General features: G+C 45.7%; 1 protein-coding gene across 1 annotated transcript; it reads right to left on the bottom strand.

Moving 5' to 3' along the window:
- Window positions 1-15633: 15633 nt before the first annotated feature.
- On the bottom strand, window positions 15634-37768 carry LOC138371823 (uncharacterized). Its single transcript, XM_069336848.1, has 4 exons — window positions 37529-37768; window positions 19334-19857; window positions 17339-17429; window positions 15634-16311 (listed from the first exon to the last, which is right to left on the bottom strand). The coding sequence occupies exons 1-4, from the start codon at window positions 37766-37768 to the stop codon at window positions 15634-15636; spliced, it is 1533 nt and encodes a 510-aa protein (XP_069192949.1).
- Between the last annotated feature and the right edge of the window lie 34321 nt (window positions 37769-72089).

Here is a 72089-nt window from a genome sequence, read left to right as displayed (position 1 = left end):
GAGACCCCGCCATCTGAGGACTCTTAGGGGAGACCCCGCCATCTAAGGACTCTTAGTGGAGACCCCGCCATCTGAGGACTCTTAGTGGAGCCCGCACCATCTGAGGACTCTTAGGGGAGACCCCGCCATCTGAGGACTCTTAGTGGAGACCCCGCCATCTGAGGACTCTTAGGGGAGACCCCGCCATCTAAGGACTCTTAGGGGAGACCCCGCCATCTAAGGACTCTTAGGGGAGACCCCGCCATCTGAGGACTCTTAAGGGAGACCCCGCCATCTAAGGACTCTTAGTGGAGACCCCGCCATCTGAGGACTCTTAGTGGAGACCCCGCCATCTGAGGACTCTTAGGGGAGACCCCGCCATCTGAGGACTCTTAGTGGAGACCCCGCCATCTGAGGACTCTTAGTGGAGACCCCGCCATCTGAGAACTGAGGCCCTGGCCGTTATCGATGCCACTATAGCGAGGTTGATAACACTCCATCACCCTCACACTTCCCCCGACCTGAGCCCATCAGATAACAGTGACGCCATCAGACTTCTCCGTCCTACAAGACCATCAATCAGGGACGAGTTTGCTGTAACAATATATCGAAGAATTTGTATTCCACTCAAGACTTCATCAGGGGAGCAACGAAGCCAACTCTGCTACTGGGGGTGTTCCGTATGTCTAAGAGTCGCAGGGAACTGCTCCGTGGTGTGTGTGTAGGCTGAGGTGTTATCTTGAGGTTATCTTGAGATGATTTCGGGGCTTTTTAGTGTCCCCGCGGCCCGGTCCTCGACCAGGCCTCCACCCCCAGGAAGCAGCCTGTGACAGCTGACTAACACCCAGGTACCTATTTTACTGCTAGGTAACAGGGGCATAGGGTGAAAGAAACTCTGCCCATTGTTTCTCGCCGGTGCCTGGGATCGAACCCAGGACCACAGGATCACAAGTCCAGCGTGCTGTCCGCTCGGCCGACCGGCTCCTGTTCCTGGAGATGGATAAACTGTTGTTGTTGTTGTTGTTGTTGTTAAAGATTTAGCTACTCAGGACGAAATGTCCATGTAGCACGGGCTATGGTGATCCCGTAAATGGGATGGATAAACTGTTTACTTTTTGTAGTAACCATTGGGAGCCGGTCGACTGAGCGGACAGCATGCTGGGCTCGTGATCCTGTGTTCCCGGGTTCGATCCCAGGTGCCGGAGAAAAACAATGGGCAGAGTTTCTTTCACCCTATGCCCCTGTTACCTAGCAGTAAAATAGGTACCTGGGGTGTTAGTCAGCTGTCACGGGCTGCTTCCTGGGGGTGGAGGCCTGGTCGAGGACCGGGCCGCGGGGACACTAAAGTCCCGAAATCATCTCAAGATAACCTCAAGATAACTCTCGTTTCAGCTGACCAGAGGTAGTTTGTTGGGTTCACATCTTATCTTCCAGTCAGCTGATACAAGGTGATGAATAAAGTTCGGACTAATGATACAATAATTTGTAACAGTCGCAGGAGGACAATGATACAGCGGAGAACACGTGTTTGACCCAGAGGTAACATCACTATAGTATAGTATAGTGTATAGTAACATCAGTATACTATACTAACATCACTCTTAGTGGCTCAGTGGTAAGACACTCGCTCGGCGTTTCGCCATCGATTTGGCCAGGGAGGATTGACTGGGCGCCAATCCTTAACTGTACGCCTCTGTTCACCTAGCAGTGAATGGGTATACCTGGTTGTTAAACGATTTGGCGGGTCGTAATTTGGGGAAAATTAGGAAAAATAAAATAAAATGAAATAGAGTGCCATCGTAATGGTCAATGTCTTCACTCCCAGAGGTGTAAACACTCAAGAAACTTTAACCAACACTATTGACATGTACGGCACTTGGAGGGAGGGAGGGAGGGAGAGAGAGAGTGAGAGAGAGAGAGAGAGAGAGAGAGAGAGAGAGAGAGAGAGAGAGAGAGAGAGAGAGAGAGAGAGAGAGAGAGAGAGAGAGAGAGAGAGAGAGAGAGAGAGACACTCGTCCACTTTCTAATTGTTGAGAAAGGGACATTCTCTACTGCCTCCTCCTCCTCTTCCTGAAAACATTTTTCAGTTTTCCTGCCAGTAAGGTGGTGTTCCAGAGAGAGCGGCGATGGAAGCTTAACATCAACAATAAAATTACTTTACAGGCGATGAGTCACAATAACGTGGCTAAAGTATGTTGACCAGACCACACACTAGAAGGTGAAGGGACGACGACGTTTCGGTCCGTCCTGGACCATTCTCAAGTCGATTGTCTTGAGAATCGACTTGAGAATGGTCCAGGACGGACCGAAACGTCGTCGTCCCTTCACCTTCTAGTGTGTGGTCTGGTCATCAAAAATGACTTTGTAAAAAGAGGAGAAAAATGAAATGTTGAAATCTCTCTCACTTTGCCAAACTGGGGCTGCTTAGAAGTGGTCTAACTGTTGCCTTTTGTCCTTGTCCTGTTGTATGGAGTCCTCGGCCTTCTGTTGCATAGAGTCCTCAGTCTCCTGTTGCATAGAGTCCTCAGCCTCCTGTTTCCTCACCGTTAGATTACTTCAGGCCTGGTTCTGCCCTTTCTTAATAGATGCATCCTTAATATGCATTCTTAATAGATGCATTCTTAATAGATGCTTAATAGATAATAGATGCAGATGCAATTGAGGACTCCGACCTCAAACAATTGCGTTGATGTTGTTAAAGCTTAACAGGGCGATTAGAGAATCTAATTACTCTTAACGGACTTCTCAAGTGCCTGGCACGGCTTGGGGGTGAGTTAAGTAATCTGACTTGAAGTTACTCTTCCCAGTAATCACTCATGATCGTTCGTTCACAGTTTGGACAGTTTGATCGTTAGGCTCGGATTGCTGACGGCGTTTCGGTCTTCCCCCCCTTTGTTTGGCTCGCTCACGTTGGTTGGTAAGGGTAATTTAACGCAGTTCATTGAGAAGACAACGAATTAAATTGAAATTGTATTTTAGCTTCGTAGGGGAATGTTTAGCATTCTCTATATAGGTGTCAGGGACCTTGGTACAAAGGTACCAGCCCTACCTGCTGGCGTCAGGTACCTTGGTAAAACGGTACCAGCCTTACCTGCTGGCGTCAGGTACCTTGGTAGAACGGTACCAGCCTTACCTGCTGGCGTCAGGTACCTTGGTACAACGGTACCAGCCTTACTTGTAGGAGTCAGTGACCTAGGTACAACGGTACCAGCCTTACCTGTAGGAGTCAGTGACCTAGGTACAACGGTACCAGCCCTCCCCTGCAGTCACCAGTAACCTTGGTACAATGGTACCAGGCCTCCCCTGCAGTCACCAGTAACCTTGGTACAATGGTACCAGCCCTCCCCTACAGTCACCAGTAACCTTGATACAACGGTACCAGCCCTACCTGCTGGCGTCAGGGACCTTGGTACAAAGGTACCAGCCCTACCTGCTGGCGTCAGTGACCTTGGTACAACGGTACCAGGCCTCCCCTGCAGTCATCAGTAACCTTGGTACAATGGTACCAGCCCTCCCCTACAGTCACCAGTAACCTTGATACAACGGTACCAGCCCTACCTGCTGGCGTCAGTGACCTTGGTACAGCGGTACCAGCCCTCCCCTGTAGTCACCAGTAACCTTGGTACAGCGGTACCAGCCCTCCCCTACAGTCACCAGTAACCTTGGTACAGCGGTACCAGCCCTCCCCTACAGTCACCAGTAACCTTGGTACAGCGGTACCAGCCCTACCCTGCAGTCACCAGTGACCTTGGTACAGCGGTACCAGCCCTACCCTGCAGGTTGTATTATTCCAGTTGTTGAAACGGTGAGTCACGTGGGCACAGGTGTATATATTGTACAGGGACAAGTTTACATGTAAACTGGTGTACAGATTCTGGCGCATGTGTGGTGTTCCCACAGGTGCTCGGCTCCAATTACAGGTGTATCGGTTGTAGAACAGGTATGTATGCCGGTCCCATATGTTGTAGTTCTCTCTCTCTATTCCTTTCCATCCGTCCCATCTCAGATCCTTATCCTGACCCCCGTTCCAAGTGCTATATTATCGTGATGGCTTAGCGCTTTCCCCCTGACAATTTCCCTCACACTCCCTTCCTCCTGGTGGAAAAAGACAAAATTATACATATACATTTGCTTGTATATCAAGGGTGATATATGTTCCAGAACAAAGGCTGACGTCAAGAACAATCACATATAAAACTGCCCAGATAACTGTACAATCTTTCAGTAACTCTTATAGAAACTTATCACCTGTATAGGATTGACATGTGTTCGCCCTCAGTCAAAACAAGAAAAAAAAACACATGTCAATTCTTTATCGCAGGAAAATCTTACGATATCTCATATATTTTGTCCAGCGAGGTTTCAATTTTTTATTATTATTATTATTATTATTATTATTATTATTTTCTACCACAGACGTGGCCAGACATTTACAATGCTAACCAGCATATATACATTTTCTTCTGTCCTCCATGGACAGGGTTAGAGAAGTGTTAAACATATAGTTCAGAGGTTTATTGAACAATCAACCCACTGAAGGTGATTCGGTGCTTTTAAAATGCTAAGTTAACCTACATACGTAAATACATAGATACACAGATTTACGTATGCCCTACACAAAGTGTTCGATGTGTCTTTTTACATAGTGTCATTAATGTGCATTTACAAAGGTGAAATGTAATTCTGAGTGTTTGCGTTTGAGATGAAGTAGTTTGGCATGATGTAACTGCAGCAGGGAGGGGGGGGATGGGGGGAAAGGGGGGATGGGGCTTGTTCCCCCCCCCCCCTATCTTCAGATATGCTGAACTTGTCATTATGCAAATGTCTAATTGATACTTTGCTGCCAATTAGGTACGAAAGTTACTCTCTGAAATTGCCCTCAACGAGGCTTCTGGTTTTCTTCGCTTGTGTTCCGAGTCCGGAGTGAGTGAGTGAGTGAGTGAGTGAGTGAGTGAGTGAGTGAGTGAGTGAGTGAGTGAGTGAGTGAGTGAGTTAAGGATGTGAGTGAATATGTCCAGAGAATTGAGTTAATAAATGCACTGAGGTGAATGAGATCGAATAAAGTGAGTGAGAACGAAGCGAGTAAGAGAACAAATTTAACCACAACAACCACAACTTTGGTGGTTGTGGTTGCAACCACCAAAGCAACCACAACCACCGCCACACCTGCAACAACCGCAGTAACAACCACAACAGCCTGGAGAGTCATACATAACCTTGCATACGATAATTTAATGCCAGGTATGATAATTATCAGGACGAAAACACTAAGACTCTCGAACACTGGGAAAGGATACGAGGATAAGGACTTGGGATAGCATGAGACGGAGGGAAAGGAATGGTGCCCAACCACTATGGACGGTCGGGGGATCGAACCCCGACCCTGCAGCAAGAACCAAGACCGTCGCTATCTATATACCGATCATTCCAAGTGGATAAGAAGATTGGTCAACAGTCAAGTGTGGCTCAATATTACCCAGTGGGTACACGTCTCTCCGAAGCCCACTCAGTCCTCCCTGACAGGTATGATTGACACCTCATCTGAAGAGGACACTCTTCTCTCTATGATTGGCACCTCATCTGAAGATGACACTCTTCTCTCGTGGAAATTATACCAGAAAATCAGTGAGAGAATTAAAGCAGTGATCACTGACATATCTTATGCTCTCCTGGCAAACACTATAACTCATATTTAGCGATTTGTCAACGTCAAACTCCTCTTGTCATAGGGACCTGTTTAAAACCAATGAGAGGTTATACCTGTCATGTCACTTTATGTAGCGTTCCACGTACCTGATTTACAGAGACCGAGGACCGGGACTCTGTTGTCTGATGGAAGAGAATGGGACAAGCTTGTTCCAGAGACAAGCTTGTTCCGGAGACAAGCTTGTTCCAGAGACAAGCTTGTTCCAGGGACAGGCTTGTTCCAGAGACAAGCTTGTTCCAGAGACAAGCTTGTTCCAGAGACAAGCTTGTTCCAGAGACAAGCTTGTTCCAGAGACAAGCTTGTTCCAGAGACAAGCTTGTTCCAGAGACAAGCTTGTTCCAGAGACAAACTTGTTCCAGAGACAAGCTTGTTCCAGAGACAAGCTTGTTCCAGAGACAAGCTTGTTCCAGGGACAGGCTTGTTTCAGGGACAAGCTTGTTCCGGAGACAGGCTTGTTCCTGAGACTAGCTTGTTCCAGAGAGAAGCTTGTTCCAGAGACGAGCTTGTTCCAGAGACAACCTTGTTCCAGAGACAAGCTTGTTCCAGGGACAGGCTTGTTCCAGAGACAAGCTTGTTCCAGAGACAAGCTTGTTCCAGAGACAAGCTTGTTGCAGAGACAAGCTTGTTCCAGGGACAAGCTTGTTCCAGAGACAAGCTTGTTCCAGAGACAAGCTTGTTCCACGGAGCTGTTTTCAACCCCAAAGTCATCGTCCTAAATGACCTGTACATAGGATCGAACGACTAATTTTTGGCAGCGGCGGCAGTTTCTTGTTCAAGATAACAGTCGTGGACACTTGACTCTCCCAGCGGTAGTTATCAACGACAAGAAAGAGCCGAGATATCTTTAGCTTTAAGAGTGGAAAGAGTCGAAGCTTAACCGACTGGCGGAAGCGTGTGTGCTCTCTACGGTGACGAGAGATACTGCTTTTCTGACAGCAATTGTTCTAAATACTGTCTGCGCCAACCTGTCCTCCTACCAAGAACGGTGAATTTCGCTGGCACGCATTACATACGGCCCAAAATCGTCGTACTAGAAAATGGAAGTGACTCGCGAAAGTGACGTATTGTCTCATTTTATGTTTTGGGTCCTCTGGCAGGTTAGGTTAGGTTAAATTAGGTTAGGTTAGGTTAGGTTAGGTTAGGTTAGATAGGCCAGGGTGGTGTTACAGCAGCCCGTTCTCCTAAGGTTCCCCAACGTCAAGAAACTGTCGTACTAAAGTGCCCCCTCTTATCCTTAACCAACCAGAGGACCCAAAACAGAAAACGGAACAATACGTCAGTTTCGCGAGTCACTTCCATTTTCTAGTACGACGATATTTTGGACTTATAAGATAGAGTATACGTCAAAATGCGACGCTCTGTCAGGAGAACAGGTTGTACAGTGACCTCAAGGTTTCAGACCCCGGGCTAGCATACGAGGTCTGAAACTGTAAGGTCTCAAACTTAGGGCTAGCATACGAGGTCTGAAACTGTAAGGTCTCAAACTTAGGGCTAGCATACGAGGTCTGAAACTATGAGGTCTCAAAACTAGGCCCAAGAAACGGGCTTGAAACTTTGAGGTCTCAAAGCTAAGGCGTTTCCTAGCGTGTCCTTGTTACATGCTGAGGTTACTTCACTGTCAGTGAACGCTGCCTCACACACTAACAGTGAACGCTGCCTCACACACTAACAGTGAACGCTGCCTGACATGGTAACAGTGAACGCTGCCTCACACACTAACAGTGAACGCTGCCTCACACACTAACAGTGAACGCTGCCTGACACAGTAACAGTGAACGCTGCCTGACACAGTAACAGTGAACGCTGCCTGACATGGTAACAGTGAACGCTGCCTCACACACTAACAGTGAACGCTGCCTCACAAACTAACAGTGAACGCTGCCTGACACACTGATAGTGAAGGGTTCCCTGGCAGCTCGCGCCACCATCCCTGTAGCGCACACACACACATGCAAATTTCAGCAGTATAATACTAGTTAGAGTAATTGTTATCTCAAGAGATAGCAATGCCACACTCTAACGGCTAATCAAAATAGCCCCCGTCTTGTTCTGCTTGTTATATCCAGAGGCAACAGACAGCTTAGCGGAGGACTGTTATCTGCATCAGAGAGAGAGAGAGGGAGAGAGAGATCAACACACGAGCCTCTATGTAACAGAGAAGTAGATAGGCCTCTCAGTCGCTCTAAACTTGTGTGCTTGCTGGTAGTTGAGCTTTGGCTCTTTGGTCCCGCCTCTCAACTGTCAATCAACTGGTGTACAGGTTCCTGAGCCTACTGGGCTCTATCATATCTACATTTGAAACTGTGTATGGAATCAGCCTCCACCACATCACTGCCTAATGCATTCCATCTGATAACTACTCTGACACTAAACAAATTATTTCAAATGCCTCTGTGGCTAATTTCAGCCTAACCACTTGGGTTGGACGGTATAGCGACGGTCTAGCTTCATGCAGGTCGGCGTTCAATCCTCGACCGTCCAAGTGGTTGGGCATCATTTCTTTTCCCCCGTCCCATCCCTAATACTTTTCCTGATCCCTTCAAAGTGCTATATAGTAGTAATGGCTTGGCGCTTTCTCCTCATAGTTCCCTTACCTTCTGTGGCTCATTTGTGTACTAAGTTTCAGACACACCTGTGTCCACTCTGTCAAAGTCCCTGAGAATTCTGTAGGTCGTTATCATGTCTCCCCCTTACTCTTCTGTCTTCCAGGGACGTGATGTTTAGCTCCCGTAGCCTTTCCTCGTAGCTCATACCTCTCAGTTCTGGAACTAGTCTGGTGGCATACCTCTGAATCTTCTCTAACTTTGTCTTGTGTGTGTCTGTGTGTGTGTACTCACCTATATGTACTCACCTATATGTGCTTGCAGGATCGAGCATTGACTCTTGGATCCCGCCTTTCTAGCTATCGGTTGTTTACAGCAATGACTCCTGTCCCATTTCCCTATCATACCTAGTTTTAAAAGTATGAATAGTATTTGCTTCCACAACCTGTTCCCCAAGTGCATTCCATTTTTCTACTACTCTCACGCTAAAAGAAAACTTCCTAACATCTCTGTGACTCATCTGAGTTTCCAGTTTCCACCCATGTCCCCTCGTTCTGTTATTATTACGTGTGAACATTTCATCTATTTCCACTTTATCAATTCCCCTGAGTATTTTATATGTCCCTATCATATCTCCTCTCTCCCTTCTTTTCTCTAGTGTCGTTAGGTTCAGTTCCTTCAGCCGCTCTTCATATCCCATCCCTCGTAACTCTGGGACAAGCCTCGTCCCAGGTGTGTGTGTGTGTGTGTGTGTGTGTGTGTGTGTGTGTGTGTGTGTGTGTGTGTGTGTGTGTGTGTGTGTGTGTGTGTGTGTGTGTGGTGTGTGTGTGTGTGTGAGTGCACGCTCGCGTTTGAGTGAGATACGCAGATACACTGAGACATTAGTTCAATTAGCGGGATGACTGCGACTCGCTACGTCTGATAGGGGAATGCCTCACTTGACGAAATAAAGATAATTCGATTCGTGTTGATCCCCCCGAAGAAAACGAAGCATTAACATCGTACATCACTGTTTTATTTCATGGTTGACTTGTACATTTTGCCCATAAAAAACGTACTTTGTGTGAGTATACCTATACACTTTTATGTGTTTTATTTTACATTATTTACTTGTAAATTACTCCATCACATATACAATAAGACGCAATGGTTTTTGCGTCATTTGGTTCCGTCCGTTATCATGAATCAACATAGCAGGTACTTATAGTGGGATTTAATGATATCCGCTCTGATAGTCACCCTTCACGTAACGCTAGATAAACTTGACTGTCAAGCTATCTATTGGGGTTGGCAACTTGTTGCATTTATCATTCGTTTGCGTTTTTTTTTGTGGAGGTGCTAGTGATACGTCCAGATTCAGTCACTTAAGTGGGATACAGTCGCTCGCTCCCGGGTACAGTAGCTTGGTTAAGTTCATTTATTATGCCCCCCAAACCCAGTGGTAGTGTTCACTCTGTACCCATCCTGTGTATGGTAATGGACTTCATACCCATCCTGTGAGTTATATTGGACGTCATACTCATCTTGCGAGGGGTATAGTGGGTCCATATCAATCCTGTGAGTGATGTTGGACCCATCCTGCGAGTATTGAGTATCCTATACTGGATAGTGGACCCCCCCATACCCATCCTGTGAGGGCTAGAGGACCACATACCCATCCTGTGAGGTCTAGTGGACCACATACCCATCCTATGAGGGCTAGTGGACCACACACCCATCCTGTGAGGGCTGGTGGACCACATACCCATCCTGTGAGGGCTAGTGGACCACATACCCATCCTGTGAGGGCTAGTGGACCACATACCCATCCTGTGAGGGCTGGTGGACCACATACCCATCCTGTGAGGGCTAGTGGACCACATACCCATCCTGTGAGGGCTAGTGGACCACATACCCATCCTATGAGGGCTAGTGGACCACACACCCATCCTGTGAGGGCTGGTGGACCACATACCCATCCTGTGAGGTCTAGTGGACCACATACCCATCCTGTGAGGTCTAGTGGACCACATACCCATCCTGTGAGGGCTGGTGGACCACATACCCATCCTGTGAGGGCTGGTGGACCACATACCCATCCTGTGAGGTCTAGTGGACCACATACACATCCTGTGAGGGCTAGTGAACCCCAGCAGCGTTTTCTCTAACTGTCCTGGACACGTAATTAATTCCTGTTATTCCCTCGGCCCATGAAGCTTAATCACTGTAGCCAATTCCAGGCAGCAGCAGCAAGTCGACAGAGAGTTCATGCACGAGTCGTTCGCTGCTCGATTCACTCAACCAGGTCACTGAACAAAGCCTACAGCACAACACGGGAGGTGTGTGTGCGTCTGATCACAGACTCGAGGCTACTCTTTAACTTCCCACCAAGACCTTGTTCCAACTCCCTGGGAGACACTTCCAGTAGGCGAGTGTCCAGAGGGTGATAACCAGTACTTCGGCTCACAAATTTCGACGCCACGACTGGACTTGTGTATCCCGTCAAGGGGGCTCAGCCGCTGGGAGCGTTAGATAAGTATCCCTTCGTGTTTTGTAACCTTTTACTCGTAACTTCAACTTCCAGGAGTTAATACTTTCCTTTATCTATAAAGTCCTGGAGGCGGGTCAGGTGGTGATAGCAAAGTGAAACTGCTATCACCAGATAGCCCGGCCTCTCTCTCACTCAGTCCCGACTTTATTATTCACAGGTATGGCGTGATGTCAGTGATAAGGTCCGATTAGCTCAAGTATCTTTAATTTAGAATGTTTTGCAACTGAATTTTTTTGGGGGGGTCAGAGGATGACTTATCCTTGTGAGGGTAAGTGAGGAGTTGTTCCACTGTGGCGAGGATGTCAATAGTGAGGTTAGACTCCTTGTTAAACAGCTGGTATAATTAGCCTCTTCTTGGGGCTAGATCTGTTCCAGCTGGTAGTCGTCTCAGCCGGCGAAACTACCATTCAATTCCAATCACTTGGACTCTAGGAGACTCGAACCGGTGACCCCCTAAGCGTGTGAAGCCAGAAGCTCTATCAACCGAATCATTCAGTTGTTTGCAACTTGGATCCTGTAAACACCTGACTCTGAAGTTCAATGTTAGGTATAGCGTCGAGACTATGTGTATCGCCAGGCACCTTAATCCATCACTATTTTCTCCTCCCCCCAGTTTACTGTGAGAGAAGTGAGAGAAGCCGTCTCTACTCACTTGGCTCGAAACTGCGTAAACTAGTTTACCAGGAGTGGTCTCAAAGGGGGCATCAGAGTATACCACGTCCTCCTCCTTCTCTTGTGCTATTCGTTCATTATAATTCACAATCTAGGTTATCTTGAGGTTATCTTGAGATGATTTCGGGGCTTTTTAGTGCCCCCGCGGCCCGGTCCTCGATCAGGCCTCCACCCCCAGGAAGCAGCCCGTGACAGCTGACTAACACCCAGGTACCTATTTTACTGCTAGGTAACAGGGGCATAGGGTGAAAGAAACTCTGTCCATTGTTTCTCGCCGGCGCCTGGGATCGAACCCAGGGCCACAGGATCACAAGTCCAGCGTGCTGTCCGCTCGGCCGACCGGCTCCCTCTAAGCTATATATTGCAATAAACTCGTAATATATATCTAGGACTATATGCAAGTCCCATCAAGTGAACTTTACGCTACGTGTTTGGCCAGCGTATATTATATATATATATATATATATATATATATATATATATATATATATATATATATATATATATATATATATATATATATACACTCTACAACACACTCTACTATACACTCTCAACACTCTAATTGTGGCAGCGATAGTTATGCAATTTCTGCTCAACATTCAAGTTTCTTTCGGTTTTTCCACCATTTCACTACAGCCCAATTTTTTTTTCTTACAGTTTGGAATAAATATCCATTGCGAGAAGGTCGTAATTCTGATTAATGGTATCACAAAATATAATGATGCTTAAGTATCAGGGGTATGAAGAACTTTTGACTCGTATGGATTCATCCTTTACTCATCGTATTGATTCATCTTTACTCATCTTTTCCAGCAAACGGAACTAAAATTCGAGGGCGCGGAATGCAAGGCTCCAATCCGTGGCGTGGGTAGGCGTGGCTACTTAGGCCACATGGCGAGGGTGGGCGTGGCTAGTTAGTCCCATGGCGTGGGTGGGCGTGGCTAGTTAGGCGTCATGGCGTGGGTGGGCGTGGCTAGTTAGGCGTCATGGCGTGGGCGGGCGTGGCTAGTTAGGCGCCATGGCGTGGGTGGGCGTGGCTAGTTAGGCGTCATGGCGTGGGCGGGCGTGGCTAGTTAGGCGCCATGGCGTGGGTGGGCGTGGCTAGTTAGGCGTCATGGCGTGGGCGGGCGTGGCTAGTTAGGCGCCATGGCGTGGGTGGGCGTGGCTAGTTAGGCGTCATGGCGTGGGCGGGCGTGGCTAGTTAGGCGCCATGGCGTGGGTGGGCGTGGCTAGTTAGGCGTCATGGCGTGGGCGGGCGTGGCTAGTTAGGCCACATGGCGTGGGTGGGCGTGCTTAGTTAGGCCCCATGGCGTGGGTGGGCGTGGCTAGTTAGGCCCCATGGCGTGGGTGGGCGTGGCTAGCCAACACGCCAAGCCTCCCATGATTGGCGCACATGGTAATTATCTCGCGTTTCTGATAGGATGAAATATTTCGGTAAATGACCCACGCGGGACTACACTGTGTGGTGGGTGAGGATAGCAAGACTACACTGTGTGGTGGGTGAGGATAGCAAGACTACACTGTGTGGTGGGTGAGGATAGCAAGTCTACACTGTGTGGTGGGTGAGGATAGCGGGACTACACTGTGTGGTGGGTGAGGATAACAGGACTACACTCTGTGGCGGGTGAGGATAGCAGGACTACACTGTGTGGTGGGTGAGGATAGCGGGACTACACTGTGTGGTGGGTGAGGATAACAGGACTACACTGTGTGGTGGGTGAGGATAGCAGGACTACACTCTGTGGCGGGTGAGGATAGCAAGTCTACACTGTGTGGTGGGTGAGGATAACAGGACTACACTGTGTGGTGGGTGAGGATAACAGGACTACAGTCTGTGGCGGGTGAGGATAGCAGGACTACACTGTGTGGTGGGTGAGGATAGCAAGTCTACACTGTGTGGTGGGTGAGGATAACAGGACTACACTCTGTGGCGGGTGAGGATAACAGGACTACACTCTGTGGCGGGTGAGGATAACAGGACTACACTCTGTGGTGGGTGAGGATAGCAGAACTACTTGATGGTATATCGCAATTAACCCCTGGATGCAGGAGACTGCTCGTAGGACAACAAGAGACTGCTCGTATATTATATACAAGAGACTGCTCGTAGGACAACAAGAGACTGCTCGTATATTATATACAAGAGACTGCTCGTATATAAAAATATAAAACATAAAAACGTATATAAAACATATAAAAACAAACACCATCAATCTACCTCTCGCTAAGTGGCGAGAGGTAGATTTTTGTTTATGTAAACAAAACAAAAATACGATCGACATTGCTTAAAATTTTTTTGTGCTAACTTCCAACTCAGATTTATCACTTAATTTAATGTTTTCCTCAGTTGGTGTATCTATTACGATAACCGCCGGCTCACTGCTGATTTTAATTCCGATATCCGAGTCCTGTCATGAACAAGTATTGTCTTTCAATATATCCAGGACAGAATGAACAGCAGATTGCACTCTTCAGTGACAAAGAAAATGCCTTCACTCACGGATTCAGAAGCCTACCTCAAACAACAGCTTCTTGAACCGTCCCCAAAATCCAGCAACATGTCCTCAACAACACATCACAAGAAAGACATTCGACTTCCCCAACCATACCTACTCAAAATTCTCCCCAACCATACCTACTCAAACCGCCCCGAACCGCAGCCTTATACCAGTCTTCTAGAGACCTCAAACCACAATGAACCATTTTCACAACTTTCCACACTGCCAGTTGCTCACACTCTGATATTCTCAGCCTCCTCCTCCTCCTCCTTGCTCCGGTTATACGGGATGTCATTAAAAAATATCTTGAGTTCCACAATCACTACATTTTCTCAACTTTTCTGGCCTCATTTCCTTCAGTCAGTCTTATACAGACAGATGAGACCTCTACCCCCTCTATTCTCAACACGTGAGTAACTATCTCTCTTGGCTACTGTCGAGTGATCTACAGTAATCTACCGTTTTTGCATTCTTCATTAGTTTTACATCATCTGTAAACATTCACACGTATGTGTTTGCTCCCTTGGGAAGACCATCAACATAAATTAGGAGCAGTAATATTGTTCCATGGCTGAGCTCTGGGGGATCCCAAAAGTCATAGACCTCCAGCTCAACACCCTCATCTTTGGCTATGGCCCTTTGTTTCCTAACCGTCAGGTACTCCACTTGTCAATACCAGTTTTTGTTTTTTTTCAGTTGTCCCAACTTGTCTCTCAATCTGGGACACCAGCCTCTATTGAGGAACAGTATCAAATGTGCTTTAAAAAAACTTGAAGACGTAGTTCTTTCAAAACGGAGGTACTCAGCTTTCGTTTTGATGACCTTGTCACTGAACACTCCCACGTTTGGTCAGTATTACAACTCCTCTTTCGAAATTGATGTTACAAATGTATCACTGCAGATGCGCCATTATTCTCCTACTGATTACCTATTCCAGCACTTTGCAAGGAGAATATGTATCTAACACTAGTCTAGTACCTCTTGTTCAGTCGTATTTTCCAATAATGGACCTTTGTTTACCTTTTACAGCTTCCGGGAGATCTTCAGTCTCGAGTATTTTATTAAAGGATCTTAGTTAGCGACAAAGTGCCCCTGCAACCTACTTCAGCAGCCACGGTGATGACAAGTCTCGGTCCTACTGCTTCTGCTGCGTTTATAGTTCCTTAAGGTGATGGTTCACCTCGTTTTTAGTAACTTCTGTTTCTTTTAATGCTGCTTCTGATCGACTTTGACCTTCCACTCTTGGTCGTTAAACTGGCCCTGTTTACTAAACTCCTTGAAACCTTTGTTAAGCTTCTCTCACACACACCTCTTTGTCATTTTCTGCGAGAACGACCCCTTGTCTCTCTACGCTTCATGTATGGCCATGCAGAAACTATGATGTTTTTATTCTTACCAATTACAGCTATGTTGGTTATAAATTGCCTCTCAGCTGCCCTCCGAATTTGGCTGTGCTAGTTTCCTGAGTCATCTTAGTTCCTTTCTGTTGTAATCCCGTGCTAAGCTCTCAACATTTTCCATGCTATTAAGGTTGCTTTCTTCTCTTCGCTGCAAGACCTATTGATCCAAGGGTTCACACTCTTTGGTTATCTCCTTCGTTTCCTTCTTGAGAATAATGAGGAGCTCTGTGTCGTATCTGCACATGTTTAACATATGAAAATCCATCGTCTCATTGGTTAGGCTTACCTGTTATAGTTATATTTACTGCGCTTGTGGATATAGGCTCTCTCTCTCCTTCTCAGCTTGTGTCTCGGTCAGAACTTCTCCTACAGCTTGTGTCTTGGTCAGAACTCCTCCTTCAGCTTGTATCTTGGTCAGAACTTCTCCTACAGCTTGTGTCTTGGTCAGAACTCCTCCTTCAGCTTGTGTCTTGGTCAGAACTTCTCCTACAGCTTGTGTCTTGGTCAGAACTCCTCCTTCAGCTTGTGTCTTGGTCAGAACTCCTCCTTCAGCTTGTGTCTTGGTCAGAACTCCTCCTTCAGCTTGTGTCTTGGTCAGAACTCCTTCTTCAGCTTGTGTCTTGGTCAGAACTCCTCCTTCAGCTTGTGTCTTGGTCAGAACTCCTCCTACAGCTTGTGTCTTGGTCAGAACTCCTCCTTCAGCTTGTGTCTTGGTCAGAACTCCTCCTTCAGCTTGTGTCTTGGTCAGAACTCCTCCTTCAGCTTGTGTCTTGGTCAGAACTCCTTCTTCAGCTTGTGTCTTGGTCAGAACTCCTCCTTCAGCTTGTGTCTTGGTCAGAACTCCTTCTTCAGCTTGTGTCTTGGTCAGAACTCCTCCTACAGCTTGTGTCTTGGTCAGAACTCCTCCTACAGCTTGTGTCTCGGTCAGAACTCCTCCTACAGCTTGTGTCTTGGTCAGAACTCCTCCTACAGCTTGTGTCTTGGTCAGAACTCCTCACTCAGCTCCACTATGGACTCGAGCAGTGGTCGCTGGCTCCTAGGGACATCTCATACTCTATCTTCTCAACATTTTTTGGTTTTCGTTTTGATTATACACTAATTGTAGTGTTACTAATAATTGATATTAAAAATTTTTACATTTTCCTTTCCTACTCTTTTGCTGGATTTTGTTCCTTTACACTTTTAAAGTTTAACCTGCGTCGAACTCTACAGATTAGCTAAGATACAAAACAGGTTTGAAACCAGAAGCAGAATCTTCAATTACTTCTTCCAGTAGCTAAGGGAGGAGAAGATTGATCCCAAGGACAGGCGTTCTACGCTACCGTTTCCTAGAGTCGGGTCCTGAACGAGTCTGGTCCCAAGAGCAGCAGCCCGCACCATCCTTCACCTAGCATCCGTTGTTCAGGAAGATAGTGCTTGCAGTATCATCTCCAGACATGAACAGGGACGAACATGGCCCCAAGAACAGAAGCATCACGAGCTATATATGATCCAAGATGAGCATATGGCCCCCAAAGAACAGGAGCATCACCAGCTACATGATCCAAGATGAGCATATGGCCCCCAAAGAACAGGAGCATCACCAACTACATGATCCAAGATGAGCATATGACCCCCAAAGAACAGGAGCATCACCATCTACATGATCCAAGATGAGCATATGACCCCCAAAGAACAGGAGCATCACCAACTACATGATCCAAGATGAGCATATGACCCCAAAGAACAGGAGCATCACCATCTACATGATCCAAGATGAGCATATGACCCCCAAAGAACAGGAGCATCACCAGCTACATGATCCAAGATGAGCATATGACCCCCAAAGAACAGGAGCTCTCACTAGTCATGATCCAGGGCGAGCGTGGCCCCAGGAGCCGAAGCCTCCTGCTGAGAGGAACATCGCACCTGCACTCCTCTTCTTCCAGGACAACCGGGTCTGCCTCGGGAAGAGGGACCAGTTACACTGCTCACGTGTTCCGCATGCGGCACTCAACCATACTGACATCCACCGCAATTTTTGGACAAAATTCCTCTTTTCTCCCTGAAGGGAATTCTTTTTGGGGGGGTGTCGCTAACACATCCGAGAGTGTCCAACTGCTTTGGATAAAAAGGTAGATCTTTACTGAGAAAGTAAATATATCTTTGAGGATGGCAAGCTGCGTTCACTGAAGAGTTGAGGTGATGCAAGAACGTAAGCAAAAGGCGGGGTTTGGGCTAACTGGTCGTTCCTGGCTAAGGTTGTTAACCTCTCTCTCTCTCTCTCGGGACCGCTTATATATATATACCCTTTATTGACTGGTGGGCCCCGTTGGGCTGCGGCCCCACGCCGCAAGCACCCCAACAGGATAATTTGTTTTAACTCATGATTGGTGTTCTTCACACGCTCGAGTGAAGCACTGGAATCCTCCTGGACTCTCGTCTCCCCCAGCGCTCTTGTTGGTGTCCCAGCTGACTGCGCCTCTACTCACCCTACCCCCGTGGCTCTCAACCAACCACAACGGTGAGGTGGGTTTTTACGGTCTCTTTTGCGGATCAGGCGAGACGTGTAGCTTTAAAAGCAAAAATCACCGTAAACCGGACAGACGCCGACTTTACGGTGGCTTCAATTCTCACGTGCCTAGCAAGATAGGAGGAAACTGTTTTCATTTTTTAAAGCCAACTTTTCACTAGATGATACAATGGGTTTATAACGGGAGACGCTTGACCACTACACAGGGCTGTGTACCGGTGGCTGTACCATATGAGCAATGCACCTGCATCTTGTGGGAGAATGTTAACTGAATGCTGACGTTTATTTTTCATAATTATTTGTATTTACAATGTGTAAAGAGACATTTAAGGAGAATATACACCGCCCAATTGGCTTATTACCCTGGCCAGTCCTACAACATTCAATACATAAGGTCCTACATCAACCAATACATTATACTGCTTAGAATCCTACATCAATCAGTACATTATACAGTCCAGAGTCCCACATCAATGAATAAATTACACTGCCCAGTGCCTACATCAATCAATATATTACACTGCTTAGAATCCTACATCAATCAATACATTATACAGTCCAGAGTCCTACATCAATCAATATACAGTCCAGAGTCCTACATCAATCAATATACAGTCCAGAGTCCTACATCAATCAATATACAGTCCAGAGTCCTACATCAATCAATATACAGTCCAGAGTCCTACATCAATCAATATACAGTCCAGAGTCCTACATCAATCTAAACATTACACTGCCCAGTGTCCTACATCAATCAATACATTAATTTGTAAGAAGAATTTATCAGCTGTGCAATAGCCTGCAGCTATCGTTGGTCTCAATAATAATATTCCTTAGCAGGTTTTTTTTGTTCGATGTTAAAGAGCAAAAACATTATCGTCAATCATTTGATAATACATGTAAAGCAATTAGTGTATGTTTATATTAGTATTCTGCATGATAAAAGCATCCTGGTAAGTGCCTTCACATTACAGGTGTGTGTGCCAGTAACAATATATCTATGTTAGTTACTTGTTAGTTACTTGACTCTATGTGTACGGAACGCCTGGTGATGCTACAGAGGTTGGGGGAGTGTGGGGAGATGTGATCTCTCGGAATGCCTCTCCTACCATCTCTGCTACTTCTGCTACCTAATCTACTACTACTAATACTACTATCTCTGTTGCTACTATTGCTGCCATCGTTGCTACCACACCCACCCCACATATCTCCCATTTCTACTACCATCTCTGATACTGCTAGTACCATCTACTATTATGCTTCTACTATTGCTGCTATAGCTACTTGCATCTCATCTACTCCAGTCTATACCAACGGTAAACTGCGGTCCTCTCCACAACTGCTTCCTGATTCAGATCTGAATTTTCGTAGATAGTTTGTGGCGTGTCCAATGCATTGGCAATATTCTTAAGCCCAATTTATAGTTTAATAAAGTTGTCGGGTGGAGATGTTCCGCGGGTCGAGTACTTAGTCATTGTAAATGACAAACCTGTTCTTGGACTTATTTACTAAAGGTTCAAAAGTGAGAATGATTGTTACGGTCGTGTGGAAAAGTCCTGATAAGAAATTCTCTGCGAATTTCTTATGTCCAAGCTGTGATGTTTTAAGTCCAGGCTGTGATGTTTTAAGTCCAGGCTGTGATGTTTTAAGTCCAGGCTGTGATGTTTTAAGTTCAGGCTGTGATGTTTTAAGTCCAGGCTGTGATGTTTTAAGTCCAAGCTGTGATGTTTTTAGTCCAGGCTGTGATGTTTTAAGTCCAAGCTGTGATGTTTTAAGTCCAAGCTGTGATGTTTTAAGTCCAGGCTGTGATGTTTTAAGTCCAGGCTGTGATGTTTTAAGTCCAGGCTGTGATGTTTTAAGTCCAAGCTGTGATGTTTTAAGTCCAAGCTGTGATGTTTTAAGTCCAAGCTGTGATGTTTTAAGTCCAGGCTGTGATGTTTTAAGTCCAGGCTGTGATGTTTTAAGTCCAAGCTGTGATGTTTTAAGTCCAAGCTGTGATGTTTTAAGTCCAGGCTGTGATGTTTTAAGTCCAAGCTGTGATGTTTTAAGTCCAAGCCTCGTCCAGACGGTGTGCGTGTACGGTCCCAGGACGTTGGAACAGGTAAAGCATTTCAGCAGGTGTAAGGTTGAGGGGCTCCCCCTTCACTCGAGGTCACTGGGAACAGTGGTCATGCCAGGAACAGCTTTTTCTTGTTATGTTTTGCCCCGAGGGCTGAGTTTATTGGGCAGCATCACTCATGCTGTGAGTGAACATAGCAGCATGTAACAGCTCTCCCCCACCTTTCAATTGGAAGAAATCCCGCTGGGTTGTTCCTCCTGTCACTTGTACCCAGACGCAGTTAGGACTTGCTTAACTGTCTCAAGGGGACAGTTCATGAAAGGAGATTAACATTTGCAAACCATTACAACTTGTGCGTTATCGTGTGGGTGCAAAGAGGGATTGCGGAATCTTTTTAAGGACAATATTTCGCTAAATCAAGCAATGTGGATTTCATTCTGCATCTCAAATCTCTAATATCTCTCAGGTGGGCACAGTCTCTCAAATAGAGGTGAAGGCGGTGTTTATCTCTCGTCTCTGAGAGGCTGCTGCTCCTCCTACAAGGCTCAGTTGTCGTTTTCTGTCTTGAGTATCTACGAGTAACTGTTTAAGAGACGAATTATTTGTTCTCTCTCTATTACAGCTTCTCTTCCTCGACCACCTTCCTGCTACTTGCCCCGCTCCTGTGCCAGGTAAGTTACGGGCTCACCATAGCCCGTGCTACTTGCCCCGCTCCTGTGCCAGGTAAGTTACGGGCTCACCATAGCCCGTGCTACTTGTCCCGCTCCTGTGCCAGGTAAGTTACGGGCTCACCATAGCCCGTGCTACTTGTCCCGCTCCTGTGCCAGGTAAGTTACGGGCTCACCATAGCCCGTGCTACTTGCCCCGCTCCTGTGCCAGGTAAGTTACGGGCTCACCATAGCCCGTGCTACTTGGAACTTGTTCCGTGTAGCTGAATCTCTAACAACAACAACAACCTTCCTGTCGTCGATACTGATTGGGAGTGTCAGCTGCCAACACATGGTACGAATTGACTGATTTGTTCCTCTATCCTCCTTTCCTCAGTTACCTTATCACGGTGATGTTGCCTGATATAATGCCTCTGACTTGTAGAAAAGGGAGGAAGTACTTAGTATGGTCTCCTTCAGCGCCCCTCAGCAGTCATAACACACCTGGTTGATACCAGGTTGATGGGGTTCTGGGAGTTCTTCTATTCCCCAAGCCCGGCCCGAGGCCAGACTTTACTTGTGAGAGTTTGGTCACACAAGTCAACGAACAACTGTTCGTCCATTACCTCAGATTGCAACGTGGGAGGGAATTCATAGGAACTTGATCACCTTTCCTTGACCGGTTAGTATTTTCACAGGTCTCGTGGTTTCAGAGACTGTACATGGGTTCTCAGCCTGTTTTTATTTTTCCTCAAAAAAGGCTTTGAAGTGCGGCTTTCGGAATCAATACAGATCACAGTTCTTTTTGCGTTTCTTTCTAGGTATCTTAAAATGTCCTAACAATCACAGTTATGCATACTTTGAGAAGCAATAGTTTTTAATTCATTCTTTGTCTTTACTTCCGTTTTAAAAGACATTAAACCTAATTAGAGCGTGATATTAACTCCAATTACAGTGTGCGCTGCTCCAGCCCTGACATTAGTTGGATTAGCAAATGCATCAGTGGAGATTTAGTCCAACTCATTTTCTGCTTCTTTATTGATTTCCTTGAGAGGCTTATGCCTCATTTCTTCTCGCATCATGTTACCTTTTTTTCATTAATCTCGTTTATTTATCATCTTTCTCAGTCCTTCCTCCCAGAGACGTGATGATTGGCACGAGTATATTTAGAGGGTTACACACAGAAATCACAATTGCGTGATGCATCAAATGAACAAATCCACAAGGGCCGTGACGAGGATTCGAACCTGCGTCCGAGAGCATCCCAGACACTGCCTTAGCTCAGTCGATTAAGGCAGCGTCTGGGATGCTCTCGGACGCAGGTTCGAATCCTCGCCACGGCCCTTGTGGATTTGTATATTTAGGGGGTTGCTCAAGCAGGTGGAATACCGATTCACGTCCTTATTGACCAAAGACCATTTGTGCAGAGAACATGTCACACTGTGAAGCATGATACATATGACGATCCTGCCCAAGCCTCGAACAATATATTCAATAATATTAGTGATTATATATTTTTTTTAATTGTGATGATAATGCCGTCTCTCTGTATAGATGGACAGGTGAACTGTGACAGTAACGGTGGACAGTGACCACCGAGAGACAGAGATGGTGGACAGTAACATGATCTAGTGTCACATCAACTTTATGCACAGGTATACGTGCTTTCAAAGAGACACTAAGACATGTTTTCAATAACTTCATTAAAATGAAGAAAAAAATAAGGTAATTAATTTCGACATGCTTAGTTGCCTATACATACTCCCGCGGTCACCACAGGCTAAGCTGGGTCAATAGAAACCTATTATTTATTTCATTGTACTCTCTATATCATTTTATTACTCATTTTTATTTTGAAAAAATCGTCAATTTTTGTTATTAGTTCATCAGTGAGCACCAGGGAAGGAAAGGTTACCTTGCAATGATTTCGGGGCTCAATGTCCCCGCGGCCCGGTCCCCGACCAGACCGCGGGGTTGCTGGACTGGTCAACCAGGCTGTTGGTTGACGGGTGGATGGGTGTACTACCTTTTCAACTCTCACGAACATATTATGACAAGTAAACAAAAAAAATTAAAACATCTTATTGTAATTTCCTTTTCTAATAACTTAAGATGTAAAAGAATATCATTAACATCTTTATTTATAAGTGTATATGCAAATGACGATCACGAAACACTGATCATTTGTATGCGGAAAATCCACAGAGAAATGGAAAAGAGTGATGAACGTTTCGGCCGATCAGGGCCTCAGTCCGGTGTTGACAAAGGCCCTGATCGGCCGAAACGTTCCATTTCTCTGTGAAATTTCCGCATAAATGTATATAAGCCCATAGCGCTAAAGTTCAACTCTAGAACTTGTCAACAGAGCGTCTAGAGTCTCTATGACGTCTCTATGACGCTCTATTGACACAGCCCCACAACCACACCAAACAGAAGACAAAACGAACCTAACAATCAAACTCATCAAGTCTGAGTCTGGGCCTCATTACGATTCAGAGGTCAACGCACAACTCATTAAATCGACTGGCAAATTGAACTATTAAGAAGGACCGAAGCGAGGTCCTTTGAGAACCCCATTTTTTACATTCCTTCCCATTATGAATTTGATCCATTAGCATACATGGGGCCGAGTCATGGATCGTGGCTGTTGCGGGATTTGCATTTAAACAGCGCCTCGGATTTATGCTTGCCCTTAAACGGGACAAAGTATTTAGGTATGTATTCTGCTACAACTGCAATCACTTACAAAAATCCTTATACTTGTTGCATGTTGCAACAAGTAAATGATAGATGGAAATTGCTAGTTTTTTTTGGTATTATAATTAATTTGGGTTTATTATACTACTGATTTGTTTGGTATAAAATCTATATTTATCTCATTCAAACGAATTAAAAAGTATCGGAAAAGTATTCTCGTTATTAAGAAGTTAAGGACAATAAAAATATATAAAAACAGACAAATAAAATATGAACAATATTTATGAGTAAAAGAGAGTTATTATTTCGTGATTGTAAATCACGAATTATCAACTTGATTGGAAGCTTAACAGACAAAAAGAGTGATACCTAATAATATTGCGAACTCTTTATTACTCGCCCTGACACAAACACGAATTTAAAAATAAAGAAAAATAAAATGCAAGAGAAAAATAACTTGTCGTCCTCAGTCGATCAATAAATAACGAAGATATCTCCACAAGGCTCTACAAAAACAAACAAAAAAACAAACAAAAAAGACACACACACATACCCATCGTCTTCAATAAACTTCCCTGATATCCTCAGAGTACTATACCTTAAGACAGGTTAAATCACTTAGCTTCTTCTACTGGTATGTGTGCTATTCCCTCCCATGCAACGCCTCATATATCAATGGCTAAACACGCAGAGAATTCTCCTCCCGCTAATGACTCATTTTTCAAAGACATTGATTCGCGTTGCTTGAGAGTGAAGTTTGTCCATGTTTACATTGACGTAATGGAAGGTTGGCCCCTTGTAAGGGGGGCCAAATCCCCCCCAGGGGGTGAGGGGAGAGGGGGCCAAATCCTAATCCCGAACATGAAGTCATTCCTAGAGGAATAATGATGGGGAGGATTTGTATAATTAAATTATTTTAATGGTTGGCTTTAATGATTAAATTATTTTAATCTGATCAGAACTGTGTTCAAGTCGGATGCCACTACTGAGACTGCCTTGTTTGATGAGCCAAGGTTATGAGCTCATCCTGGGTGAGCCAAGAACAATGGACGTAATGTCTGATCTCATCAACTCTCATGCAAAGATAGACAACAAAAAATCATGAATTTTAGAGCAAGCTTACGGCCCACACAGAAAAAATACAGATCGATATATCTGATTCCTCTGTCTTCATCCTAGCAGTAGATAAGTACCTGAGAGTTAGCTGACTGTTGTGGGATGCATATTGTGGTTTACCTAGTAGTTAGCTACAGGGGGAGGGGGGGGGGGGAAGAAATAGGGACCTTTACAAACTTTCTATTCTCGATAACACCCAAGACAAGGATAACAAAATAGATAGTCGACAAATAAAATTCATATACATGTTGAAAACATACATATAAATGTTGTAAACATGCATGAACATGTGGCAAACATACTTATAAATGTTGTAAACATGCATGAACATGTGGCAAACATACTTATAAATGTTGTAAACATGCATGAACATGTGGCAAACATACTTATAAATGTTGTAAACATGCATGAACATGTGGCAAACATACTTATAAATGTTGTAAACATGCATGAACATGTGGCAAACATACTTATAAATGTTGTAAACATGCATGAACATGTGGCAAACATACTTATAAATGTTGTAAACATGCATGAACATGTGGCAAACATACTTATAAATGTTGTAAACATGCATGAACATGTGGCAAACATACTTATAAATGTTGTAAACATGCATGAACATGTGGCAAACATACTTATAAATGTTGTAAACATGCATGAACATGTGGCAAACATACTTATAAATGTTGTAAACATGCATGAACATGTGGCAAACATACTTATAAATGTTGTAAACATGCATGAACATGTGGCAAACATACTTATAAATGTTGTAAACATGCATACACATGTTGCAAACCTACTTATAAATCTTGTAAACTCGATCACATATTCACCATAATGCAACACTGTTAGATTATTTCCATTGTCTGAGGCAGGAAGGCTTATTGAGAGCCTCTCTAGCCAACAGCTAACTCTTATCCAGAATGCAACCCCCCCCCTCACAACAGGTGTATATTTCACAGGTACCTGTTTATTGCAAGGGTGAACAGAGACGTCAGGTGTAAGAAAACCGGCTCGGGGAGTGGTACTAAAGCCTCACCAGGTGTGAGACAACCACCGTTCACCTATAAATTACCGAAGGTATATAAGAGAGAGAGAGAGAAAGAGAGAGGCAGGAGCTAATATTTCCATATCCTATAGTGAGTGTGTGTACTCCCGAGCCGAGACGTTGCAAGGCGTAGAAAGACGTTGCAAGGCGTAGAAAGACGTTGCAAGGCGTAGAAAGACGTTGCAAGGCGTAGAAAGACGTTGCAAGGCGTAGAAAGACGTTGCAAGGCGTAGAAAGACGTTGAAAGGCTTGCAAGTTCTATTTTCTCTGCGTTCTGCGGTCTGCGGGACTAGTAAAGCTGCTACTAGTGCGAGAGTCTAGCCTTTAGCATAGAGAAAGTGATCCTTATGTGCGAGAAACGCGCAAGGTCCCGCTAGTAGGGATGATTATTCGTGACATTTGCGTACGTTCAAGTGCTATAGTTGATACTGCTAGTGGCCAGGGAGTTGAAGCTATTGCCTTTCAACACGCATATAAGAATTGTGTGCTAGTAGAGACGGTTCCTGAAGTATGTGTCGGGGTTTCTAGCTCTAGAGGGGCAGCAGTTGTTTACCAAACACCCTCGTTAGTGCTAGACAGCATCCTGACTAGGTGCTATTTTACCGTGTTCATAAGAACAAAGGCAACTGCAGAAGGCCTATTGGCCCAAACGAGGCAGCTCCTATTTATAACCACCCAATCCCACTCATATACATGTCCAACCCGCGCTTGAAACAAAATAAAAAAAACGGTTCATCGCTAGCATCCTGGATAGTAGCTAGTATTGAGACGACTGCTCGAGTGCCTGCTGATGCTGGCTAATAGCACTATGGGCGCGAGCTAGTAGAGAGAGAGAGAGAGAGAATTAACAGTGAAGCCCTTAAGGTCATTCAGCCTTCTAGACAGAAGTTAATAGAGGCGTTTAACTAGGTGCATGTTCGATAGACTATCGCACCTTAGGTGTGGTGTTTGTTTAACTAGTGTCTAAGACTCCTGTTAGGTTAGCTAACGTCCTGGGCTGGTGTTAGGCTAACTAACGGTCCGGACAAGAGGTTATATAGTGGTCGAAGAAGCTGTCTGTTGGCTCTTTATCGCAGCCGTCCATCGACGGTCAAAGACGGAGCCCAAGATGTTTTCCCTCCGTCTGATTTCCGCTGTTTTCAGACATGTCGGTGGTTCGTAGAGCTTCGAACCATGGTGCCGAGAGGCGTTGAGATACCGACTACCGAGACGTGCATTTCCGTCGGGCGACGATGCTTCCGTCGGCTGTCGGGAGGAGATATCTAGATTGTGATTTAGACTGGTCTATCGATAGGCTTTGCGCCAAGTATTTTGGCGTTTTCTTCCCTCGAGGAGCTGCGTATTGCTGCGTTATCGTTGCGTTATCGCTGCGTTGTTGATTACCTACTGCCGCTGGTGTTACTGCACCCGACGCTGGTGTTACTGCTCCCGGTGCTGGTGTTACATCTGCTGCTGTTACTGTGTCTCTTGCAGATGACATACAGTAACCATAAAATGATATCAAGTGATCGTTGTGTGAAATGAAGCATCATATCTTACCACAAGATGACCACACGTGAAATGTCTTGAAAATAAGACAAAACTTCATTCACATAAAAAAGTTATTGTCACTATAAAATCAGGCGACTGTTCTTCACTCAGGAAAATGTCCGATGACCTTATATAAGAACGTAAGTATAAGTGAAACTACAAAAGGCCTAATGGCCCATGCAAGCCAGCTCCTATTGGCCCATATGAGGCAGCTGCAATTGGCCCATACGAGGCAACTCCTATTGGCCCATATGAGGCAGCTGCAATTGGCCCATACGAGGCAACTCCTATTGGCCCATATGAGGCAGCTCCTATTGGCCCATACGAGGCAGCTCCTATTGGCCCATACGAGGCAGCTCCTATTGGCCCATACGAGGCAGCTCCTATTGGCCCATACGAAGCAACTGCAATTGGCCCATACGAGACAGCTCCTATTGGCCCATAAGAATCAACTCCTATTGACCCATAAGAAACACCTCCTATTGGCCTATACGAGGCAGCTCCTATTGGCCTATACGAGGCAGCTCCTATTGGCCTATACGAGGCAGCTTCTATTGGCCTATACGAGGCAGTTCCTATTGGCCCATAAGAATCAACTCCTATTGACCATAAGAAACAGCTCCTATTGGCCCATACGAGGCAGCTCCTATTGGCCCATACGAGGCAGCTCCTATTGGCCCATAAGAATCAACTCCTATTGGCCCATACGAGGCAGCTCCTATTGGCCCATACGAGGCAGCTTCCATTTCTATCCACCAAAACTCATTACCTGTTGAATGACAGACAAGTTAATTCAGAGCTGAGGTAACTGCACCTAACCTATAATTACTAAGTCAGACGTTAATTATCAGCTTGACATTAGATGTAGATTCATCCCCACAAAAACATTCTATAAATGTACTAGGAAATATCTTGCCCAGGAAATTAGTTTTGATAAAACAAATATTTAAGCATTCTTTTGAGGACAGAAACATGTTTATTCTCTATACACATTTAATTTTAAGTAAAGTAATTAGTGAATTAATTATCAGCTAATTATGAGCGCGACTGTATACGCTCGCGCGCGCACAACGGTAACAGAGGTTTCTGAAACAGGGAAAAGTCTATTTGAAGAAGAATTCAACTTTTCATAATTCCTGTTGTCGGGAGTGAGGAAGCTTGGAATTAGGCTTATGGAGGTTTAAACATGGACTTAAGCATCGGCCCACATCCTGGCCTTCGCCAGAATGCAACCCACAACAGCTGCATAACTTCCAGGTACACTGCTAAGTGAACAGAGGCATCAGATGGAAAAATAAAACGTGCACATTAGTTTTACTCCTGTGCTATGAATGAGCCTTGAACCCATCCACTAAGAGTCGAAATCATAATATTGATTTACCTCCAAAGTTACATTGATTAATTTGTAAATCTAAGACAGCCGTAAATTACCCCATGGTCACTTAAACCAAGCAATTACTACCAAGTGGTTGGCTGTAGGCTTTTTTTTTTTTTTTTTTTTTATTAACACATTAGGTACATCTGCATTAGTGCAGCTACCCTAGACTATATGAAGTACAGTGTGTCAAAAAGGCTAACTAGGTGATGCTAAAAAATCCCCATCACACAGGATGGTTAGTCATACAGAGGCATGTGATAAGCAGTCTGCACTGGCAGACTCCGGATGCATTTTGAGGATAACAACACAAGATTGAATAAGGTAGCAGTGGTAATACAAGTCCCCATCTCGCAGGATGGTTAGTCATACAGAGCCATGTGTTTAGTAGCCTGCACTGGCAAATTGTGTGGTTGGATTTTTTTTTTTTTTTTTTGGACGAACACTGGTGGAGGAAGTCTTAGGTAGATCAATGCCAAGTTTTAAATAACCTGCCACGAAAGAAATTTAATTTCTTGGCGTACGCATGTTCCTTTCCTGTTGATGTCCGAACAGCTTTGGAGAAGGATGGGGGTGGGAAAGAAGGATGGGGGTGGGGGAAGAAGGATGGGACGGGGTTGGAAGGGGGGAAGGGGATTTTAAAATTCAGGAAAAGGATGTGGATGGGCAACAAGGAGGTTTGAAACTTCGGTGGTCTGTCCACTTTGGGATGGGGTGGGGTCTGGGTGTGTGTATGTGTGTTTGTGTGGTGCTTTGGGTGTCAGGCACGATGTTTGGGGGTGTCAGTTTGGGTGTCAGGCACGATGTTTGGGGGTGTCAGTTTGGGTGTCAGGCTGGCTAGTGTGGGTGCCTTAAATGTTGGCTTGTTCGCCTCGGGCCGGTGGCTGAATGAGGTGGTTCTTGACAACAACTGGATTTCTTCACTGTTTGCTTATGCAAAGAGGAGATTTTTGGTTTGTTGTGGTGTATCTTTATATATTTTTTACCAGGCTATGATCCTGTGGTCCCGGGTTCGATCCCGGGCGCCGGCGAGAAACAATGGGCAGAGTTTCTTTCACCCTATGCCCCTGTTACCTAGCAGTAAATAGGTACCTGGGTGTTAATCAGCTGTCACGGGCTGCTTCCTGGGGGTGGAGGCCTGGTCGAGGACCGGGCCGCGGGGACACTATAGCCCCGAAATCATCTCAAGATACCCCAATCCTACTCAAGATAAGATAGGCTTGTCAGTATTTGTGGTTAAGGGAGCCCCGGACGTGAGTGTACCTGATCACTTTTGGTTCGAGAGTGACAAGTGGGTGTAATGGTGGCTGTAATGGTGTGTAGTGGGTGTGATGGTGACAGTGATGGTGTGTAGTGGGTGTGATGGTGGCAGTGATGGTGTGTAGTGGGTGTGATGGTGGCAGTGATGGGGGTGTAGTGGCTGTGATGGGAGTGTAATGGGTGTGATGGTGGCTGTGATGTCACTACACTCTAATCCCGTCACTGCTACCCCCCATCACTATAACACCATCACTGTCACAGTGTAACAATGCCTGTAATACAATGACTCCTATAGCTATCCCCGACACTGTGACCGCCCCGTCATTAACCCTGGTCACAGTAACCTGAGTCACTGTAACTTGAGTCACTGTAACTTGAGTCACTGTAACCCGAGTCACTGTAACCTCGTCACTGCCAAACAGTTCCTTAGATGTACAAGCTCTCCAGATTCAACACATGAAGTCCACTGGATGAATTGTTTTAGGCCTACCTTTAGATTTTAGGCCTATCTTAATTCTAATCACACAAATATTAAGTTTACTGGCGACAATGACTGCCTGACAACTGGCTTTCTTAGTTGAATTAATTTCTAACAGCAGTTATAGCTTTGTTATAGATGCTTACAGAAAGTCCTCTTTTACTATTTTATTTATTTATAATTATTTACTATAATTTAAGTCTATTTTTACTGGGTTAGGGATTTAACTACCTGTTCTTTGTTCAATCATTGAAGATAATTCTGTTCAAATATTATTTTACAGATAATGTTCTTTTCATTCAATTTGGTTTTTGCTGCAGAAGTTTCTCATTTTTAAGGAGTTTTCTTTCGAAATTTCTATTTCTGCTCCGATTTCTTGAAAAGTTCTTTTGAAAAGCTTAGCTAATTAAAGTATTTATTTTAGCATTTTTTGGTGTGTATAATGACTGTCGAGGGAAGTACTTACAGTAAGGAAGTATAGTGTGTTATTTTGTATAATACTTGACCTTTGACAAGTGATCTTAATGACCTATTAAGATCACCTCGACTACTTACTGACCAACCACCAGCAAGTATACTGAAGTCCCCCCAACATGGATCCGAACACAAATTGACTAGTTTATATACACCATAAAATGACCGGCATCTCTCAAGGTGTATATCTACACTTACGCTTTTTTTTTGACCGTCGACGATGTCCCAAACCTCGAGAGTAAACACCACTTGAGATCAAGGGGTCCTTCACCCTCTTGCCAGACCAAGCTAGAGGCGCCGACTGCACTAAAACTCATTAATAAGTCTCCCTGTGTTCACAACATTTTACTTAAACGCAATTTAAGAGACCATATGCTGTATCTGATATTCAGATTCACCCCCGTGATTAAAAGCCGGATTTTCACACTCCAAATTCTAGCCACGAAGATGGAGCAAAAACTGGTCGAGCATAAGTCACAGAATAACTGAGATTTTAGTCTAAGACTCGCCTTCAGCGACCTCCTCCTCCTCTCTCTCTCTCTCTCTCTCTCTCTCTCTCTCTCTCTCTCTCTCTCTCTCTCTCTCTCTCTCTCTCTCTCTCTCTCATCCAGAATTCGATATGATTCACTTCGTCGGATCTGTCGTTTGATAAATTTATAACATCATCAAGTTAGAAAACACGGAGCTTATCGAGTCATACGTAAGGATGGTAGAGAACATTCTCATATCTGCCGTTGTCTGGTGGTCAGTTACGTCTGTTAAATTAGGCAAAAAGATAAAGGGGAGGACTGCATGTACTCTGGGGTTCAGGATGAGAGGGCAGTGTGTGTTGCCCAGATGAAGAGGAGAACAAGATAGTGTGTACTCGGTATTCAAGAGGAAGATAAGGCACTATGTACTCTGTGTTTCAGATGATTGTGATCCAGAGATCTCCCCTTATACTGGAGACCAGATTATAACCAATATTAATAGCTGCCTGCAGATAAAAAGACAACCATGATTGTGAAAACTACTCAACAACTTACGAAGAAAAAAAACAGGAATGTAATTCTTCCTTAGGGACATTCTTAACCAGAGACTTTACTGACTCTCCAGCGGACTTCATTTAACCTAATGGGATGGGAAAAGGAATATTCAGAATAATGACTTGTGCTTAAGGGAAGTCTTAGAGCAGGTGCAAGAGACTTGAGCAGGTTGTGACAAGTGACAAATGACAAGTGACACAAGTGACACAAGTGACACAAGTGACATAAGTGACACAAGTGACACAAGTGACACAAGTGACACAAGTGACACAGGTGACATAAGTGACATAAGTGACACAAGCAGATGGGCAGGTTGTACAAGCCTTCACACGCGGCTCTCAACACAGTCAGTCACCGTTGTTGTTTGAGATTCACTACTTGGAACACAAAGTACCAAGTAGCACGGGCTATGGTGAGCCCGGAGTTATTCATTCACATTAAAAACGCATTTATTTTGAGGTTCACATTGGCCCACCAATCACCGTCATTAACCTAAACAAAATAAAACAAATATATCGTGTTTGTTTGCTGTCAGTTGCTCGTTGTTTCCATGTAATTGCCTGATACCATTTTTATAACATTTTTCATAAATCGGATTATTATTTTCTTGTTGTAGGGTTTTGGAATTAACTACAAAAGACTAAAGTCTAATGTGAGAACCATTACGTATAACTGACTCAAGTTTCGGTTCATTACGAATATATCTATAGTCTCTCTTATTTTGGTCCACTATCTATATCTACCCTTATTTCTCCAGCTGCGTATATCCGAAGTCCCTATATTATCCCCTCACTTCGGGTAACAGAAGAATCTTTTAATCTCTTTTTATCCTGACAATGAATTGCTGCATATCATAGAAGAATGCACCGGCCGGTCCAGTTTATAATTAAAACTGTGTAGAGTACCTGGAGGTGAGGCGGGTGAGTACCTCTGTAGGAGGTGAGGTGAGGTAGGTGAGTACCTCTGTAGGGGGGGGAGGGGGAGGGGGGAGTGGACTAGCATCTTACTCTGCACTCGACCACCCCCCTCTCTCTCTCTCTCACCCTTCCCCCCTCCCCACTCCACCAGTCCACTCACCACACAAGGACGATAAGGAGATCGGTTATATGCACTGGCAACATGGGCTGCAAGCTGGAGAACCTCAGATTCAGCGAAGGATATGGAGACTAATTAATTCAGCAACATGGTGGTGGTGGTGGCAGACCGGTGCAACTGGGCACCAGCCAACATTATTGGGGGGCAGATGGACTCGGGTAAGAAAAAATGGACTTATTTACAGATATATGGGTGAAGTGAGTTAAGATTTAGATGGGAACTACTGTACCCTCAATGGGCCATATCAGACTATTCAGCACTTCCTTGTAGACAGGTTGGGAGGGTGGAAGGTGGCTTGGGGGGGGGGAGGGGTGTACTGACGACCAAGAGGATAATTAAGTGTGACTGTTCCTCTCTAGGGGTAAGCTCTTTGGAGCCACAGAGCCTATTCCCTTCCGGTTCTTCCTCTTACTCTTAGGGTAGTTTGAGTCTATATTGTAAACATATTCTAATGTCTTCGTCGATAGAGTCATGTATACTCATTATATATCTGTCTTGCTCTGTGTCTGGCATCCTCGAGCTCTATGTCAGGCATCCTCGGGCTCTATGTCAGGCATCCACAGGCTCTATGTCAGGCATCCACAGGCTCTATGTCAGGCATCCTCGAGCTCTATGTCAGGCATCCACAGGCTCTATGTCAGGCATCCTCGAGCTCTATGTCAGGCATCCTCGGGCTCTATGTCAGGCATCCACAGGCTCTATGTCAGGCATCCTCGAGCTCTATGTCAGGCATCCACAGGCTCTATGTCAGGCATCCTCGGGCTCTATGTCAGGCATCCACAGGCTCTATGTCAGGCATCCACAGGCTCTATGTCAGGCATCCACAGGCTCTATGTCAGGCATCCACAGGCTCTATGTCAGGCATCCACAGGCTCTATGTCAGGCATCCACAGGCTCTATGTCAGGCCTCCTCGGGTTCTATGTCAGGAATTCCCGAGCTCTATGACATCATCATCGGGCTCTATGTCAGGCATCCACGGGCTCTTCTCCCAACTATACTTATGTGAGTGTGGATGAGGTGAATGTGGATGAGGTGGGTGTAGGGGTGGCTGAGGAGGATTTGAGCGCGAGGTTGAGTGAGTGGATTTATGGACGAGGTCCCTTCTTCATGCATAACATTTTTGTGTCACTAACCTCGTATTTACAGACCGCTTACCAATTACCTCTGGACCACGTGTAGGTGACGCTAGAGCACATGGGAGTGCATGGGAGCACATGGGAGTGCATGGGAGTGCATGGGAGCACATGGGAGTGCATGGGAGTGCATGGGAGTGTATGGGAGCACATGGGAGTGCATGGGAGTGCATGGTAGCACATGGGAGTGCATGGGAGCACATGGGAGTGCATGGTAGCGCATGGGAGTGCATGGGGGATGGGAGGGGAAGTTGTTATATGTAAAACCAGGAATAACTTCAGCCAGGGGTCCTCCAGACGTCATGTGGATTCATTGGAATTCCAGGTTGTATAGCTTATAGCACGTCGTGGTGCAAGGGATAAGGTACGTGCGCATTTTGGGCGTACACAAGGTCGATCGAGGGAGGGGTTCGAATCCCTGCATTGCTCCCAATTGGATTATCTCATGGATATATCACGTTATTGCCGTTTCCTTGTGAATAATAATATGGACAATATTTATTTCAACAGTTTGAACTGTTGATGACGGTGAACACACCAGTGTGAACACAAGCTACCGTTCACCTGTACTGAACACCATAATAACAGAATGATCTTAAGTAATTCCGGTAAGGTATGATGGCTAGGGGGCGCTTGCCATCAGGCGCCTGTCCGGCTCTCTTTAGGGAGAGCTGTAAGCCTGATTGGAGAGGCACTAGGGCGTCTGTCCGACTCTCTTTAGGGAGAGCTGTAAGCCTGATAGGAGAGGCACTAGGGCGCCTGTCCGACTCTCTTTAGGGAGAGCTGTAAGCCTGATAGGAGAGGCACTAGGGCGTCTGTCCGGCTCACTTTAGAGAGAGCTGTAAGCCTGATAGGAGAGGCACTAGGGCGTCTGTCCGGTTCACTTTAGAGACAGCTGTAAGCCTGATAGAAGAGGCACTAGGGCGTCTGTCCGGCTCACTTTAGAGAGAGCTGTAAGCCTAGTGAAGAGCGGGAAACAGGAGGACATGAAGCAGGGCAGGAGGAGCAAAAGAAGGAACAGGATAAGTATAGGGAAGATGCTGGTGGAAGAGCAGCAGGAATAGGAGGAAGCGGGGGGGGGGGGAAAGGGGAACAATAAAAAGAATGAGACGTTGAGGAAGAAGGACAGGAAGGAGGAGGAGGAGGAGGAGGAGGCATGAGAGAAAGCTGTCTATGTAACTTTTTGCGTGGTAAGTCACCCTCACATATGTCGCTTACCCACCACCCGCAGGCGACACGGAGGGGGGGGGGGGAGGTTGATATTTTATGTAATAATTATTTAAGAGATCACTACATATCACATACCGATTATTTAAGAGATCACTACATAACACATACCGATTATTTAAGAGATCACTACATATCACATACCGATTATTTAAGGGATCACTACATAACACATACCAATTATTTAAGGGATCACTACATAACACATACCGATTATTTAAGGGATCACTACATATCACATACCAATTATTTAAGGGATCACTACATAGCCCATACTGATACTAGGCATCCCCGCGTGCGTTAGGCATTTCATCAACTGCCGTATATTACCTAAATAAATGTAACTTTGTTAATACTAACTTAGTCTAAAAGGCAGCTGGGAGGGCGGGTGACAGAGAACAGGAATGAAACATTAATACCACCATCAGCGAGATCTATATAACAGAATAATTCCACTCTGAAAAATTATAGGAAGGAATGACAATTTCAGATCACAAACTGAGTGAGTTTATTTACCTCCCCAAAAATGTAATTGGGTACATATACTATTAGCCAGAGTTTCTGACTCGAGGCAATTAACAGGTAAGGGATTGTAGCATAGAATTAAGGCACTTACCTAAATGATAGGAATTCAGATCAGTCTCTATAAGTATAATGTACAGCGAATTTCTATATAAAAAACTACATATGTGCTAATTCACACGTCTTTGGCCCAAACGCCACATGCAAGCTGTTTCTTCACTATATAGAACTCCTTTTACAGGAAGAACTCTTAAACCCCCAAAATACTCCACAGAGTCTAGACTAAGAGTCAAAGAGTCTTAAGTCCTGTCTCAAAATAGACACGGTTTAAAGCTAAGTTTATTTTAGAACAAGCCACTTATAAGCTTGCTTGCAGACCACCTTAAGCCAATACATCCTATGACAGCCTATAGGCCGAAGTTAGACTATCAGTACCAGTAAACTGGACTGCAAAAATTGGAGCTTAGTTCAACAGTTCTTGAAACTACGTCAAACTTCCTCTGCCCCCCACTCTCCTTTGTGCTAATATTGATGAACTAAAGCTAACAGCTTTAGTTCATCCACTAAAGTTCATTAACTTTGTTCATTAACATCATTCATTTAGTTCATTAACAGTTCATCCACCAAAGCCTAAGCCAGAGGCTGTAACCTGGTCCTAGCCTCCTGAGACTTAGCACCATTTCACTCTCCCTTCCCGTTCTTCACACGCGAGAACAACAAAGAATTCATCTTAAAATATGTTGAAAAAACGTCCCGATATTCGTCAACTCTTGGACTTAAATTGTTAAAATTGACTTAAATTCGTCAACTCTTGGACTTAAAACCGAACTCTGCCCCCCACACACACTTCATGACGCCAGCGGCGACACCGTTCACACTGAATATTCTATTCCAGATGCATGTAAATAAACCCCCCAAAAATGTGTGTAATCAGAGATAACGTGACTAAAAAAAATATATTAGACCTCCAACCCACGCGTCTGAAAACAGAAGCAGATGACGACGTTTCGGTCTACCCTGGGGCTTGATAATGGTTCAAAACGGACCGAAAATTAGTCACGTCCGGATTTGTTTTTCCAGATGTGTTGGTTGGGTGTCTGGTGTATATTTTATTTCATCAGTGAATACAGAGGACTCGATAATGCGGATCAATCAGCCTGTTGGAATACCGAAAACAAAACTAAATTGCAAAATGGCAAAAGAGCACGTTGTGGCGACGGGAAGGCGCTGAGACAGACGCTGATGGTATGCTCACTAGAGTCAGCATACCATACGAGAGATGAAATAACTCTTGGAGTTATTTCATAACTCCAAAAAAAAAATGACATGGAGAGTTAGGCAGTGGTCTCGTGTGCCACACATAAGCCGGATACCTTCACCTGCGTATACATGATTGATCATGGTAGCCGGATACCTCCACCTGCGTATACATGATTGATCATGGTAGCCGGATACCTCCACCTGCGTATACATGGTTGTACATCATAAGGAATGCTCTCAGAGATCTGAACAAAGAAAGCATTTAAACGTTTTAATCAATTTTGAAATGCTCAGCAAAACACTAATCTTTTAGTGTTTTGCAAAACAAAGTCCTAATCTTCTTAAACATCAAATTAATATGTCAATACTTTAAAGTTATGCCAGCTGCTTCGTCTCGGAGTTCAGGGACTCGAATTACGAGAAAAATACATGAAAGTGAACCCCCCCCATGTCACTGTAGACGATACACAGAGCCATAATCGCAACGTTAAAAATACTCAGAGGAATCGACACAGTAGACAAAAGACGAGCAACGTGACGTGGTGCGCAGACAAGGGAATTAACACCTGTAGACACTAAATAAGCTGTCCAACAGGTCACAAGTATACTATAAACAACCTCATTGCCATAGTGAAGAACTAGAAACATGAACTTGGGAAGCAGGATATGAAAAATGTTTTCGAGAACCCGCATACCAGTTGGTCGAGAACTGAAACTCATCTCCCGAGTACATCAAGGGTGAATAAAGTTGAGTTCACACGCAACAAAGGCTTGCTGAAGCTGGCAGATGCAGCAGCAGACACAGCATCATCCACAGCAGCAGCAGCAGCAGCCACAGCAGTAGCCACAGCAACAGCAGCAGCCACAGCATCATCCACAGCAACAGCAGCAGCCACAGCAACAGCATCATCCACAGCAACAGCAGCAGCCACAGCAGCCACAGCAGCCACACATCGGGGGTACACCCGCATAATTTACTACCATTAAAAGCACACCAAGGCATCCTGGGCGTCACCCATTCTGCTCACGTACACACGTGGTTTCCCCCGCGCGTAACAGGTTCAAGATTCTTAGGGTGCTCTTCCCAGATGGGCGCGAGGGACGGCAGGGTAGTGCCTGTTGACACACACATGGATACGTGGCCAGGGGGTCGTGGCCAGGGGGTCGTGGCCAGGGGGTCGTGGCCAGGGGGTCGTGGCCAGGGGGTCGCGGCCAGGGGGTCGAGGCCTGGGATACCCCTCAACTACCCCTTCACATACACACAAACATACACATACACCAGCCAAACCACTTCCTGTTGTGCTCACATACACGGCCTCGCTGCTAATCCTTGCTGCGACGCGCACTGGCTTTGTCCTGTCAGGAACAAGAACACATGAACACATTGTTGCTGTTCTGATTCAAATGTTTAGCATTTGAACTTCTGTCGGGCGTAGAAGTAGCGAACCTGCAACATATCTTCCAACCTTACTAGTCAGGATACACATATAATCCCTATTACACGAATGGTCATATTCCTTATATTCCATAGTATATTATATTCCACTATTATATACCTCAATATGTTATATTCCCCAATTATACTACATTCCACGATATATTATATTACCCAATTATATTATATATGCCACAGAAGGTTATGCTCCACGACATTCACATAATATTGCTCTCCACACCTGAGCATACATGTTACTTAAGGAGCGACGTACCAAGGCCAAACAGCTTCCGAAGAAGTCCTCTGACGACTGAGCAATGTGACGAATGTCCTCTCAGACACGATGAAATAGCACATAAACCTACATTCATCTCATCCCAGTGATACAGCTTCCCAACCTCCCTCCCATCCCCCCAAACATGCATGTGTAGCTATGTACACGCAGGATACATGTTTGAGGAGCGGGAGATTGTATCACGTACTCACAAGTATCCTCGCACGTAAGAGACGACCCAGAGGTCAAGATCTTACGAGAGCAAGACTATATTGCCTTAAAAAAAAACAAAAAAAACATATGAGACTGCTCTATTCGATCAAGTTTTTCAGCGACTCCGCTTATCTTGGAGAATATCTTCACCGGAAATGCCAAATACGCGGCCACGGGTTTTTAGCGTTACAGATCTGCATGTTGTTAAAGAGTCGAAATGCCATGATGAGCCTCGTTTCCTCTCTTTGATTACAGCTCTATGTGGCCATCACGGGCTTGTAGGTAACCTCTCTTGTTATCATATTCACTCTCACTCACGTAATTTACTCTTGAAATCACTTTCCAACTCACATACTTGTTTTCCCCTTTCTCTGTTAATCATAATGTTTATCTGTTCTTCCATATCTATCCTACCTCCCCCACACACCCTGCCATTCTCACCCTGTCTCACACTTCCCCCTCTCCTCCTCCTCCTCGTCTGCTTCCTCCCTCACTCTGCACCCTCTCACCTTTCTCCCCCTTACCCCAGCACACTTCACCATTACTCTATCACCTTGACATCTCACTCTGCACCCCCTCACCCTTCACACCTCACCTTGCATCCGGCCCTCTCCCTTCTTCCCTGGCTCCCTCACTCTCTACACATCACCCCCTCCCTCACTCTCCTTCCCTTCCTCATTCACCCGGTCTTCCTCATCCTCCTCACCCTACCTCCCTCACCCTCCAAGAAAATCAATTTCTAGACCTTTAGTCTCACTGTCAGCTGCTAAATCCACATTATGTATTATCCAGACCCGCAATGGATATTATTATCCAAGTGAACGTCTCTAGATTCCAGATCTTCCACCTAAGATCTTCCAGATCTTCCACAAGTTACTTCTCCACCAGCGAGGACTTTGGTGTCTCCTCCACCTTAAACCCGTGTTAACCATCACATTAACGACATTATCTTAGGATAACGATTGTCAAGAACAATTGATATTCACATGACCAATTATCGCTAATGATAGATGCGGAGTCCATTTGTAGTGATGTGGTTCATATTCACTGTCACGCGAGACAGTGAGGGTACTGCTCATTTTCACTGCTTCACAGAACAGTGAGAGGGTGCTGCTCGTATTTATCGTCACACTAAACATGGGTTCATACTAAAGGGAAGTGGTCTAGCTTGTATATTTTAACAATACTATGACAGATGAACACACTACACACACACACACACACACACACACACACACATTCAAGATTCTGAAGGGGATTGATAGGGTAGATAAAGACAGTCTATTTAACACAAGGGGAACACGCACAAGGGGACACAGGTGGAAACTGAGTGCCCAAATGAGCCACAGAGATATTAGAAAGAACTTTTTTAGTGTCAGAGTGGTTGACAAATGGAATGCATTAGGAAGTGATGTGGTGGAGGCTGACTCTATACACAGTTTCAAGTGTAGATATGATAGAGCCCGATAGGCTCAGGAATCTGTACACCTGTTGATTGACGGTTGAGAGGCGGGACCAAAGAGCCAGAGCTCAACCCCCGCAAACACAACTAGGTGAGTACAACTAGGTGAGTACACACACACACACACACACACACACACACACACACACACACACACACACACACACACATACACACACACACACACAAACACTCACACACATATATGATAGAGCCCAGTAGGCTAATGAATTTATACACCAGTTGATTGACAGGTGAGAGGCGGGACCAAAGAGCCAGAGCTCAACCCCCGCAAGCACAATTTAGGTGAGTACAACCCCTCCCTACCAACACACTAACCTGGTCTCTTTATTGCCCAATCGCATTTTGACATATACTTACCTAAGGATAAAAACTATAGCACAAGGATAAATATGGGAGCGTCGCGAACTAATGACCCAAGATGGATAAAAAAGGATCTGAAGAACCTTATAGGATAGAGAGCGTGATACAAAAAGATTAAGAATGGGGAAGTCAGTTTAGAACAAGAATTCGTGCAACTGGTTAGAAATGTTAAACAAGGGATAAGGAGGACAAAAAATATGAAGTTTGCATAGCAGGGCAAGCAATGACAAATCCTAAATTTTTTCAGTTATATCGAACAAAGGATAGGGAAAGGATAGGTCTATTAAAAACTGAGACAGATCAGATAACGGATAATGACGAAGAGATGAGTAAATTTTTTAATAAATATTTTATATCTGTATTTACTAAGGAGAAACTTAATTCTATTCCTTCAGCCGAACAAGTCTATGTGGGTGGGGACGAGGACAGGTTGACTAGTCTAACAGTTACCAGGGAAGATGTAATTAAACAAATAGTAAAACTCAAACCAAACCAATCCCCAGGGCCGAATGAAGTGTTTGCCAGGGTGCTTAAAGAATGTAAAGAGGAGCTTTACGAGCCACTGTCTACCATATTTAATAAATCATTAGAGTCAGGCAGAGTGCCAGAGTCGTGGAAGGTTGCTAATGTGGTACCAATTTTTAAGAAAGGAGATAGATCACTTGCGTCAAACTATCGCCCAATTAGTCTAACGTCTATTGTGGGAAAGTTACTTGAATCGATAATTGCAAATACTATTTGTCTTCATATGGAAAAACGTAAATTACTAAATAATACACAACATGATTTCACAAATGTCCGTTCATGTTTAACAAATTTGCTGTCATTTTATTCCAGCATAGTTGAAGCAGTTGATAGTGGCAAGGTTTGTGATGTTGTGTATTTGACTTTAGCAAAGCTTTTGATACAGTGTCACGTGAAAGACTGATTAAAAAGATTGAGACTCATGGTATTGGGAGTGCTATATTAAGCTGGATTTGGGGATGGCTGTGCCAAATGAAACAGAGTTAGTATAAATGGGGTTAAGTCAGACTGGGAAAATGTTATAAGTGGAATATCTGAAGACTCTCTCCTGGGACCTCTGTTATTTATAATTTATATAAATGATTTAGATTTAGGTTTGAGCAGCAATATTTGCAAATTTGCCGATGATACAAAAATCGGGAGGGAAATAAACGCGGAAAAAGACTCACTATTACTTCAAGACGATCTAAATAGGGTTTTGAAATATTCAAAAGATTGGCAGATGCAATTTAATACTGACAAATGTAAGGTTTTGAGGCAAGGTAATGATGATAGAGTTACAAGATACGAGCTAGATGGTGTTGAGATTGCGAAGTCAGACTGTGAAAGGGATCTGGGTGTTATGATTAGTAAGAATTTAAAACCAAAACATCAAAGCATAAATGTTCGTAATAAGGCAAATAGGACACTGGGATTTATTAATCGCAGCGTTAGTAACAAGACACCTGGTGTTGTTCTTCAGCTATATCTTGCTCTGGTTAGGCCCCATTTAGCTTATGCAGTTCAGTTTTGTCGCCGTACTATAGAATGGATATAAATTCACTTGAACGCGTGCAGCATAGGATGACAAAGTTAATCCCACAAATTAGAAACCTGTCATATGAAGAAAGATTAACAAAGCTTAAATTGCATTCACTGGAAAGGCGAAGAGTTAGGGGTGACATGATAGAGGTTTACAAGTGGATGAATGGACATAACAAAGGGGCTATTAATAGGGTATTAAACGTATCAACACAAGACAGAACACGAAACAATGGGTATAAATTGGATAAGTTTAGATTTAGGAAAGACATGGGTAAATACTGGTTCGGTAACAGTATTGTTGATTTGTGGAACCAATTACCGCGTAACGTTGTGGAGGTGGGGTCCCTTGATTGTTTCAAACGTGGGTTGGACATGTATATGGAATGGAGTGGAAATAGACGAAATGTTCACACGGAATATTAACAGAACGAGGGGACATTGGTGGAAGCTGGAAACTCAGATGAGTCACAAAGATGTTAGGAAGTTTTCTTTTAGCGTGAGAGTAGTGGGAAAATGGAATGCACTTAAGGAACAGGTTGTGGAAGCAAATACTATTCATAATTTTAAAACTAGGTATGATAGGGAAATGGGACCAGAGTCATTGCTGTAAACAACCGATGCTCGAAAGGCGGGATCCAAGAGTCAATGCTCGATCCTGCAGACACAAATAGGTGAGTACACCTACGCATACGCACGCACGTCTAAGATAATTGCCAATAATCACGAACGCCATGAAAGGTGTTAAGTCGAAATGAAACTACGCACTTATGCGTACCATGGGTCTTAAGGAGAGTCTTAAGACAGAGTCTTAAAGAGGCTATCATGGGGCCACTCCTGCATATTTATGACACACGCGGGTACCTAATTACACCCCCCCCCCTCCCCTACTTGTGAGCGACTGATTGGGACTCAAGTGAGATGAACTATGACCAGAGACGAGCATTAGAAGCGAGCCAAACAAAAAACCGAGGCCTCTCAAACCCTGTAATTGGGACGTGCTATATAGCTATATATATATATAAAAAATAATACAAAAAAGGCCCCCCCCCCTCCACCAATTCACGTCAAACAGGCATGACATTGACTGATATTGCAGCCCCCCCCCACCACCCACTCTTTTGACTGATCTGGCGGAGAACTCTTCTCCTGCAAGCTTGCATGATTGGAACGGTGGCAAGGGCGAACAAAGAGACGGGAAACGAACAAAGCAGCGACCTCCTCTGTCTGCCACCTCCTCCACCTGTCTCTTACAGCCTCTCTGCATGGGACCATCATCCCCACCCCCCCTCAATCCCACCCCATCTCCCCCTGGGACACAATCCCACAAACGGCACCATCGCTGACGCCACCTGTTGCCACCTGTTGTCAGTCACATGTCCCTCCGGCTCACCAGATCCATAACATCCCGTTTGAAAAACGGGAGATAAAATTATATAGACAAAAATCAGGAGAGAGAGAGGGATGGGGCGCAGGTGATGCTTGGAGGAGGTAGAGAGAGAGAGAGGGGGCGCAGGTGATGCTTGGAGGAGGTAGAGAGAGAGAGAGAGCAACGCCTTGGGGCGCCGAGCACCCGACCCACCCCGCCTCAAGCCAACTGATGACCGGAAGTGGGTTATTATTGCACACTGAGGAGGGGGAGGAGGTGGTGGTGGGGCACCCCACCACACTCTCTGCCCCACCTCCCCTCTGGGACTATACCCTCTGCCCTACACCTGCCTGCCCTCCTACCCCCACCCTTCCTTTACCCACTACATACCCCACCTTCCCTAAGGCAAAACCCACCTCCTAACCCCCTTCCTGCTTCCCCCCCCTCCCTAACCCCCCCCCTCTCCCTTACCCCCCCCCCTACCTAACTTCCTCTGACTCTACTCTCTCACACTTTATTTATGTGTTTTGTTTCACATGTTTTTTTTAATTGACTGATTTTTAATATGCATTAATCTAAGCTGAAAGTGAGTGTGGCGAAAGGCGAGTGTGTGTGTGTGTGTGTGTGTACTCATCTTGTTGTACTCATCTGGCTGTGCCTGCGGGGGTTGAGCTCTGGCTCTTTTGTCCCGCCTCTCAACTGTCAGTCAACAGGTGTGCAGGTTCCTGAGCCTATTGGGCTCTATCATATCTACATTTGAAACTGTGTATGGAGTCAGCCTCCACCACATCACTGCCTTATGCATTCCATCTGTTAACTACTGTATATATGTGTGTGTGTCTGTGTGTGTGTGTGAGTGTGGGTGTGAACATGCATTGATACTTTTGCGTGCAGTGTACTTATAGGGTGCATGCACACTTGTGCGTGCGTGTGTGCACTTGTTCGTGTTAGTGTGCAAGCTTGCTCTTACAACAGCGATTATCTAGAGATATAAATGATTGTATAACGATCCTTTATTGCATTTTAATCTCAGTGCATAATTGATGTTGTTGACAAGGTGTCAATCATTGTATCTTGCCTCCACTACACAAGCCTTGCTACCTGGACACCTGAGGGTAAACCTGGACACCTGAGGGTAAACCTGGACACCTGAGGGTATACCTGGACACCTGAGGGTATACCTGGGACACCTGTCTCAGGAGAGGTAGTGAAGGTACTCTCACTATCGATCGCTCTCTTCTATCACTCATTATTTGACATCATTAATGCTCATTCTCCATTCATGAAATGATTTCAGTCATAGTTCTACTTCATTCATTGTCGCGTACCTGATTGATTAACCGGCTGTGCTCGGGTCTCTCTCCTCATCTTAAACTTACTTCCCCCTCTCCTAATCTTACCCCCCCCCCCTTCTCCCTCATCACTCTTCCCTAATCCCCCCTCTCTCCCAAAATTCCCTTTTCTCCACCTGTCTCCTATGCTCTCTCCCAAGCATCTCCTCTCATACGTGTCCTCCTCTCTCCCTTTCCATCCTCTCTTTACCTTTTCCCCCTCCTCACCTTCCCTCTCTTCAATTTTCCTTTCTTCTCTCTCTCTCTCTCTCTCTCTCTCTCTCTCTCTCTCTCTCTCTCTCTCTCTCTCTCTCTCTCTCTCTCTCTCTCTCTCTCTCTCTCTCTCTGGAAACTGAATATTTCGAAGAACAAAATTCAGCTAACTAACTCCACGTAAAACACATCCCCGATTTCAGATTACATGCCAGTCAAATGGTGTCACTACAGATGCCAATATTTCTAAAAGGATGGCACTGGGGCCTACCTCGACTGGCTTATGATACTCACATACCCAATATGTGTCATCTTGGAAAGCTGGGTAAGGCTAACCCCAAGCGTTTGACCCCCGACTTTGGACAGACATTCTGTTTTATAGATATATAAATTCTTTATGTCTTAAACGACTTCAATCTTCCACTCATCCCTTGGTCAATAACGTAGTCTGTACAGCTGGAGAACTGACCAGTAAAATGCATTTTAAGTCTATGCCAATCACCAATCCAAACAAATCCCGCAGTTCTTGCTTCTCGGTGTATATATTATGTTTAAGAATCAAACAGACTCCCAGTTGGCAGTAATTTGATTGTTTCGCAGGCCTTGTTAGCACTGATGAATGACGGTCGACTTATAATGTATATATGATATCTTTATAATTATATCTTTATAATGATTTTAATAATATATATTATAATACCTTTATATCTTTATCCATCATTATCTTTAACCATCTTTATATCTTTAACCTTTATCTTTAACTTTATCTTTAACTTTATATCTTTATCTTTATATATCTTTATATATCTTTATCGATATCGATAAAGATATATAATATCTTTATATTAAAGATGGTTAAAGATATCTATCGATATCTTTAACCATCATTATTTGTATCCTTATTAAATTAGTAATCCAGGCTTCTTGATAATTATAATTGTTATATTGCTCAATGTAACAATTTTAAAAACATTTTCAATGCTCGAAATGACAAATAACAAATATATCAAATAACAATGTTTGGCACTAATTTTTTGTTCGTTTATTTCCTTACTAGAAAGTGGTAGTACCCGGCGGTGCCCGGGTGGCGAAGGTCACATCTGCATTACACATAACCCTGCCTATGACCTGTCCCCGACCACCACCTTCATCCTGCAAAGTTTGGCGTGGCTAGCTTCTGGCCGTCTAGTGCGATCGGACACACAGATATTATAAACAAATCCACAAGGACCGTGACGAGGGTTCGAACCTACGTCCAAGAGGATCCCAGACGCTGCCTTAATCGACTGGTAAGAAGAATTGCAACCGGGAAATCATCCTGATTTATTTATGTGTTCATTTGATGCATCACGCTATTGTGATTTCTGTGTGTAACACAGATATTATCTGTCATATACATAGATAGTAGATAGAAAGATAGTAGTAGATAGATAGATCCAGCACAGATAACAGGCCTTATGTCTAGGTTATACAGAGCAACGAGTGCTCCTGTGGTCACTCTGAGGGAGGTCATCTTAAGAAGGTCAACGGTCACAAACTTGTTTGTTTTGAATATTGGCTTAGCCACCACGAGCAAGATAATAAGGAAAGGAGACGGCTCAGTAGTTACGTGGCTGCCTAATGATACCGGTCTCCCATCTGTGATTCCTTGAGATTAATGACTGTAAGGTACGAATGTAGGGAGCCGGTCGGTCGAGCGTTTAGCACGCTGGACTTGTGATCCTGTGGTCCTGGGTTCGATCCCAGGCGCCGGCGAGAAACAATGGGCAGAGTTTCTTTCACCCTATGCCCCTGTTACCTAGCAGTAAAATAGGTACCTGGGTGTTAGTCAGCTGTCACGGGCTGCTTCCTGGGGGTGGAGGCCTGGTCGAGGACCGGGCCACGGGGACACTAAAGCCCCGAAATCATCTCAAGATAAGATCATCTCAAGAAGATAACCCCTGTGTACGGGGAAATAATCTTACAGGTTCCAGAAGAAGAACTGGGGGGAGGAAATGTCAGCAGAGTGGAGAAGTGCCCGACAGACCACTGGAAGATCATCACCTAACACAGTGCAGAGTTTAGAAACCGAATAAGAATGATACACAATCGACTTGAGAATGGTCCAGGACGGACCGAAACGTCGTCGTCCCTTCACCTTCTAGTGTGTGGTCTGGTCAACATACTTTAGCCACGTTATTGTGACTCATCACCTGCAAACCGAATAAGATTTCAGGAGAACTCTAACAATGCAGGAGTTGTTAAACACATTGTACATAGTCTTTCACAAACCAACACACAAGTCAGGAAAAGCCATCGACCGCGTAAGCCAGGAATGAGCTGTACTTAGCGGACCAGCCAGAGACTTAGGGGCCCGTCCAAGTATACCCCTGCCAAAGAAAAAATCTGGTATATTGTTTACCCGTAATTACCGTAGTATACCTTTCCAACCATATGACCCCTTAATACCCCGTTGGTTATCATTAATGTCTTCAGACCTCTGATTATTAACCTAATTTCAGACCCAGAGAGTACGCAGCAAGGGTAAGCGGACCACAGCGCTGGAATATACTGGTGGACGGAGCATAACCTATTTGTGTATGGGAAGGTGATTAAGCTCTAGCTCTTGGGTCCAGACTTTCTTACTCATCCGTTGCCATAACTACAGTTGAAGGTGTTATAGTAACCACCATCAGCTCATTACAACTACCCACTACTCGTAAACTGAAGAAATAGTTCCTTATATGTTTCTCTGACTGATCTCTCTCTCTCTCTCTGATCTCACTGATGCTGAATAAACCGTCCTGGCTCACTTTTTATCTAAATCTAATTATCTTTTACGTCGTGATCAGGTCTCCCACTTGTTTTATTTTTTAGCGATGTTAGATCAAGCTCCTACACAGTCAGTCCTCGTAAACCAGTTATTTAATGCCGGCGATGAGTCACAATAACGTGGCTAAAATATGTTAACCAGACCACACACTAGAAGGTGAAGGGACGTCGACGTTTCGGTCCGTCCTTGACCATTGTCAATCGACTTGAGAATGGTCCAGGACGGACCGAAACGTCGTCGTCCCTTCACCTTCTAGTGTGTGGTCTGGTCAACCAGTTACTTTATTTCTGGTAACATCTTTTGTAACGAACATCTATACACTGATTGTTTTCTTACTGTGGTCCGGATAACGCGACCACTGGCTCATACAGGTGGTGTACATTGTATTGAAGGATTTCTTGTCCATGTTGCCGGGGGCCATTTTCATATATATATATATATATATATATACCGGGGTCAGCAAACATTAAAGCAACTTTTACGAAACCTGCACATCTTTCCTTTATCAAGGCGGGCTTTTTTATAACATTTATTGATAAGTTTACGAGCTTAGAAACTTTACAAATCGAGAATTATCTTCAGCAGTAACAACGAAATGTGCTTTTTGGCTTCCATGTTTGTCTCTGTCTGTCTGTCTGTCTGTCTGTCTGTCTGTCTGTCTGTCTGTCTGTCTGTCTGTCTGTCTGTCTGCCTGTCTGTCTGTCTGTCTGTCTGTCTGTCTGTCTGTCTCTGTCTGCCACCCCCCTCTATCTCTGTCACTTCGTGTCTCTCTCTCTCTCTCTCTCTCTCTCTCTCTCTCTCTCTCTCTCTCTCTCTCTCTCTCTCTCTCTCTCTCTCTCAGTCTCAAGAGCTGGGGTATAACATAATGCGCAAGGCGGCAAATTATACCCGCAGACCTCATCCCAGAGTTCCAGGAACTGAGGTGAGCCCGGACACAGTGCGGACTCTTGGTAGCGCGGATCACTCCTTACTGGAGCACCCAAATCTCCCAACATTTTATTACAATATATCTTTAACCCGGTCTTCATGCATTTGGTGAAATTATAAAGATTCGATTAAAGTCAACACACAACAGTTACCAATGCTGCTTATTATAACCAATAAAGTGGATAGCGCATTTAAGGGACAGCTTCTCTACATGCGCGTCCACGCAACGCGGGTAATACTGTACGGTTAACCCCCCCCCCTATAATCGTAATCATAAAGGTTTATTAAAAAGTAATTATATTAACTGCAGGTCAACGTTACCTGCGGCATACTGCAAGCAAAATTAGGCGAATTAGGGCTCTATAACCCGCAGGTATGTCGTAGTAGCAGCAATTATATTCTGTGGGTTTTGTGGGGGGTGATGGTGTGGTGGGGAGGGGGTGGGGGGGCTCGATGGTGGGGTTGGGTCGGGTGGAGGAAGATGGTGGGGTTTGGTCGGGTGTGGGACGGTTCTGGGGTTTAGTCGGGTGGGGAGCAATGTTGGAGTGGGGGGTCGGGTGGAGGCAATGACGGGGTGGGTAGGATGTGGTAGGTGATTACTGGGTTGAGCCGGGTTGTGGGGCAATGTTGGGGGTTGGGCCGGGTTGGGGGGGGGGGTAATAACGAGGTTGGGCTGGGTTGGGGGCAATGACAGGGGGGTGGGGACGGGTCGGGTCGGGTCGGGGGACGAGGGTGGTTGGGCACTAAACACCTGCACAACACGGAAGGGGTGGGGGCCGCGCCGGACCACAGAACAGGTAACCCCCTGTTGATAACGGGGAATTTGTGCTTGAGATATTGGACTTAACGATACTAATGCCGGGATGGGATGATACGGCTCCAGATGGAGTTACCCGCCAACTTCTTTTTGCCTATTTTTTTTTTTTTGTTCACTTTTCGTCGGTGACATTTTCTTGAGAGGACAAATTGTCATGCTTTCTTTCCTTGTGAGTCTGTAGATGGAATTACTTCGAGTGTGTGAACAATACATTGAGTCATTGGACTGTATGGAATCCATTGGACTCCAATACATTGTATTGGAGTCCAATGTATGACTCCAGTACATTGTATTGAAGTCATACTTGAAACACGGAGAAGTTAGCGATGAACGAGTCCTTTGACCGAACAAAGTGTAATCCCAGTACGTTAACTGGTGGCAAATCTTAAACTCGTTATGGATATGTAAGAAGTATATATATTTTTTTTTCGGAGCTGCCGGCGTCATTTCGCCGTCTTAGAGCCTGGCATTTGGTAATTAACTAAACCACAGAAGAGCCGTGTGAGTACCGTGCCTGGTCGACATCCGTCATCACGCCATAGGCTGTTCCAGCGTCCCAGTCGGTAGTTCAGGAGTCGTAACTCTTGCGGGAAATGAGCAGCGTATCCGTGGCGCAGATGCAGCCAGGTGGGGGATGAGGGGGGGGGAGGGAGGTTTGTTGAGTAATTAGCGGTGTTTCTAACCTCAGTACCAGACAGTGCTGAGGTCAGCTCATCCGCACGTTGTTGTCTGACTTCCCTCACTCTTATTGTCCATGTTTTAGAATTAGCTACTGGGAACGAAATGTCCATGTAGCACGGGCTATGGTGAGCCCTCACTCTCATACCCTGATGCTCTCATACTTCCCATACTCTCACTCTAGTGCACTCACTCTGCCCCTCGCGCACTCTCTGATAGTTTCACACCACTTCCTCTCACTGGCCCCTCACGCCTTCACACTCATTCTTGTTACACCCCAGAAACATGTGGCTTCGTCTCCAGGTCCGTGAAACGTCTGTGGACCGGCTCCTTTGGTCCACAGCCACCAAAATGTTGGTGGCTGTGAGCGGCGGGTTTGGGGGGGATCGATAGTACATTCCTAGCAAGTTCAAGTATGTTTATTGAGATAAGCAAGAAATACATCTCAAAGGGATAGAGTAGCTTAGGCTATTTCTACCCCCCTTGACTTTCCTACCATACTGTGATCACTTCTATGAGCTTTTCGACTGGAAACAAAAGAGGTTCAACTGTGTTGTTCTTATACTGATGGTGGTAGCTGCCAGGTGGTGTTCTTGGTGGGAACGCCTCTGGAACCTATGCATCGGGTCGGGTTCTCGGAGTATCTGAGACAGAAGCAGTTGATTGATGATTGATGAAGATTAAGCCACCTAAAAGGTGGCACGGGCATGAATAGCCCGTAAGTGGTGGCCCTCTTGAGCCATTACCAGTATCAATAGATGATACTGGAGATCTGTGGAGGTGCGACTGCACCCTGCGTGACGGGAGATATCTCCCGTAGAAGCCGTTCTAAAAGACTGTTTTATATCGGCCAGTCTTCTGGAGTTTCCACAGTGGACAGAAAATAGTGCATTAAACACCAGAATCTAACCTAACCTAACCTAGCCTAACCGAGCGACCCATGTAAAGAAAACGCGAACGCCTGTGAGCCGCAGTAGTTTATAGTACATAATATTTTATCCGTTGGGGAATTTTGATGTCAAAACGCGATACGTCATTGGAGAGGACAGGCTGTCAGGCAGTCACTCTTCCCACTCGCGGCTGGAGGTGACCTGACCTGACCTCACTTGTGCCTCTGGTGGGCTCCGACGGATAAGGGATCTACATGAGTAGCCTGTGAGCCAAGTATTTCAGAGCACCGCTCCTGTGTCAGGTAAGTCCACTACGGGCTCACCATAGCCCGTGCTACTTGCCCCGCTCCTGTGCCAGGTAAGTCCACTACGGGCTCACCATAGCCCGTGCTACTTGCCCCGCTCCTGTGCCAGGTAAGTCCACTACGGGCTCACCATAGCCCGTGCTACTTGCCCCGCTCCTGTGCCAGGTAAGTTACGGGCTCACCATAGCCCGTGCTACTTGGAACTTGTTCCGAGTAGCTGAATCTATAACAACAACAACAACAACCAAGTATTTCATCCACCCGACTCCTTAGTAAGTTACTCAGAAATTTATAGCGAAATAGAAAATATCACAAATGGCGGTGGCCAGTCAGTCATTTTACTACGTCTAACCTAACTTAACCCATCGTAATAAGACCTAATTTAACTTAACCTAATGTAATAAGACCTAATTTAACTTAACCTAATGTAATAAGACCTAATTTAACTTAACCTAATGTAACAAGACCTAACCTAACCTAATGTAACCTAACGCAATAAGACGTAGTCTAACCGAATCATAACGGAATCAATCCTAACCTAACCAAACTAACCCAACAACACTCAATCTAACCAAACAAGATGCATTTGTCTCTGAAATAAAGGAAAAAATAAGCAAGAATACGATGGTTTTGTATCCCACGATGTAGACCTCTCGGTTTACAATTCTACCCGGGAGGTTCCGTACACTCAGATTTGTACAACTAATGCTACTTAACTCACAGGGCAACTTTAACCCCACTGTGACACGCCTTGAGGTAAAAGGTTTAACAACTTAGATTTTGACCGAAAATATATTGTTTAATAAATCAACAAATCGTCTCGCTCACACACACACACACACACACACACACACACACACACACACACACACACACACACACAAAGGAAGAGGAAATTCTTCAGGAGTCAGAGAAAGAAAAAGACTTGGGAGTTGATATCACGCCAGACCTGTCTCCTGCAGCACATATCAAGAGGATAACATCAGCGGCATATGCCAGGCTGGCCAACATACGAACGGCATTCAGAAACTTGTGTAAAAAATCATTCAGAACTTTGTATACCACGTATGTCAGGCCAATCCTGGAGTATGCAGCCCCAGCATGGAGTCCATATCTAGTCAAGGATAAGACTAAACTGGAAAAGGTTCAAAGGTTTGCCACCAGACTAGTACCCGAGCTGAGAGGTATGAGCTACGAGAAGAGACTACGGGTATTAAACCTCACTTCGCTGGAAGATAGAAGAGTTAGGGGGGAACATGATCACCACATTCAAGATTCTGAAGGGAATTGATAGGGTAGATAAAGACAGGCTATTTAACACAAGGGGCACACGCACAAGGGGACACAGGTGGAAACTGAGTGCCCAAATGAGCCACAGAGATATTAGAAAGAATTTTTTTAGTGTCAGAGTGGTTGACAAATGGAATGCATTAGGAAGTGATGTGGTGGAGGCTGACTCCATACACAGTTTCAAGTGTAGATATGATAGAGCCCAATAGGCTCAGGAATCTGTACACCTGTTGATTGACAGTTGAGAGGCGGGACCAAAGAGCCAGAGCTCAACCCCCGCAAACACAACTAGGTGAGTTCAACTAGGTGAGTACACAGACACACACACACACACACACACACACACACACACACACACACACACACACACACACACACACACACACATACACATACACATACACATACACACACACACACACACACACACACACACACACACATACACACACACACACACACACACACACACACACACACACACACACACACACACACACACACACACACAAGGGTAGTCACGATGAGCCAGTTCGTTCCTAATGAAAATTCGGACGAAAATCACTGAAACACTATTATTTTTTATTTCCTCATTTCTCGTGCATGAATTTTCTTTAAGGGTGCCTTAAGTTTAGGACTTAGAACTAACTAGGACTTTAGAACTAATATTATATGAGATATTGCTAAAAATTGTGTTCCTGCAAATAGCCATTCACAGGAGTGGACGGCACCCGCTGTGTAATTGTTAGTTGAATGTGGGTGTGTTTGTTTATTATTTGATTTGATTATTTAATTGTTTGTTTGTATATTGCAGAGTTTGGTTGTGCTTGCTGGGGTTGAGCTATAGCCCCTGGGCCCCGTCTCCTAGTCTACAATCGACTGGCGTAGAGTTTGTTAAGTAATACCTGCATACAAAACTTAGCATAAAATATATGTGAATTTCATTATTATTTGTATTTACTATTTTCTCATGCAGGATCGACGATTTAGCTCTTGGTCCCCGCCATTCTAACTATCGGTTCTTTAATGTGTTGATTCCCGACAATTTTTTCCTCTATCGTATCTACTACATATATTTTTCTCTCACACACACATCTCCAGGATGTAGCCTGCAACAGCTGTCTAACACCCATGTGCCTATTTACTGTTCGGTGAACAGAGGTGTCAGGTGAAAGAAACTGCCCATTTCTTTCTGCCTCGGCCGGGAATTGAACCCAAACCCTTAAGACTACGACTCCCCTTGTTCTATTGTTATTCGTTATAAACATTTCCTCTGTTTCCACCTTGTCAATCCCTTTAAGTATTTTATACATCTGAATCATGCTCCCCCTTCCGCTTTCCTCCTCCTCCTCTGTAAGGACGTCAGGTTTAGTTCCTTCAGTCGCTCTTCGTACCTCATCCCTCGCAACTCTAGCACAAGTCTCGTTGCAATCGTCTTGACCTTTTCGAGCTTGTTTGTGGTTTTTTTTTAAGATGGGGCTCCAGGATGGTGCGGCATACTCTAAGACTGGCTTCATATAGGCGATATACAGTGATCTAAATGCCTCCTTATTCATGTTGTTTAAAGATGCTCTGACTTTTGCCAGCGTACAGCTGGCCCCCACAGGTCTCAAGGAATCTATTTTCCCGATGCCCAATCTTTTTTTAATACACTGATTACCTTGAAACCAAGAAACTTTGAGATAGTTTCTTGGCTTAGCGTCCCCGCGGCCCGGTTGTCGACCAGGCCTCCTTGTTGCTGGACTGGTCAACCAGGCTATTGGACGCGGCTGCTCGCAGCCTGACGTTATGAGTCACAGCCTGGTTGTTCAGGTATCCGGTGAAGTCCTTAAACAAATGACACGTGTTAAGTGAGAGGACAGGTTGTTCAATTCAGTAATTGTGTTCACAACTGGTTCAGTCAGGTCAAGTATTTCCTTGACCTGTCCAGCGAAATTAAAAGGTCAAAACGAAACTTTTAGAGACCTAATTCCGGGACCTTATATATATATATATATATATATATATATATATATATATATATATATATATATATATATATATATATATATATATATATATATATATATATATATATATATATATATATTTATAACAATTGTTTACTATTTTTTTTGTCCCATCCACGCGTTATTCTCCTCATCACCGTAGCTAAAGCCAATCACTAGTGTTGGGACTCCTAACTCTCGCCCTTGGTGTATGTTTTGGTATACGATTGTAATCTCACTAGATGGATTATGCAACTCTTTGGGAGATTTGAGTGTATTATTTTCATCACAAATCATACAGCCACTGACCGATCATACATGATGAGTTGGCCCCCCAGCGTCACCACAACACCTGCTACCCACCTCACAACGCGTTCATCCACGACCCCAGCCTGTACTCATCTGCCCCCAACTACAGTTACTCATCAAACTCCTCAACTGTACCTATAATCTCCCCTCTCGCCAGTAACGACCTGTTAAAAGCTATAATATAAACATTAAAGACAACATTCACATTCTGAATGAATTGAGTCCTGTAGCAACCTAAGAATCACGCCCCATTCATTATTGAAACAATTTCTGCCATAATATTATTATGCATGTTAGAAGCATGCAGAAATCCACCTTAGGCAAGTGCTTCATTAGCTGTCCGGAGAATATAAGATTTTCTACTACAAGTTTTGATTAATTCAAAATAATGCATCTTGTTAGGATGCCTGTCTTCAATACAGTTCAAAATTTAGATTCGACACGCGTGGGGTGGAGGGGGGGGGGGACTATGAATGATTGCTACTAAAGGCTCGTAGAGATGATTCAGGATCCGAAACTGGTGGGTGGATCCCACTAGACAAATTGATGCCCTCGTGATGTATATGACTAGAATTATGTCGTAGTACTCCCTGTACCGTTGGTCTTGTTTGTCCATTGATCCAGGTGGACTGAGGCACAGGTGTCGACGACCTCACCTGTCATTGCGTCACGTGGACAGCTGCGAAGGGAGGGGGGACAGGTGTCGACGACCTCAGCTTCATTGCATCACGTGGACAGCTGCGAAGGGAGGGGGGACAGGTGTCGACGACCTCACCTGTCATTGCGTCACGTGGACAGCTGCGAAGGGAGGGGGGACAGGTGTCGACGACCTCACCTGTTATTGCGTCACATGGACAGCTGCGAAGGGGGGAGGGACAGGTGTCAACGACCTCACCTGTCATTGCGTCACATGGACAGCTGCGAAGAGGGGGGGACAGGTGTCGACGACCTCACCTGTCATTGCGTCACATGGACAGCTGCGAAGAGGGGGGGACAGGTGTCGACGACCTCACCTGTCATTGCGTCACGTGGACAGCTGCGAAGGGGGGACAGGTGTCGTCGACCTTACCTACCGTCTAGTGTCCTTCGAACAGCAATAAACACTGAAGCAGCAATTCAGAATAACAATGAACTGGAGCAATACGATCCCAAGGGTATCGATATTTAAAGCTATAACAGGTAAGCAAATGCATTCAATAAATGCAATTTTGCAGATTAGTGTATACACTTAAGAGTGCACATAAGTAGAGGGTAACGTCTTATGCTGAACCTCTGTGGATCAAACAAGTTCTTGGGAGGCGTCTCGCAGGCCAAGCAACACGAATAGATCTTGCATAAATATTGCTGTCTATCACAAGAGCTAGCAAATGATTGACAGGGGGAAGGAAAGCGATGGGTTTTTGTTGCAGAAAGTACCCAAGAAACGCGTGCTTTATACTCGTATGCAACGTGACATGTACAAGTAGCACCTCGTGAATACATAAGCAACTCCATAGGAACACATAAGCAACTCCATAGGAACACATGAGCAACTCCATAGGAACACATAAACAACTCCATAGGAACACATGAGCAACTCCATAGGAACACATGAGCAACTCCATAGGAACACATGAGCAACTCCATAGGAACACATGAGCAACTCCATAGGAACACATAAGCAACTCCATAGGAACACATGAGCAACTCCATAGGAACACATAAGCAACTCCATAGGAACACATAAGCAACTCCATAGGAACACATAAGCAACTCCATAGGAACACATAAGCAACTCCATAGGAACACATAAGCAACTCCATAGGAACACATAAGCCCACCAGATTAACAAAATTTTAGGTTAACTACTAAATAAATGCATTTTCCCACGTCACCTACAGAAGTAGCCAAATTAACAACATCTGTCCTCGAGGGGAAACTTTGCCGTCTTTTTAACGTTTCTTTTCTTTACTCAAGTTAACGCCAGGGGCCACTTTGAGCCAGTTATTGTTCCGGCTGTAGACGATGAGTCACAACAACGTGGCTGAGGAAATGATGAGTAAGCCACAACTCAGACGATGGAGAAGCGACGACGACGTTTCGGTCCGTCGTGGACCATTTGGTATTTGTTAAGTGGTTTCAGAAAACAGCTTCACATAGAAAGATTCCAGAAAACAGCTTCAGAGGTGAATGTTAATATTTCGTCCCAAGAGCTTCATGCTGGCATGATAGTCCATGACCATGGGAGTATCAGTGAGCATGATATCTGCTCCCGCATATCATCCTCACACTGTCCCAAATCATTCTCACATCAGCACCAAATGAGCTGCTGACTCTTGATTGTCAGCGTATTAACATGCTCTATATATTTAGCTGGTGGAGAGGATTTGGTTAGATTAGTTTTAAATATGACGTAGAGTGACTCTTTACGCTTGAAGAGTCACATAGCAGAGAACAGTTAAAATGATTCACAAGTGTTGGCTCTCAAAACTGCCTGAATAAAATCCCTTGAACAACGCAGAAAACTGTGTAGTTACCAATTCACAAGTTTCAGAATTAAAGTTTTTTTTTTAAAGTGAAGAATTGAAGTATGGGGTACAACTTGAAGTTATGACTACGAAAAATGTTCTCACATAATTCAGTTTTCTAATACTTTGAAGAATTATCATAATTCAGAACTCAGCTACAAGAGCAGGGTCGACTTAGATCACCAAGACAAACAAAATTAAAAAGAAAAAAATAACTAATAATTATTCTCAAATTTCACGGATATATCGATCAAACTATAAACTTTATATCACACAAAGAAAATAGCTAATTACCTCTAATGTTCTCATGGGAAAATTGCACCCAACTTTAGCCATAATATATGCCGTGATCTGTAAAGAAACTCTCACCAAAAAAGAGGTATTTAGATCAATGTTATGTCAGAAATTATACCTTTAATAGTTTTTACACGAGACTAACTGGAAGTTGTAATTATGGTAATGTCCTAAAGCTTGTTTTTATTAGGGTAACAGATGGTTCGTAAAGTTGAATTTGTGAAGGAGTGTTTTCTCTCAGGCCATCAACAATAACCAATTATGGTCTCACAATTACAGAGGACAGAAAACCAATTAGATTTACTGAGGTTTCACAAAGGCCAACGACTAACCTTTCTCAGGATGTGATCCAAAACCGTTGTTTACCTCCTGAGGACCTATTTACTGTTGGGCAAATAGAGAAATTAGATGGAAAGAAATATCCTAAAATGTCTCGCCTTGCCCGGGACTCGAACTCGAGACCCAATCGAACGGGGAATGAAATTGGCGCATCATCATAGCTCTAAAGATAGGCTGACCCCTACTCAGCTGACGAATGGTAGGGATCACAGCCCTGTGTATTGGTATGACGGAACCTCTTAAGGCTATATCGGTCGCGTTCTCTGTTTTGGTGAATCACATCTTATCATATCTTAGAATCATATCTTAGAAGTCCAGGGGGACAGATTCACGTGATTCACCCAATCACTTACGAACCTGAACATCTTTTCTCAATCTTTGGCGGCTTTGTTTACAATTATTAAACAGTTAATGAGCTCCGAAGCACCAGGAGGCTGTTTATAACAATAACAACAGCTGATTGGGAAGTTTTCTTGCTTGTAAACTGTTTAATAAATGTAACCAAAGGCGTCGAAGATTGAATAAAGATGTACACGTTCGTAAGTACTTGCGTAACTGCTTAGTGAATCTGGCCCCAGATGTTCTGGACTTCTGGAAGTGCAGAACAAAGATAATTAACTACATCTTTCGTCAAATCTTTAAAACTGTTCAGTTTAACTTGGATATAACACGCAAGGCAATATTATTTTGGCTGAGACGATCATTTTGGGAGATACTGACCATGCTCTGATGTACCCTGAAAAATGATTAACGACCAGGGATGTAGTTTTTCATATAAATTCAATTAGATCGACTAATATTGAGCCGAATTGTAAAACCATATATGACTTGCAATGACAGTGGTATGAATCCTTCTATATGTAAACAAAAGCTGGGGGAATTTTACCTAAAAACAAAAACTAATCAAACTGGAATGTTCTATTAACAAGAAATGCAGAAATTATAAATTATTAATGTATAAATTGGAAGGAATGGTACCCAACCACTTGGACGGTCGGGGATTGATCGCCGACCCGCATGAAGCGTGATTTCAATTTCCACGCCGGGAGCGTTGAAATTGGGAGTTCGACGGCGATGGCGTTCAAACGGACACCCCCAAATCCTCGTAATATGTTTATTGTTTGTAATGTGTTTATATGTATGTATTGACACGATGTACTGAACGGGGTGAGAATAGCTTGAGCTACCTCATCCCTTTGTGTGTATTTTACCTCAATAAACTTATTTAAATTTCAATTTCAAATCCTCCTCCACCCCCCCCCCCTTATCCTCCCGCCAGAGCTGGCTCCTTAATCCAAACAATTAGCTCTTGTCTACTTCTAAACGACCATTAACCCCCGAATATGGCACCAACTTGCTCTAGCTGTTATTTATCGACTACCGAAGTCGTCGAAGGGGGCCCTAACGAGGCAATCAGGTCGTAGCCAGCCCGAACTCAGAGCGCCCCGCTTCCACACTTACACCCACCCCCTTCCTCTCACCCGTAGAGACCTTTACCCCCTAACCCAACAAACAATATACGCCCTTAGAGGCCGAGAGGTGGTAAGCGGGCCGACCCACGTACCCCCGTGGGTCGTCCCGGCGTATCCCAGTGGGGTCCAGCTCATTGTTGATGGCGTATGAGGCCATGTCAATGGCCTGTGCCTGGCCCAGAGTTCGCGGGTCGTGGACGGGCTGGGAGGGGCGCCCACACCCAGCAGGAGTGGTCGTGGACTGGCTGGGAGGGGCGCCCACACCCAGCAGGAGTGGTCGTGGACAGGCTGGGAGGGGCGCCCACACCCAGCAGGAGTGGTCGTGGACAGGCTGGGAGGGGCGCCCACACCCAGCAGGAGTGGTCGTGGACTGGCTGGGAGGGGCGCCCACACCCAGCAGGAGTGGTCGTGGACAGGCTGGGAGGGGCGCCCACACCCAGCAGGAGTGGTCGTGGACTGGCTGGGAGGGGCGCCCACACCCAGCAGGAGTGGTCGTGGACGGGCTGGGAGGGGCGCCCACACCCAGCAGGAGTGGTCGTGGACTGACTGGGAGGGGCGCCCACACCCAGCAGGAGTGGTCGTGGACAGGCTGGGAGGGGCGCCCACACCCAGCAGGAGTGGTCGTGGACAGGCTGGGAGGGGCGCCCCACACCCAGCAGGAGTGGTCGTGGACTGGCTGGGAGGGGCGCCCACACCCAGCAGGAGTGGTCGTGGACAGGCTGGGAGGGGCGCCCACACCCAGCAGGAGTGGTCGTGGACGGGCTGGGAGGGGCGCCCACACCCAGCAGGAGTGGTCGTGGACAGGCTGGGAGGGGCGCCCCACACCCAGCAGGAGTGGTCGTGGACTGGCTGGGAGGGGCGCCCACACCCAGCAGGAGTGGTCGTGGACAGGCTGGGAGGGGCGCCCACACCCAGCAGGAGTGGTCGTGGACTGGCTGGGAGGGGCGCCCACACCCAGCAGGAGTGGTCGTGGACAGGCTGGGAGGGGCGCCCACACCCAGCAGGAGTGGTCGTGGACAGGCTGGGAGGGGCGCCCACACCCAGCAGGAGTGGTCGTGGACAGGCTGGGAGGGGCGCCCACACCCAGCAGGAGTGGTCGTGGACAGGCTGGGAGGGGCGCCCACACCCAGCAGGAGTGGTCGTGGACAGGCTGGGAGGGGCGCCCACACCCAGCAGGAGTGGTCGTGGACTGGCTGGGAGGGGCGCCCACACCCAGCAGGAGTGGTCGTGGACAGGCTGGGAGGGGCGCCCACACCCAGCAGGAGTGGTCGTGGACAGGCTGGGAGGGGCGCCCACACCCAGCAGGAGTCGTGGGATACAAGCAGCAGTTTCAACGCCGAGGAAATGGTATTCTAGGCTAGAACGAATGGCAAAAAAAATATGTGGGGGGGGGGGGGAGGGAGGCAAATTGGGGGTGAAGGGAGGGGGGGGGGGGAGAGGGAGTAACTGTTGCGGTTACATTTCGTGTTATAATGGAAATATGTGCTGAGATTATTTGTTTTTCTTACAATAACATTTTTATAAAGTACCAATAACCATACGGTACAAAATGTCTTCTTCTTACCACGATGTGAACGTCGGCGATTATACGACCTGCTATTTGTACAGTCTGTGGTTACAGTTGTACGGTGCTATTCGTACTACACCCACACACACACACACACACACACACACACACACACACACACACACACACACACACACACACACACACACACACACACACACAGGAAGGAACAGGTTATGAGATTAAGGTTAGGGGCGGAAGGATTCACTACAAATGACAAGGAAGTGTGTGAGGAATTGAATAAGAAATTCCAGGAGGTCTTCACCTTAGAGCAAGGAGAAATTCCAGAGGTAAGTGAGGGAATAGCTAACCAGGAACCACTGGAAGAGTTTGAGATTACCAGTGGGGAAGTAAGGAAGTGTTTACTAGAGTTGGACGTGACGAAGGCTATAGGCCCAGATGGAATCTCCCCTTGGGTTCTAAAGGAAGGAGCAAGAGAACTGAGCCTACCACTCTCCATAGTGTATAACAAATCACTGGCAACAGGGGAACTGCCAGATATTTGGAAAGCAGCTAACGTAGTCCCGATACACAAGAAAGGGGATAGACAGGAGGCACTGAACTACAGGCCAGTGTCCCTAACCTGCATACCATGCAAGCTGATGGAGAAGATTGTGCGAAAAAAACTAGTGGAGCATCTGGAGCGAAGGAACTTTGTAACACAGCATCAACATGGGTTCAGGGATGGCAGGTCCTGCCTCACAGGGTTACTTGAATTCTACGACCAGGCAACAAAAATAAGGCAAGAAAGAGAAGGGTGGGCAGACTGCATATTTTTGAATTGTCAGAAAGCCTTTGATACAGTGCCACACAAGAGGCTAGTGCGAAAGTTGGAGATGCAGGCTGGAGTGAGAGGGAAGGTACTCCGGTGGATAGAGGAGTACCTAAGCAACAGGAGACAACGAGTCTGTGTAAGGGGTGAGGTCTCACATTGGCGAGACGTCACAAGTGGAGTCCCGCAGGGGTCAGTCCTTGGACCTATATAGTAGGAGGCTACAAGATGACCTGGATAGACTGAGTGAATGGTCCAACAAATGGCTGTTGAAGTTCAACCCGAGTAAATGCAAAGTAATGAAACTAGGCAGTGGAAACAGGAGGCCAGGCACAGGATACAGAATAGGAGATGAAGTACTTAATGAAACAGACAGAGAGAAAGATCTAGGAGTTGATATCACACCAAACCTGTCTCCTGAAGCCCACATAAAGAGAATAACGTCTGCGGCATATGCGAGGCTGGCTAACATCAGAACGGCGTTCAGGAACCTGTGTAAGGAATCATTCAGAATCTTGTACACCACATATGTAAGACCAGTCCTGGAGTATGCGGCCCCAGCATGGAGCCCGTACCTTGTCAAGCACAAGACGAAGCTGGAAAAAGTCCAAAGGTATGCTACTAGACTAGTCCCAGAACTAAGAGGCATGAGTTATGAGGAAAGGCTGCGGGAAATGCACCTTACGACACTGGAAGACAGAAGAGTAAGGGGGGACATGACCACAACCTACAAAATCCTCAGGGGAATCGACCGGGTAAACAAGGATGAACTATTCAACACTGGTGGGACGCGAACAAGGGGACACAGGTGGAAGCTGAGTACCCAAATGAGCCACAGAGACGTTAGAAAGAACTTTTTCAGTGTCAGAGTAGTTAGTAAATGGAATGCATTAGGAAGTGATGTGGTGGAGGCTGACTCCATACACAGTTTCAAATGTAGATATGATAGAGCCCAATAGGCTCAGGAATCTGTACACCAGTTGATTGACGGTTGAGAGGCGGGACCAAAGAGCCAGAGCTCAACCCCCGCAAGCACAATTAGGTGAGTACAATTAGGTGAGTACACACACACACACACACACATTCCTTTCAGAAATCTGTACACCTGTTGATTGACGGTTGAGGGGCGGGACCAAAGAGCCAGAGCTCAACCCACGCAAAAACATCTAGGTGAGTACAACTAGGTGAGTACACACACTACAAAGTATAACATGTAGCAGTCTCTAACGCTGCACGAGTCACATATAATTGTAAATAACAGGTAAAGCCATGATGAAGATGATGACAACAGTAGAGAACAGTGAAGGTGATGCTCAACATGACAGAGAAGGTGATAGAACTACTGTTGAAGGTGTAGTATAGAGACTACTCAAGTAGACAATGTTATAATTAGCACATGGAAAGGGTAGATGAGGGAGGGGGGGGGGGGTATGATAGACATATGATGTTAAATATACTACAAATTATAGAGATGATAGATACAGAGCAAAATTTAGCATGGAAGATGTTGTACAGAATAAAACTTTATGTTCAAACTTTATAGTGTAAAACCTTATGTATGTTACTCAGTACATAAGAAAGAGAATACTATATATATATATATATATATATATATATATATATATATATATATATATATATATATATATATATATATATATATATATATATATATATATGTATATGTATATGTATATATACAAGAGTTCTTACATGCTTGTACAGCCATCAGCACGCGTAGCGTTTCGGGCAGGTCCTTAATCCTAATTTCCTCCGGAATACGACCCGCCAAATCGTTCAACAACCAGGTATACCCATTCACTGCTGGGTGAACAGAGGCTACAGTTGAGGATTGGCGCCCAGTCAATCCTTCCCGGCCAGGATATGAACCCAGGTCAAAGCGCTTGCGAAGCTCCTGACGAGTGTCTTACCGTTGCGCCACGGGGACTGCTAACTTAATATAACTTAACGAGGACTTAATATAACCGGCGTTATATTAACATATCTTAATATTACACCAATGCTATGTAATCTCGCTATCCCAATATTCCTTCTTGTATATAAATAAATAAATAAATAAATAAATAAATAAATAAATAAATAAATAAAGTAAATATCTAACCCCCTTATTACGGGCATGAAGAGACTAACTTGAGGTTTCCCAAGCTTAATACATGAGACCTTGGCTTAGTACAAGAGAGCATAACTTAGAGTCGCATAACTTAGAGTTTTAACTTAGCATAACAGAAACACACACTACTGTAGTACACAAGAGACAGTTCCTAACTTAGTACAAAAGAGACAGTTCCTAACTTAGTACAAAAGAGACAGTTCCTAACTTAGTACATAAGAGATGGACATTAACTTAAAAAAACCCCAGCCCTTAGTACAAAAAGAGACAGACCTAATTTAGTCCAAAGTATAATAGAGACGTCCCCCTCATATAATAATGTTGCTGTATAAAAGAGCCGGGCTCTACTTTAACAAATGTAATAACAGAGGCAATGTACAACATGAAATATAACTAATATGAACACACACGAAAAAAGAGAATAAAATGCACAATGAAACTACATTAACCTGATTTATCCAAAAGAAAATATACCCAGGCAATATGAAATGGGATTCAACTCACGTCCCCTGTTGGTCTTCCCAGACACAAGCCTATCATGGTTCAGGCGGTATAGTGTGTGTGTGTGGACTTGGTCAAAGTCCACACACAATACCCTGCCTGCCCTGGAGGCTCGAACCGAGGTATTTCACATATTTGTAACGCTTGAAGATCAGTTACCTATGTTGACCAGACCACACACTAGGAGGTGAAGGGACGACGACGTTTCGGTTCGTCCTCGACCATTCTCAATCGACTTGAGAATGGTCCAGGACGGACCGAAACGTCGTCGTCCCTTCACCTTCTAGTGTGTGGTTTGGTCAACATTCTTCAGCCACGTTATTGTGACTCATCGCCTGCATCAGTTACCTTACCTAGAGTTATATAACTCAAACGAGAAGAGAGAGAGAGAGAGAGAGAGAGAGAGAGAGAGAGAGAGAGAGAGAGAGAGAGAGAGAGAGAGAGAGAGAGAGAGAGAGAGAGGTGATAGACACCTCAGATAGACCACAATTAAGCAATAGTACTATCAATATTAGACGTGCGTGATCACTCACTTTTATATATGTAAATACAAGAAACATGACTAAATAGAGGAATATGGCTGTGTCGCATCAGCCAGGCTGAGTATCCTCTTCGTTAGAGCAGAGAGCAGTAAACCTCCTCGCCGTAGACTCGGGTATACCCCGAGGCTGGTACCCTTATTAGAGTCCTTGACAGCCATATATGATCCTTAAACGCTTTGAGTGCCAATTTTCCTGCTGATGTTGTCACTGATAATTTGTATAATACCGAACTAGCCTGGCAATCACTATTCAGAGAGCAGTTTAACAGCTCAAGATTCAGGGAGCAGTTTAACCGCAGCTTCAACGCTGTTATTACAGGCCCAATAATCAAGCACCATCCCCTGCCCGAAACACTGTTTTCTTAAAGCAGATCACAGTATTTGTCAGATGTCAAATACTGACTGACGTATTTTCTGTCCACCACAAACCCAATATATATTGTATTTTCATCCACAAACTCATGTTTTGTTTTTTTACTACAAAAATATATTGTATTTTCATCCACAAACTCATGTTTTGTTTTTTTACTACAAAAATATATTGTATTTTCATCCACAAACTCATGTTTTGTTTTTTTTTTACTACTAAACTAACTAAAAATCACTTTCATTATATATATGATGATAGATACTAAATTTGTCAGCAAAATGGAAATTTTAAAATGCGTGCAAATATGGCGAAAAATACGGTATTCAACAACCCCCTGACCTAACCCCACATAGGCAGCAGACTCCATACACAGTTTCCAATGTAGATGTAATAGATTCCAATAATCCCAGGAACCTGTAAACCAGTTGATTGACAGTGGAAAGGCGGGATCAATTAAAGACCCGAAGCTCAACGTCCGCCAGCATAATTAGGTGAGTAAATACCCCCCTTCGGTGGGTAATTACACCAGTGGTCTACACATCCCCCGCAGGCACAACTCATACTCATCTCATTCACGCCTCAACGCAACACTTTACGCCAGGAAGAGACGCATTGTCCCGCGCGTAACCCGCTCTCTCAAACGACGCAAAAAGGCGTCATATACGCACGCCGCCAACTGCGAATAACTGTTGGTTATATATACATATATATATACGGTATAGCAGCGCTCTATAACCGGAGACATGTCGATTATCACCCGGGCTGATCCCGCGGCCCCGTAAACCAATCCACGAACCTCATGCCTGTTGATTTTATAATCTGTAATTGTGGTTATCAAAATACTACATCATCGCGATTAAATCTTATGTAGATAAGCAGCAGCCTCGGTCCTACTGATTACCGGTCGTTGTAGTGGGGTAGATTGGAATATTAATAAGGTTTTTGTCCGGGGAAATTTTGTCTGGTGAACCAACCCTCATTCTGATGGAGAGCGACCGCAGAATATCCTGTTCAAACGCAATCTGAGTTCTGGGGGCCCCGGAATGGCATGTGGGGAACCATCATTTTCCTCCGGTGAGTAATGACCGAGGTATATGGCAGCCGGCCGTGAGCCGGTTGGAGGTACTATCGTAGTCGGGGGAGCCAGACGTCAGCTGGCTGAGGGGTTCACTATAGGAGTCAAGGAAGGCCTGCTGTAGGGGTCAAATCCCTGCTCTTGGGAAGACTGTGGCAGTAATGGTAGCTTCACCATTCACCTCTACATGGTTGTCATGGTCGTTCATGGAGAAGTTAGGGAGAGAGAGAGAGAGAGAGAGAGAGAGAGAGAGAGAGAGAGAGAGAGAGAGAGAGAGAGAGAGAGAGAGAGAGAGAGAGAGAGAGAGAGAGAGAGAGAGAGAGAGAGAGAGAGAGAGAGAGAGAGAGAGAGAGAGAGAGAGAGAGAGAGAGAGAGAGAGAGAGAGAGAGAGAGAGAGAGAGAGAGAGAGAGAAAGAGAGAGAGAGAGAGAGAGAATGAGACAGAGAGCATGTGGAAGAGCGAGACAGAGAAATGGAGAAACAGACATAGATAAAGAATAGAGGGGGGAAAAGAAGAGACTAAGCATAAAACGACACACAACACAAATCCTTACAATACATTATAAGATTATCTAAGATACTGCAAGAGATCTTATACAGATAAATATGCCAGGAGACAATAACTTAAGGCTCTCCCCACTGCTGGGCCTCCATTGGTCAACCATACTGACCATTTCAAGAAGGCAACCCCCCCACAACAATTACGAAACTGCCAAGCACCTATTTAACTGCTAGGTGAAGAGTTGCATCAGGTAAAAGGAAACATTCCCAACTGTCCATTTTCTGCGCTGGGATTGAATCTGGGTCCCTCGAGTGTAAGTCGAGGAAGTAGTCCACTGTGCTATATAGAATCCATACTGTGTAAGATATGAGCAAGTTGGAACACACAATATTGCTTAACTGTCACAAACCAGTGGATAAAATAAAGGTAATTGGTATTTGGGCACACAGAAATGGTTGTTCAAAAGATGAAATGTGGATAGCTGTAACAATTGAGGTAATATCTTGAGGTTATCTTGAGATGATTTCGGGGATTAGTGTCCCTGCGGCCCGGTCCTCGACCAGGCTTCCACCCCCAGGAAGCAGCCCGTGACAGCTGACTAACTCCCAGGTATCTATCTACTGCTAGGTAACAGGGGGCATGAGGGTGAAAGAAACTCTGCCCATTGTTTCTCGCCGGCACCCGAGATCGAACCCGGGACCACAGGATCACGCGTCCAGTGTTCTGTCCGCTCAGCCACCGGCAGTGACATGTCATTAGCGTCATACAGTATTCACAAGTGACATGATTCACGTCACCAATGGCGCTTAAACTGCTTGACTGTAACATTGAACGAGATGACACTAAACGACTGAACAGCAAGATAACAACACGTGATGAACATTCTGATGCTCTGATGAAGATGCTCTGATGAAGATGCTCTGATGAAGATGCTCCGATGAAGATGCTCTGATGAAGATGCTCTGATGAAGATGCTCTGATGAAGATGCTCTGAGGAAGATGCTCTGTGCTCATCATCATCTCTGCTACCCACTATACCTCCCTCCACCCGATAACTAGGAGGGAATATGCTGACCATATTATGGAATGCTGTCTATACTGGGGGAGGCTGGCTATACTGAGGGAGGCTGGCTATACTGGGGGAGGCTGGCTATACTGGGGGAGGCTGGCTATACTGAGGAAGGCTGGCTATACTGAGGGAGGCTGGCTATACTGGGGGAGGCTGGCTATACTGGGGGAGGCTGGCTATACTGGGGAAGGCTGGCTATACTGAGGAAGGCTGGCTATATGAGGAATGCTGGCTATACTGAGGAAGGCTGGCTATACTGAGGAAGGCTGGCTATACTGGGGAAGGCTGGCTATACTGGGGAAGGCTGGCTATACTGGGGAATGCTGGCTATACTGAGGAAGGCTGGCTATACTGAGGAAGGCTGGCTATACTGAGGAAGGCTGGCTATACTGAGGAAGGCTGGCTATACTGAGGAAGGCTGGCTATACTGAGGAAGGCTGGCTATACTGGGGAAGGCTGGCTATAGTGGGGAAGGCTGGCTATACTGAGGAATGCTGGCTATACTGAGGAAGGCTGGCTATACTGGGGAAGGCTGGCTATACTGAGGAAGGCTGGCTATACTGAGGAAGGCTGGCTATACTGAGGAAGGCTGGCTATACTGGGGAAGGCTGGCTATACTGGGGAATGCTGGCTATACTGGGGGAGGCTGGCTATACTGGGGGAGGCTGGCTATACTGAGGAATGCTGGCTATACTGGGGGAGGCTGGCTATACTGGGGGAGGCTGGCTATACTGAGGAATGCTGGCTATACTGAGGAATGCTGGCTATACTGAGGAATGCTGGCTATACTGAGGAAGGCTGGCTATACTGGGGGAGGCTGGCTATACTGAGGAATGCTGGCTATACTGGGGGAGGCTGGCTATACTGAGGAATGCTGGCTATACTGAGGAATGCTGGCTATACTGAGGAATGCTGGCTATACTGAGGAATGCTGGCTATACTGAGGAAGGCTGGCTATACTGGGGGAGGCTGGCTATACTGGGGGAGGCAGGCTATACTGAGGAATGCTGGCTATACTGGTGGAGGCTGGCTATACTGAGGAATGCTGGCTATACTGGGGGAGGCAGGCTATACTGAGGAAGGCTGGCTATACTGGGGGAGGCTGGCTATACTGGGGGAGGCAGGCTATACTGGGGAAGGCTGGCTATACTGGGGAAGGCTGGCTATACTGGGGGAGGCTGGCTATACTGAGGAAGGCTGGCTATACTGAGGGAGGCTGGCTATACTAGGGAAGGCTGGCTATACTGAGGGAGGCTGGCTATACTGGGGAAGGCTGGCAATACTGAGGAAGGCTGGCTATACTGGGGGAGGCTGGCTATACTGAGGAAGGCTGGCTATACTGGGGGAGGCTGGCTATAATGGGGGAGGCAGGCTATACTGGGGAAGGCTGGCTATACTGAGGAAGACTGGCTATACTGAGGAAGGCTGGCTATACTGGGGAAGGCTGGCTATACTGGGGAAGGCTGGCTATACTGAGGAATGCTGGCTATACTGGGGAATGCTGGCTATACTGAGGAATGCTGGCTATACTGGGGAATGCTGGCTATACTGGGGGAGGCTGGCTATACTGGGGGAGGCTGGCTATACTGGGGGAGGCTGGCTATACTGAGGAAGGCTGGCTATACTGAGGAAGGCTGGCTATACTGAGGGAGGCTGGCTATACTGGGGAAGGCTGGCTATACTGAGGGAGGCTGGCTATACTGGGGAAGGCTGGCTATACTGGGGGAGGCTGGCTATACTGAGGAAGGCTGGCTATACTGGGGGAGGCTGGCTATACTGGGGGAGGCTGGCTATACTGAGGAATGCTGGCTATACTGGGGGAGGCAGGCTATACTGAGGAAGGCTGGCTATACTGGGGGAGGCTGGCTATACTGGGGGAGGCAGGCTATACTGGGGAAGGCTGGCTATACTGGGGGAGGCTGGCTATACTGGGGAAGGCTGGCTATACTGAGGAAGGCTGGCTATACTGGGGGAGGCTGGCTATACTGAGGAAGGCTGGCTATACTGGGGGAGGCTGGCTATACTGAGGGAGGCTGGCTATACTGGGGAAGGCTGGCTATACTGGGGGAGGCTGGCTATACTGGGGGAGGCAGGTTATACTGGGGAAGGCTGGCTATACTGGGGAAGGCTGGCTATACTGGGGGAGGCTGGCTATACTGGGGGAGGCTGGCTATACTGCGGGAGGCAGGCTATACTGGGGAAGGCTGGCTATACTGGGGGAAGGCTGGCTATACTGGGGGAGGCTGGCTATACTGGGGGAGGCAGGCTATACTGGGGAAGGCTGGCTATACTGGGGGAGGCTGGCTATACTGCGGGAGGCTGGCTATACTGGGGGAGGCAGGCTATACTGGGGGAGGCAGGCTATACTGGGGAAGGCTGGCTATACTGGGGGAGGCTGGCTATACTGGGGGAGGCTGGCTATACTGAGGAAGGCTGGCTATACTGAGGAAGGCTGGCTATACTGAGGAAGGCTGGCTATACTGAGGAATGCTGGCTATACTGAGGAAGGTTGGCTATACTGAGGAAGGCTGGCTATACTGAGGAATGCTGGCTATACTGAGGAAGGCTGGCTATACTGGGGGAGGCAGGCTATACTGGGGGAGGCAGGCTATACTGGGGAAGGCTGGCTATACTGGGGGAGGCTGGCTATACTGGGGGAGGCTGGCTATACTGGGGGAGGCAGGCTATACTGGGGGAGACAGGCTATACTGGGGAAGGCTGGCTATACTGGGGGAGGCTGGCTATACTGAGGAAGGCAGGCTATACTGGGGGAGACAGGCTATACTGAGGAAGGCAGGCTATACTGGGGGAGGCAGGCTATACTGGGGAAGGCTGGCTATACTGGGGGAGGCTGGCTATACTGCGGGAGGCAGGCTATACTGGGGGAGGCTGGCTATACTGGGGGAGGCAGGCTATACTGGGGGAGGCAGGCTATACTGGGGGAGGCTGGCTATACTGGGGGAGGCTGGCTATACTGGGGGAGGCAGGCTATACTGGGGAAGGCAGGCTATACTGGGGAGGCAGGCTATACTGGGGGAGGCTGGCTATACTGGGGGAGGCTGGCTATACTGCGGGAGGCAGGCTATACTGGGGAAGGCTGGCTATACTGGGGAAGGCTGGCTATACTGAGGAAGGCTGGCTATACTGAGGAAGGCTGGCTATACTGAGGAAGGCTGGCTATACTGAGGAATGCTGGCTATACTGAGGAAGTCTGGCTATACTGAGGAAGGCTGGCTATACCGAGGAATACTGGCTATACTGGGGAAGGCTGGCTATACTGGGGAATGCTGGCTATACTGGGGGAGGCTGGCTATACTGAGGAAGGCTGGCTATACTGGGGAATGCTGGCTATACTGAGGAAGGCTGGCTATACTGAGGAAGGCTGGCTATACTGAGGAAGGCTGGCTATACCGAGGAATACTGGCTATACTGGGGAAGGCTGGCTATACTGGGGAATGCTGGCTATACTGGGGGAGGCTGGCTATACTGAGGAAGGCTGGCTATACTGGGGAATGCTGGCTATACTGAGGAAGGCTGGCTATACTGAGGAAGGCTGGCTATACTGAGGAATGCTGGCTATACTGAGGGAGGCTGGCTATACTGAGGAAGGCTGGCTATACTGAGGAAGGCTGGCTATACTGAGGGAGGCTGGCTATACTGGGGGAGGCTGGCTATACCGAGGAAGGCTGGCTATACTGGGGAATGCTGGCTATACTGAGGAAGGCTGGCTATACTGAGGAAGGCTGGCTATACTGAGGAATGCTGGCTATACTGAGGAAGGCTGGCTATACTGAGGAAGGCTGGCTATACTGAGGAAGGCTGGCTATACTGAGGAAGGCTGGCTATACTGAGGAAGGCTGGCTATACTGGGGGAGGCTGGCTATACTGAGGAATGCTATCTACACTGAAGA

The sequence above is a fragment of the Procambarus clarkii genome, chromosome 37 (assembly GCF_040958095.1).
Source record: "Procambarus clarkii isolate CNS0578487 chromosome 37, FALCON_Pclarkii_2.0, whole genome shotgun sequence".
Classification (NCBI taxonomy): domain Eukaryota; kingdom Metazoa; phylum Arthropoda; class Malacostraca; order Decapoda; family Cambaridae; genus Procambarus; species Procambarus clarkii.
This window is presented reverse-complemented; position numbering and strand designations above follow the sequence as displayed.

Coding starts and splice junctions, on each gene's coding strand:
- LOC138371823 (XM_069336848.1), bottom strand. CDS start 37,768: ATGCGGGTGTACCCCCGATGTGTGGCTGCTGTGGCTGCTGTGGCTGCT. Junction 19,858..37,528: donor CAACTTTATTCACCCTTGAT/GTACTCGGGAGA, acceptor AAAACATCACAG/CCTGGACTTAAAACATCACA. Junction 16,312..17,338: donor GTCCAAAAATTGCGGTGGAT/GTCAGTATGGTT, acceptor GTTCTGACCAAG/ACACAAGCTGTAGGAGGAGT.